We start from the raw sequence: 62235 nt of genomic DNA on the forward strand, positions 1-62235 counted from the left end.
AATAGAAGGATAGTTTGAATGGTAGAAAAAGAGCAGAGAACAACTTATGAAGAGGTACAAGTTGAACCCCAAGGTCAAGGTACATCAGTGTCTGATCGCACCTTCCTTCACTTTCTGAGTGACAGTGGGCTCCATGGAAGAAGACCCAGGAAGACTCCACTTTTTAAAGAAAAACATAAAAACAGCCAGACTGGAATTTGCTAAAATGCATATTGACAAGCCACAATGCTTCTGGGAGAATGTCCTTTGGACAGATGAGTTAAAATGAGCTTTTTGGCAAATCACATCAGCTCTATGTTCACAGACGAAAAAATGAAGCTTTTAAAGAAAAGAACACCATACCTACTGTGAAACATGGAGGGGGCTCGGTTATGTTTTGGGACTGCTTTGCTGCGTCTGGCACGGGGTGCCTTGAATCTGTGCAGGGCACTATCAAGGCCTTCTGGAGCGAAACGTACTGCCCAGTGTCAGAAAGCTCTGTCTCAGTCCCAGGTCATAGGTCCCCCAACAGGATAATGCCCCAAAACAGAACAAAACATTGGACTATTCTAAATTGGCCTTCTATGAGCCCTGATCTGAATCCTGTTGAACATCGATGGAAAGAGCTGAAACATGCAGTCTGGAGAAGGCAGCCTTCAAACCTGAGACAGCTGGAGCAGTTTGCTCAGGAAGAGTGGGCCAAACTACCTGTTGACAGGTGCAGAAGTTTCATCCAGAGCTACAAAAATCACTTGATTGCAGTGATTGGCTCAAAAGGTTGTGCATCAAAATATAAGGTTAAGGGTCCCATTGTTTTTGTCCATGTAATTTTAGAATAAAATTGATCTCTTTAGCAATAATTTATCGCTTTTCACATTTTCTTGCCTTACTCTATGACATACCAAAGTCATTCAGGGATACATGAGAAAATTGTTTTTAAGTTCATTACTTTCAGGAGGAATGAAGCATTGTTTCAATAAGCTGAAAAAGGTACCAACAAATTTGTCCACATCTGTATATAAATTATAGATTGACTCATACTATTTAAGCACAAATTGCACTCAGTAGCAAAACTTTAAGGGCGTGTTTGGTGTGGGGATGGTGCGGTTTCAGCAGCCACACCTGACCAGATCTAGGCAATTTGGGGGCCAGGATCAGGGTGGCTGCATACCTGTTTCTCGTTGATTGGTCAAACAAGCAACGGGTAAAACCCCCATCCCCAAACACACAGAGGAGAGGAGCCCCTTGTCATGACATGCTGCTCCGAGCTTGTTCGATCCAGCCCCTCTCTACAATAAACTTGTGTTTTCTACCCCGTCGCCCTGTGTCTCTGTGCCGGGGGTCCCTGAATACACCAGACTTGTGGCAGGCGGAAAGAACTGCCACTGCGTGTTCGCGCGGTCTTATCATTAAAGTAAACACCTCTTGTGACTCTGACCCAAAAACAGCGCAGATAGTGGGCGCAATTGATAAGCAATCCATGGTGGTATTTGTGGCCACAATGATTTCTTCATGAATTCACCTCAGAGTGTGTACATGTACTGACATAAATATAGAGTGAATCTCACACAAAAAAGGGATGCCGCTCTGTTCGGAGGCTGGGAGAGTGGAAATTGAAAGACATGTACTGCATTAAACTGAGTGAAAAAGAGAGGTCTTCATGATTGGGCTGCATGACACATTAACATATGCAGTGGGAACTCATGCACCTCCTCCATTCAGCACTGAAGCACCTCCTCCTCCCATCTCCACGCAGCTGAATAGCGAGAATACGGTGGCGTACATATTACAGGTTGAGTAGGGAAATGGGAATAGCCAAAGAAATTTGAAATTTAAAAAACAATTGGAAAATATATACAGAAAAAGATTGATGAATCTGTAAATGAATATAGAAATATAAATTGGTGTGAATCAGAATGTATTATTGCTTTATCTTTCCACATTTAACGTTTTATTCATTTTTTGTTTATTTTCACATTTATTTGGTCATTTATTTCCAAATATATTTCTTTATTTATTTTTACCTAGTTTTTCACATTCATTTATTCATTTCTGCTTTTCCTGACGAGCACAAACTGTCAATCAACTTGTTTTGATCTGTCCATTAAGTCCAAACAGCTGATGACTAGTCATCGATGTGCTGCTTTCACCACAACCGGGAACTGGAAACTTCCTACTTCACCTTAGGAAAAGGATCATCATAATTCCGAGACGGAAAATGATGACTGAGTTCCCCAACATGCTGTTCTGTGACATCACTTAAATAAAAAATCACCAATGGTTCGAAGTGAATGACATGAAAGTATGTTATGAATGTTAGGAAGTTGGGAAGTTTCCCAGTTCCCAGTTGTCTTGAACGCAGCATTAGTCTGTCACTGCCAAGTACAATGGCTTATGGCAGAATTTGAACAAGAGCTGAGAGGTGAACTCAGACAAGCTATTTTAACTCTTGATCAGTGGGTGGAGGAAAATGGTGAATTAGAATTTATTCTGACGAGGGTTGATGCTCTAATGGAAGGTCTTGGGCAAATATCTTTGCTGACAAATATGGATATTGACGAAGTTGTACGGCACAATCCGCAAGAAACATCCAAACGACTCAGAGACGCATCTGACCAGAGGCCACCAGCAGTTGGACGTAGTGAAGTCCTGCATTCTGCAGGGTTTACCAGCAGGTTTGAGCTGAACAATACATCTGGGAGTGATTACTCGGCCTTAGAGAGTGGACGAAAACAAGTTAATTGGCAATTTGTGCTTGTCAGGAAAATCTGAATATATACAGAAATAAATGAATAAATCAATGTAAAAATATATAGGAAAATAAATAAAGAAGTCTATATGGAAATAAATTAATCAAAAATTACGACAAATATCTATGGATATAGATAAAGAAATATATTTGGAAATAAATGACCATATAAATGTGAAAATAAATCTAAAAATGAAAAAAACAATAAATGTGGAAAGATAAAGCAGCAAAAAATTCTGATTCACACCAATTTATATTTATATATTTATTTACAGATTCATCAATCCTTTTCTGTATATATTTTCCAAATGTTTTTTTAAATGTCCCTATGTATTTCCACATAATTTTATTTATCCCTTTACTCGCTTCACACAAGGACAGAGCAGCTGCTGCAATCAAACCTGGGCAGAGTTTTAGAAATGGTGTATATATATATATATATATATATATATATACACACACACACACACACACACATACACACCCTAAAATATTATAAATATAAAAAATATAATACATAACTAAAATATATAGTATACTGTATACGAAATATAATAAAATCCAAAAAAAAAAGATATTTGTGATTTTTCATTTGATCTAGATGATTTAATAATCCTCACTCAGATTATTTTAAGAGATTCGATCTGATAGGAACAAATGAATTTCATTAAAAGTTTCGGTGGTTAGGTTAGGGTTAGGGTTAGGGTTAGATTTGGTGCCGTAGCTATACTAATCATGCCATATTTACAGCCTGGTAGCATCATCAGGTTTAATATAGGACATGGCTGAATGACAACAACAACATTATGCTGCCACTGAAACCATCTGTTTCCATTGTCTCTCTACCATCATCATCTAAAATTCAGTATGACTTCATGCCTTGCTCGCTGAGGCTAAAGAAATGCATTCATCTCGTTTCTGCTGCTCCATTTAACATCAGATGAGTAAAGGGAGCTATTTCGTGAGAATTAGAGAATGACATTTAAACAAACAACATCCTCTAAATAAGATTCAGCATGCCTTTGAAAAACATGGTCCACCGTGGATAGACAATTCTCATGTAGCAGATCACACCAAAGTCCTGGGGTGGGTGGGCTGGGGTGAATAATACTAATATAATAACAATAATAACAATGATAATCACAATAATAATCATCATCATCAGCATCATCAAATTTCTAAATCAGAGCCTTTTCTGATTTTCCTTATCAAAAGGTTTTTTCAGAGATATAAGATAAACAATTCACTGCAGAAGCTGAGGACCTCAACTGAGATGTATACAGAGAGTTATGGCTTATGATGTTAAATGTTGTTAAACGATGTTAAACACCCAAATCAATCGGAATTGTGGAGGGATGGCATGCATGTCTTTATTCTTGAAAGTAAATGCCAGACACCTGCGAATGACCACCCAGAGACGAAGCCTGGACTTATATAACGTCGGTTCATGATTGTGGCAGACAAGGGGGCGTGGTTAAGCCACGGTCTGCAGGTGACTGTGGCTTCTTGCCATGGCAGCGCAGCTGTACCGGGTCCGCCTGATCACTTTCGGCTTGTTGTTTTGTTTTTCGGTGGGGATCGCCAGGTTCAGATCTCTGCAACGCCGGCGGACCACAACTAAGGAAACGTTAATAACGAGGAGACACTATTTATTATCTTTATTTTATGTTCCCTGTTTTGGCCAGCGAGCCTTTTTGTTTTGCAAAATATAATAAGCTCTCTCTATTTCGCCTCTCCACTCTCAGAAAGACACTGTCTCCCGCCTTAAACCCGTACATGTGGGAGACTCCCACAATGATGTCACAAAGCGCCCCGCTCCACAAACTAATCAAGGTATGCCAGCGTTCTTCAACTTCCGGTAAATTTGCAACGGTTTTTCACAAATTTCTGCTCCAATCGTGGATCAATGTGGATAAAACTTGCACCACAAGATGCCTGAAACGTTCCAGTTCCAACGGGACCTCAACGTTGTCCGTGGGTTGGGCGGTTGTCGTGTTCCAGACACTTTTACCATCATCTCATTCCTTTGTTCACTACTCAAAGCTCGTGGCCAAAGTGAGGGTAGCAACATCCAATAGAACAACTCCATCCTCCGTAGTATGTTTAGTTAAATGGAATTTTTATTGGATCTTATCTTAATTATTAAACTGCTCTACAAAATATTTTTGCGATTTATTATTAGAATTTGTGCGTTTCTTGCCTTTATTTTAGGGACCTGGCATCATCCTCAATGTGCCTTTTGTGAATTGATAAATGAATCAAATTTCTAGTTTTTTTTTTTATTAGAAACAAAAAATATAAATATATTAATAAATAATTTAATGGGCCTTGATTTTTAATGATTTCTGTCTATTTAATGACCTGCATATATCCCAGACATTTTTTGTTTTTTGTATAACTTACTGTGTCTTACTATGGTTTAGCACTTTATTAATTCTGCCCTTCACTAGGTCTCTCCTTTTCCCGTCATCAAATCGAAACAAGGCCATGTTTTTGTGCTTTGAGACATACTTTCTGATACTCAGTTGTGAATGTACTTTTTGAACATGTTATATAAATTTACACAAATAAATAGATGAATACAGTAAAATGGTTTATTGTGTAAAGGATTGTAAAAGGTTTGGACAGAGAATATTTGCACATGGAAAAGAGGTTTACAGCGCTGCCTCTTTTTCACCCTAATATCTGACAATCTGATGATAATTAACTTGCTTAATCAATTGTCTGAGTTACATTTATTTATTTATTCATTTATACGTGGGTTTGTTTGTGTGTGAATGGGGATGTCCAAATCCCCCCTGTCCCTGTGTCCAGTTATGGTAAATACGGTGTGGAGCGTTGCCAAACTAGTGCTGTTGACATTGTTTCACCCACAATGGAATCCCAATTTGGGCAGAAAACCATGCAGTGGGAAGCAGTGTTTAAAATCCCACCCCGTGACAGGCCACATGCAGAATGAAAAAGAGCATCCCAAGTGAAAAGACCAAAAAAAACCCCTGAAACAAGGTCTGCAGCTCACTGGGGAATGCATGCACTTTTCATGTGATTTCATTCTGAGACAAAACGCAGACAACACAATCCAACAAAAGAACAATGTCTTTAGAATGTTCTTCTTTCTCTGTAATTGCCGTTACTTCATGCTTCCTAGTTGATTCTGCTATTAACATCTTGCTTCATGTTGGGTGAGGCCACACTCATCTCGGAAGCTTTTCGCTAATTCTGTGTCACGTAAATTGCAATATTCCCAAATGGCTTGTTCTAGATAAATATCAGGCCATGGATTTGAAAGACTAAAAAATCATACAATCATCACAATCATACAACCGAACAAGCTTTCAGTTTTTACATTCATCTGTATATTTGTGATATATGGTATGATGTCCAGGAAATAATTGTATAATGATAAAAAATGATTACGTTATTAAGTTAAGGTAATTACGGCTGTGTTCATGAAATACCTGATCTGCTTATGAAGCACTGGTTATACCTTCGCCCGGCAGGGCGTGGGTGGACTGCGGTGCGGGGCGTTTATAGCTGACACATTCTCCGTTGCAGTATTCTCAGAAACCACGGGGGCAGTAGAGAGAAAGTACCGTGTGAAGCAGGATGTAGTAAACGAAGAAGAGCGCAAACAGCAAACATGGCTGCAGGCACAGAATCGGTGCTTGTCTATGCCGAGGACGAATTGCTGTTCATGGCGATAAATTAAACTGACAAAAGCGCCGAAAAAGGAGAAAGGGAGCTGGTCTGTCGGCCCGTTCATGCAGAGACGGGAGAGGGGTGGGGTTGAAGTTATGTCCCGCTCAGCATTTTATTACAGAGGAACTTACTGAACTATGGAACAGAGTCACAACGTGTAATTATTCTCGTTTATTGCAAGACTCTCTAAAAGGAAACTGCACATAAATACCAATAAAAACCTTTTATTTGTAAACTGAACTTTACAACGACCATGTTCATTTACATCAAATCACCACACCTGAGTGAGCTGTTTGTGTATACTATTTTGTCTCTGCGTCAAAAATTAATTGGTAGACTTTGGACTTTACATCTGACTTGTGCTGCCGATCAATGTTGTCCAGTGTATTAGGAATAAAACAGAAAAACTCTGATCTCCTATCGCTTCCATTACATTTCCAGGGAACGCCCCTCACGCTTGGGGCAAGTCTAAACATAGCTTACCTACAACGCTAGCATGTTGTTAATATGTATTTCTGACAAATTCTGAAAGTGATTCAAATGTATCTATAGCAACACAACCTCTTTGTGTCTATTTTTTTATTTTTAACTACAGCACGTTTCACTTTCATCATCGCAAAGGCAATATTGCCTTTGTGCATAGAAAAAGTTCTCACACGTACAGTAACGACACGGATTCGTTCACAATTGGTAAAAAAAAAAAAAAAAGTGGGATGTTTTCACATCCCCTGGAGGCGTAAGAGGCCTTCTTTTCACATCCCGAACGCCACTGTTTTGGCTGCTAATTAGCTGATTGATGGGATGTGATTGATGCGCGTTGCCAATTAGGCTTAAGATCATTTATAATGTGTAATGTATGCACGCTGACTCAGCCTCCCACGACGCCATAGGACTTATTATGGAGACCCAAACATACAGACCATAATATACACGATCGCATGGTAAACCCCCTGTGCTGATAATTAGGAGGCCAAAAGGTCAGGGATGTTGTTTCAAATTAAAATGAAACTTTGAATTAAATTCCTTTGCTCCTTCTTATCATAAATGTGGCTGCTCAGACCTATGGGTTGTTAAATGATCAACACCAAGCAGCAGGTCTGGAGATATTACATTTTCTAACGCCACAGGGATTGGAAATGTGTTGTATTTGTTTACACAGTAAGAGCAGACTCAAGTCGGAACTTCATTTGTTTTATTTTTTTTCTGTATTTTTCAGACATGATAGGCTTTTAATTGTAACTTTGTTTTTATGCCCACTATGTTTAATTAGATTTTCTTCAATTATTTATATGCAATCTGTCTGCTTCTAAATTAATTTGTAACACTATCTTCTAAAAAGTGCATTATGAATAAAGATTTACTGAATTACTTATTTTTATTTATTTAACCGTTATTTAAACAGGGAAAACCCAATGACACCGAGGTCTAAGTTGGGTTAAGTTAAGTCAATGGTGCCCTGGTTACAATGACCATACAGTACATAAAAATATTAAAGGATCGTAGATACAAGAACAACATTGGAAATCAATAAATAAAATAAAAACAACAGAAATAAAACTTTTTAGCGACAACATTTGCAGATCCCAACATAAAAATCACCCAAAAGTTCTAAAAATTGCCCAAAGGGACTAAGCCATCCAATCTGTAAGTCTTTTGAAAGTCATTCCAAGCATGGTAGTGGAAAGCAGTTCTTCCCAGCTCGGTTTTAACTTGAAGGACCTCTAGAACCAGCCAAAGCTGAGATCTAGTCCGGAAATTAGTTGAATTCCATTTGATAAGTGATGTCAGGTAGTTTGCGAGCTTGTGTGAGATAACTTTGTAAACAAACAAGAGTAAATGCTGAGTGCGTGATCTAGAGAATTTCATGTATTTTATTTTTGCTTCATTGAAGACAAGTTTAAGCTCTAAAAATGAGCGCAGGATTGAATCAAAAGCTGTCTGCAAAATAGATATCGCTCCTCCCAGTGTAGGAGCAGATGCATACAGCACTGTGTCATCAGCATAGAAATGAACCTTACAGCAATTATCAAAAGAGATTATATTATGTATAGGTATGCAATGTGAAAGGTAAAGGACCCAAAATTTAACCCCGCAGAACACCTTTTGGTGACTATCAAAAAAGTAGTTTGAAAAAAGTCAGCAACAATACATTGGATTCTATTTGCAAGATAGTTTCCTGTCTATTAAAATTGAATGGTCAACTGTATCAAAAGCTTTAGAGAGCTCAATGAACAAAGCAGCCCAGTGTTGCCCATTGTCAAAAGCCCATTCAATATCATTCAGAACAAGAGCTGCAGCTGATACAGTGCTGTAACCAGATCTAAAATCAGACTGAAGTGTATTTAAAATGCAATTTCTACTCAGTTGTTTTTTATCTCTCAACATTTCAAAACCGATTTTGATTTAGTAATAGTAGATCAATGAAAAACCGTAATGTGAAACCTTAGAGTTAAATATTCCCGCAAGATTATATGGGGAAACGCAGTTCACTTACCGAGACACTGGACAGCGCTGAAGAATGTGGATCGATCGTTTCGTTGAAATAGACAGTCCAGGTGAAGATCATTCCTCCATATTCCATGTGATGTGAAGTCACAATGTGAAACCATTTTGATAGAGTTCAACCTTTAAATCGTACTACTTTTACACACATACACACACACACACACACATATTATTGTGTAGTGGGCGTATACCAACAAAAAAGTAAAGCTGACGTCACTTCCGTAAACAAGAGGAGAATCCTTTGGTTTCACTTGTCTGTGAAAACTTTAATCTCTGTGTTGTTATGGATTATGAGAAGCGGGTAGCGGAAGGTCTAAATCATATCGCGGACCTTAATCTGACCTGTGCGATAGATCCGAGTCAGAGTAAACAGCGCATACTGGACTACACTTTCCACGATGTTTCTCGGTTCTCCGACAGCGATGCTGAATCTGATACCGGTGTTATCCCAGACTTTTAGAACATTTCAAACAGCGGATTTCAACCTGAATGTGTCCATTGAGGTTGGTGATGCAGATTATGAACAAGTAGCAATGGACAAGATTCTGAAGTTAACCTGCAAATGCAGCCAAGGGTGAAAAGAAAATTAAAAGAGGCCCCAAACAGGCTCTCAGGGTGTAGCTGGGGTAATCTGGCATAGTCTCACATGGCGTAGTCTCACACGGACGCAAAGCGACAGCCGGATGTGACGTGACGATGGTAGACTATGAATACCAACAATTGGAGGGAAACCTGCAACACAGTCATACAGAGCCATTCATCATATGATGTACGGCTCTGTATGACTGTGTGGCTCTTTATGACTGTGTCTGATTCACACAGAGCCATAAAGAGTCATATAGAGACACACAGTCGTAAAGAGTCATACAGCGTCACCAGGCCATTTCTACGTTTTTGGGGGCACTATGCAAAATGGCCCCAATTTTGGGCCCCTATTTTGTGAAACTATAGTGGTGGGATTCCAAACCCTCTATGGTTTTTCTTGGGCATGTAATTAACCTTTTCATGCATCAATCTAGTACACTTTAAGAGGAAAAGAGACTAGATCCCTGAAAACTCTGAGTGAGGTAGAGGGGTTGGATAATTAATATTTTGAGTGTAAAGGGGCTTTGAACATTATACTCATGCCTAATGATGGTCATTCACATGCTTAATTATGTGTGATTAGTACCAAGTTGTGGGTTGAAATCATTAATTTCACAGCTTTGGTACACTTTCTAGCCATTTTCGACCACTCGAGAATATGGGAAAAGGGACATAAATCCCCCTGAAAAACCACCTGAAGAGCTCATGTCTCATGGATAGGACCCAATTGCAGCACAAAGACAGGCAGGGATATTTGGTAATGTCTTTTATTTGTAGAGTGGCGGGAGGGCAGGCAGGGGGCAGGCAGGATACGTCGTCGGGGACAGGCAGGTTCGATAACGGGGAGTGCAGACAGAGGACAGGCGGGGGGGCAGGCAGGTTACGTGGTCGGAGCGAGGCAGAGTAAGTAGCGGGGAATCAGTCCGGAGAACGCTGAAGAGTCTGGTGCAAGCATCAAAGACAATCTGGCAAAGGGTGACTGGTGAGAGAGGCTTATATAGTGGTTAGATTGCTGATCGGGAACAGCTGTGTGCGCAGGTGAATGGAGTTGGGCTAATGAGACAGGTAAGGAGGGGGAGGGGAAGTAGAAGAAGGCGAAGATCATGACACCATACAGTCACACAGTGTCATAGTCTCAAAAAGCCATACAACCACAGTCACACAGAGTCATTCAGTCATACAGAGTCACAGTCATACACTCAGTCATATACATAGACATTTACAGTCATACAGAGTCATACAGAGTCACAGTCACACAGACTCATAAAGAGTCATACAGACTCATACAGTCATAATCAACTTCATACAGTCACACAGTCAGACTGGCATACAGAGTCACAGTCAGTCATATTCATACGGCCATTTGGAGTCATACAGAGTCATAAAGAGTCATAAAGAGTCATACAGAATCACACAGTCACACAGAGTCATAAAGAGTCATACAGTCATAAAGAATGACACCGTCATACAGGCATACTGACATACAGTCACCCAGTCACACAGTGTCATACAGCCGTACAGTCACAAAAAGTCATACAGTCACAGACACACAGAGTCATACAGTGTCATAGTCATACAGAGTCATACAGTCATACAGAGTGACATAGTCATACAGGCATACTGTCATACAGAGTCACTCAGAACCATACAGTGTCATACAGTCATACCAAGTCATTAAGTCATACAGAGTCACAAAGTCATACAGTCAGACATGGAGTCATACAGTCATACATTCAGACAGTCAAAGTCATATAGAGCCAGACAGTCATACATAGTCACACAGTCATACTGTCATACAGAGTCACAGTCATACAGAATCATAGTCATACAATCATATAGTCATTTACAGTCATACAGAGTCATACCGAGCTATACAATCATACAGTCATAGTGTCATACAGTCATTGATTCAACGTCATTCTGCCATTTAGTCATACAGCCATTTAGAGTAATTCAGTCAGCCACACAGAGTCATACAGCCAAACAGAGTCACACAGAGGCATACAGAGTCATACCGAGCCATACAGTCATACAGTTATAGTCATACAGCATCATACAGTGTCATACAGTCATACAGAGTCACATAGTCATGTAATCACAGTCATATAGAGTCAAACAGTCACACAGTCATACTGTCATACAGAGTCACTCAGAACCACACAGAGTCATAGACATGGAGTCATACAGTCATACATTCATTCAGTCATAGTCATATAGAGCCGCACAGTCATACCTAGTCACACAGTCATACTGTCACACAGAGTCAAGGTCATACAGAATCATAGTCATACAATCATATAGTGTCATTCAGAGTCATAAAGAGTCATACAGAGTCATACCGAGCTATACAGTCATACAGTTATAGTCACACAGTCACACAGTCACAGAGAGTCATAAAGAGTCATCCAGTCAACAGAGTCATAGAGAGTCACACAGTCACAGAGAGTCATAAAGAGTCATCCAGTCAACAGAGTCATAGAGAGTCACACAGTCACAGAGAGTCATAAAGAGTCATCCAGTCAACAGAGTCATAGAGAGTCACACAGTCACAGAGAGTCATTAAGAGTCATACAGTCAACAGAGTCATAGAGAGTCATAAAGAGTCATCCAGTCAACAGAGTCATAGAGAGTCACACAGTCACAGAGAGTCATAAAGAGTCATACAGTCAACAGAGTCATAGAGAGTCATAAAGAGTCATCCAGTCAACAGAGTCATAGAGAGTCACACAGTCACAGAGAGTCATAAAGAGTCATACAGTCAACAGAGTCATAGAGAGTCACACAGTCAGACAGTCATACTGTCATACAGAGTCAGTCATACAGAGTCATTGTCACAACCAGTACACCTATACAGAGTTAAACTTCTTCCAATCATCTATTTTAAAGAAGGAAATGTGGTGATGGGGCCGGGTTTCAGTCAAAACTGTAATTCAACCATTTTCAACCTCTTGGTCTTTAACCCAGAACCAGACTTGTTCTGCTGACAGAACCAGAAATCGTTGCCAATGAAAAGAAATAAAGCAAGAAGCAAGGGCAAGGGAGAAAGAAAAAAAACAAAACACAAAAAAGCCAGAAAAGAGAGAGAGGGAAAGGGGAAATAAATAAATAGAGGGAGGGAGTGGGGGAGAGATCTAAGTCAACAAACTGTTCTTTGGAATGATGAAAGGCACCAAAGCAGCCAAATAAAGGAGTCAGTACTGGAGCACACAGTGTGCTCAGATCAGGAATGGAACGTTCTGCTGTGGCCCGATCAGCAAGAAAAATAATAATGAGAAGAAAGACACAGAAAAGGGCGTTTCAGTCACTCAATAAGCATGAAAAACAGTATATATTTCCTATATTCCTATATTTCCAGTGTATACAATGATGTCGAGTCCATATAACAATAACTTTGAAGCCGCTGGTGTCGCTCAGCCCAAATCCGTAACAAAAACCTTTGCAGAGATTTGGTTTGGATGTGTTATTGACCGTGAGTGCTCGCTCGCTCTTGCTCTCTCTCTCTCTCTCTCTCTCTCCCCCCCCCCTTCTGGTGCGACCCAAAGGCTGGGTCACGGCCCCCTGGTGGGCTGTGAAGGTACTGTAGGTAGGCTGCGAGAGGTCGTCTTCTCCTTTGGGCTGCTCGCCACAGCGGATCATCTGCCTCCAATACCTTCTGTTCTGCGCATCTTCCTCCCTTCCACCAGCCGCCTGCAGGTCCAATTAATTAATAAGCGATTTTAAATTTTTTATGGAAATTACCATAAAGTATTTACGATGAATTATTTAGATACAACTAATTATCAAAACTAATACAACAAAGTCATGTGATTAAATTATGTGTTATCATTGATCCGACCATATCTGATCCGACACACGTCATTGAGTTGTGATTAAAGGTTTGGGTGGGCCGCAGAAGATTTTCAGATTTCAAAACGGGCCGCGGCATTCTTAAGTTTGGGAATGGCTGCTCTAGTGTCTTGTGCTATATTTTTGGTTTATTATATATTGCCAGTTTTATTTGTTTATTCTTTATTTGTATGTATATTTTTATTCTTTATTGGTCACTTTAAGGGTTTATTATTATATTGCTAATTTTTCTTGTCTACTGTATTGCTTTTATTTAGTTTCTTGTTAGTATTTTAGGTATGTTTTTCTATTGTTTTTTGATCATTTTGAAGTTAATTGCCATTTTTCCTATCGCTTTTGCTATTTTTGTGCGTATTTCCACTCCCTTCTGTGCATTACGGCCACTCTCAGCGTGACAAAACCTTCCAATTCAATTCATTACCAATTCCCCATTAAATATTCATCATTTTCACCGGTTCTTCTCACCGCTGACATCACCGCATACAGGAAAGAAGTGTACAGTCAGCTTCTTGTCTTAAAGGTCAGCTGGAAAAAAAAAAAAAAAGACTAAAAAGCCAGTGGAAGACAGCGGCAGCGCTGGATTCTCCTTCACTCCTCATTTCCTCTTTAACCTGAATAAATGTCACCGGCAGCTCTGTCTGGAAGCCCTGAGTGCTGCTGCGAGACCTCTTTGGAGAGGAACCTATGGTGATAGATCCATCATATACGGCAGAGAAAAGATATTATCACACCATACAGGCTCCTTTAAATGACAGACACATAATTCTACAAAATGTCCACAACCATTATACAAACAATTACGATTTATGCCCTATTTACCCATCCCGCGCACAGAATCATTTCAGTATATTCTGTATATTTTTTTTATATATTTGTTGTTTAAGTTTACTTTTTATTCTATTTGGGGGTTTTTTTTTGTTTTTTTTTCTCAGACTGTTGAGATTTTTTTTACGCTAATGGTCTGTAGAAAGGCACCAATCCTCACCAAATTCTTCATACGTGTAAATGCACCCGGTGAAATGTACTCATTCGGATTCCGAGATTTCTGTATTTCCTCGCAATTTAAGGATACGTCCTTTGACTTGAGATTGAAGTTGTTTTATTTCGCTGTGAAAAGGCTGTCAAATATTTGTGGTGGTTCGATGGTGGGAAATATGATGCTGGAATTCAATGTCTTTACGGCTGGAGACACGAGCCATGATTGCATTCAATGAGAAATGAACTAAAGCAAACATTGAGACAGACATCAAATCAGCACATCATTTCATATATATTTTAGAGTTAGTGGAAGGAAACAAATGCTTAAATATGATTATTATTGGTTTGGGGTATGTTGCGCACCACATTTGTGATGGAAGGAATCCATCCATTGAAAAGGGCCCTAAACTAAGCTATTGTGAGGAGTAATAGCTGCACAAAGGTCTAAATTGACGACCCCAAGTCTGAAAATGAGTATAATATTTTATTCATTTACCTATTTTCATTTGTTATGGTTCTTTTCATGTAAAGCACTTTGAGTTGCACGTTGTGTATGAAAGGTGCTATACAAATAGAGGTTATTATCATTATTGTGGGTACTAGAGGAATTCAAACTATGTCAAGCATCTTTAGATATATGAATATATGTATAATATATGGTCTATGGAACAGTAGTATCATCTGAGAAACAATAGATTTTATGATATTCTGTAAACAAAGGATGGAATGAATTGATATATTCAAAACAAATGATAATTTTATATATATATATATATATATATGAAGAAGAATCTTTACTTGTCACGGGACTCGCCACTACAGATCATACACAGGCACATGCTTTGGATGGTGGTCGGTGAAATGGGTTCTCTGCATTTAACCCATCCTGGAATCCCTTCCTCCGGGGGGGCAGCCAGGAGCAGTGGGCAACATTCGACGACACGCCCGCGGACCTGGTTCCATATGTGTGCATGTTTTTGGTTTGGGTCCTTACTGACGTTACATGGAGGAAACCCCATGTGAGCACGGGGAGAACAAGCAAACTCCACAAAGAAAAGACCCCTAATTGGCAGATAACCCACCAGAGCGCGGTGCCGACAGCGCCCCAGGCGGGAATCCAACGCAACAGTGTATTGTAGTGCGACTAGGGCATGTCCGTTCAAACTTTAAACATTTAATTGATTTCCAAGACATTTTAATGTCACAGTTTAACACAATGTCAATGATTCCTTCCTGTTTTTTGCAATGGAACATTTACATTTACATTTAGTCATTTAGCAGACGCTTTTATCCAAAGCGACTTACAAGGGAGAATAACATTCAAGCTACATTGCGACAGAGACATTAGTGTAACAATAAATACTGCTAGGTAGTGCTAAGTAATTGTAGGTTAGGAGAGGAGGTACTCACTGAAGAGCTGGTTCTTCAAGTGCTTCTTAAAGACAGAGAGGGAGGTCCCTGCTCTGGTCATTCCACCAACGTGGAACTACAAATGAGAATAGCCTGGATTGCCGTGGCTGCATGGCCGGCAGAGCCAGGCGACGCTCATTTGATGAGCGCAGCAGCTGGGGGGCATCATGTGCTCTTACAAGAGCATTTAAGTAGGCGGGAGCATTCCCAGCAATCACTCTGTAGGCCAGCATAAGAGACTTGAACTTGATGCGAGCGGCTACAGGTAACCAGTGGAGCTCGATGAGAAGCGGAGTGACATGTGCCCTCTTTGGCTGGTTGAATACCAGTCGCGCCGCCGCATTCTGTATCATCTGCAGTGGCTTCACCGCACAGGCCGGCAAGCCTGTTAAGAGGGCGTTGCAGTAGTCGAGACGGGACATCACCAAGGTTTGTACCAGCAGTTGAGTGGCATATTAGGTTAGGTAGGGCCTGACTTTTCGGATGTTGAGTAGTGTGAAGCGGCAGGACTGGGAGACGGCGGCAACATGGGAGAATGTCAGTTGGTCATCAATAATGACACCTAGATTCCTTGCAGCCTTGGTAGGAACAAGAGATAGAGAGTCGATTTTAATATCAATATTGTGATAAATACCTTGTTTGGCCGTGAAGACCAGCAGTTCCGTTTTCGCCAGATTTAGTTGAAGATGATAATCCTTCATCCATGTGGATATGTCAGCGAGACAATCCAAGATCCGCGTCTAGATGGTGGGGTCGTCGGGCGGGTAGGACAGATAGAGTTGGGTGTCGTATATGGCAAAGAGGAGGGGTCCTAGCACCGAGCCTTGGGGCACCCCTGCACGGGACACTCATGCTCAGGAATTGATGACAGCAGGGTGTCAAGCTCATGTAGGAAGTCACCTAGTTGTCCTGGTGGACGGTAGATGACGACCACATAGGCTTTCACCGGAGCAGTCACCAAGACGGCGTGATATTCAAAGGAGACGAAGTTGTTTAAAGGCAGCAGTGGATTAAATTTCCATGTGTTGGAAATTAGCAGGCCAGTCCCACCACCACGGCCAGATGGTCTGGATGTGTGGGAGAATGTGTAGTTTGTGGAGAGTGCAGGGTTGCGCTATCTTCCGGTTTAATCCACGTCTCAGTGAGAGCAAGGGGCTCCAAGGAGAGGTGGTTGGCATGACCAGAAATGAAGTCTGCCTTGTTAACTGCAGATCGACAATTCCACAAGCCAACAGAGAAGGAGGTCTTTGCAGAAGTTTGCTGGAAGATGAAACCTCCGGTAAGAGTCATACACTCTTTGTGACTCAGTCGCAGAGCCCTGAAGTCCCGCCACTTCGCTGTTTATTGTTCATTCAAAATGTATAAATACAGGTACTCCTCACTTAACGATCTACCTGTTTTACGACCTTCCTGTTTGACTGAACGACCGTTCAGACTGACGACCAGCTCTCTGACCAGTCTGTATTGTGCGCTGCGGGGATGGATGAGGGGATGGTAGCTCAGGAGGTAGAGCTGGTGGTCTAGTGATCCAAAGGTTGCTGGTTCGATCCCAGGCTCCTCCTGCTAGCATGCTGTAGTGTCCTTGAGCAAGACACTTAACCCCTAATTGCTCCTGATGGCTGCGTCCGTCGGTGTTTGAACAATTGTAAGTCGCTTTGGATAAAAGCGTCTGCTAAATGACTAAATGTAATGTAATGTAATGTAATGCTGCGTAAAATACCGCATCAAGCATCTCATCGCACATCACCCTTAATATACTGTATACACTATATAGACTATCTATACTATGAACACTATATATAATATATACACTGTAAACATCTCATCCCTGTCCTCAGTCTCGTTCACGTAGTCGGCCAGTATTCACTACACTAGCGTTCACAATCCCCACGCTGTATTACGCGTGGCCGTGAGTCCAAATTGCACCAAATTCGACAGCACACGTCCTTGGGTCCCCCGCCATGCCCCACCAAGTGTGGAGTAAATGGGATGAACGGTTGTACAGATAATCGAAGGACATGCATCCATACAGATACATTTCTTCCTCCATAGTTATAAAGTAGATATTTCCATCACAAAAAAAAAGATTAACCAGGGACAGTTTTACCGGGAAGGTTTTCAGGAACGGCTAAAACGTCCAGGACTCTCGAGAGGCCATTTGAGAGCTGCTGAGGTTGCCTTATTATTTCACTAAAAGCGCAGTGTCTTCTAATATTTGTCCTTGAAAATGCAATTTTGTCTGGAACCACTTTTGGATGAATGGAGATGACAGTGGCACAATACATCATGCACTCCACATTGTTATTTATATATCGGACAATTCGGACACTTATACTACTTTACAATACATGGGAAACCTAATTGCTACTATTTGGCGAGCTTGCTACTCCCCGTGTCCCTGTTGGATCTCCACCTTGAACAGCCCTGTCTACAGCTGTATGATCCTGATGGAGGAGCTGAACTGGACGTCCTGCATCTCAAACAAAATATCAAAAGGTTTCAGACCATTTGGGTCCCTGAACAAAATGATACTTATCTATTTACTGGCAGTCGTAAAAACTGCATCACATTGGGTGTTGAAGGTAACCGTTTCACCATAGAAACTATCGAAACACTTCTACTAAATACGTATAGACACATACATATTTTCCAAAACCTGAAGTCAGCAATCTAACAAGGCATTACATGATAATACCCTCATTTTGTAATAACCTATTAATAACCCAGCAGGAAGTAAGAATGTTCGTAGTTCTTAAAACGCCGTTTTGAGGGACTTTTTTTTTAAGCTCCTGCTCCAGGGCAGGGACTCACCGGCACAACAGGAACCTTCAGTGACGTCAGTGCCGGTGATTGGTCCAGACCTCAGTCCACGGTCCCTCAGACGGAGGACAGTCCGCCCGGTCGAGCCGCATCATTCCGGGTGGCGACGGGCCCACGTACACTCAGCAGTAATAAAGAAACATGAAAAGAAACAATAAAAATAAAAGATGTAGATACATTTATTTCATTTATTGTGTCCCGATGCGTGCCCTTGCCTTACAGAAGTTGGATCCAACTTTTAAATGACACCTTGTAGATCTAATATGAGTGAAGATTCAGCAACTGGGTTGCTCATTTCCCACCTCAAATTTGTTCATAAACAGATTTTGGTGGAGCGATTAGTACGAAACGGAGGAGTAAGTACAAAACTTAAGTCGTGCTGGAACCCCGTTGGCTGACGTCACTTCAGTGTTCCTGGTGCCGGTGTGAATGCAACCAGAAAAAAATCCCTTGACAGTATCTAGTTCTCGGGGGACCTCCCAGCTCCTAGTTCCCCATAGGGAGTCCCCAAAACTGTTCGGTGTGAAAACGCCTAATTTCTGCATGCGCCTTCCAGTGAAAGTGATCCAGCGTAAAGTGTGACGTTTCATATAAACGACGACAGCATTTTTGTTGTGTTATTACCCGATGAGTTGAATTATCACATATTCATCATAAAAAGTTGTAACGCCCGCTACAGATGACCACCACGTTATCTAGCAGGCCATTACAAAACACTTAGTTACTTAGGAGAATATAAATCTGAAGAAAATGGCAATATGTGGAAAAAAATCTAAAAATATACAATAAAATGAATGATGAAGAGCAAATTAAAAAATGATGGTAAATGAACCTAATGATAAACATTAAACATAAGCCTGAAAAAAGACAAAAAACAACAAATGCAGAAAAAGCGGGTTTTTTTTATTATCAAATGCTGCAAGTTGTTAGAAAATGTGTTTATTAGATTGTGGTAAAGTTAATACAAAATGTGGTGTTATTACCAGAGTTTCCATTAGAAACAGATTGATGCCGTCAACGTGTCCTGGAAGACTTCAATTTTCCAGACAAATGGGCGAGTTTCCAGTCAAATATTATCTGGGTTTATTGAGTTTAAAAAACAATTGATAAGCAGGCTATTGTTTATGGAGACATGGACATCATCAAGGCATGTAGATGCATAATATTTTTTATTGAATATTCCGAATAAAAAGGGTCCCGTCAGTTAACGCAGTTTTAAAAACAAATAAATAAATATTATGAATATTAATACTTGAAATCAAATGATTCCCGTTCGTGAAAAATAATTCCCAAGTGCAGCCGCTTTAATTAACATTTCACTGAAATAAAATGTTGATCAAATCAAGACAAAATAAACATGGCAAGGAGGTCTCAATAAATAATAAAGTTTGTGGTGTTTGTCCGTCTTCGCCGTGACGTCCCGGCGACATATTTTACACAATGAATATTTTCTCCTTTGGGTCGGAAAAAAAATCCACCAAACTATGGATGTGTGTGTCCCAACTATACATCGTGTTTCTGTTTCTCCTCAAAGTTCTAGACGCTGCGGCTCTGTCTCCGCACCTTGTTTGTGTGTGCGTGTGTGTGTGTGCGTGTGTGTGTGTGTGTGTGCGTGCGTGTGCGTGTGTGTGTGTGTGTGTGTGTGTGTGTGTGCGTGCGTGTGCGTGTGTGTGTGTGTGTGTGTGTGTGTGTGTGTGTGTGCGTGTGCGTGCGTGTGCGCGCGTGTGCGTGTGTTTACAAGCGCAACCTGTCTACTAAGGAGGGGGCGGGGCATAGTGTTATATCGACAAACGTGATTGGTCAGAGGTGAAGCTCTCAGATCAGCTTTAGATCGTCCAATCTGACTGGCTTCCCGTTGCAACTTTCCGAGGGCGGAAATGAACAGATCTGCAGACTTTATCGGAATGATCCTCCCAGCACTAATTGTGCCTGGAGGGAATTATTTTCACTGGACATTATGGGATTTAAATATGTCGGACTTCAACAGATTTTCCCGGTCAAAACCGGCAATTACAGGATAACGGAAACGCAGGCAATTACATAGTTCTTTAATGTGCGAAAACATAAAACCACATGTAACCATGTATAACACAAAGCCACATGTAACCATGTATAACATAAAGCCACATATAACCATGTATAACACAAAGCCACATGTAACCATGTATCACATAAAGCCACATGTAACCATGTATAACACAAAGCCACATGTAACCATGTATAACATAAAGCCACATGTAACCATGTATAACATAAAGCAACATATAACCATGTATAACATAAAGCCACATATAACCATGTATAACATAAAGCCACATGTAACCATGTATAACATAAAGCCACATGTAACCATGTATAACACAAAGCCACATGTAACCATGTATAACATAAAGCCACATATAACCATGTATTACATAAAGCCACATGTAACCATGTATAACACAAAGCCACATGTAACCATGTATAACATAAAGACACATATAACCATGTATCACATAAAGCAACATATAACCATGTATAACACAAAGCCACATGTAACCATGTATAACATAAAGCCACATATAACCATGTATAACACAAAGCCACATGTAACCATGAATAACACAAAGCCACATGTAACCATGTATAACATAAAGCCACATATAACCATGTATAACACAAAGCCACATATAACCATGTATAACATAAAGCCACATATAACCATGTATAACATAAAGCCACATATAACCATGTATAACATAAAGCCACATATAACCATGTATCACATAAAGCAACATATAACCATGTATAACATAAAGCCACATATAACCATGTATAACACAAAGCCACATGTAACCATGTATAACATAAAGCCACATATAACCATGTATAACATAAAGCCACATGTAACCATGTATAACATAAAGCCACATATAACCATGTATAACACAAAGCCACATGTAACCATGTATAACATAAAGCCACATGTAACCATGTATAACATAAAGCCCCATATAACCATGTATAACACAAAGCCACATGTAACCATGTATAACATAAAGCCACATATAACCATGTATCACATAAAGCAACATATAACCATGTATAACACAAAGCCACATGTAACCATGTATAACATAAAGCCACATGTAACCATGTATAACATAAAGCCACATATAACCATGTATCACATAAAGCAACATATAACCATGTATAACACAAAGCCACATGTAACCATGTATAACATAAAGCCACATGTAACCATGTATAACATAAAGCCACATGTAACCATGTATAACATAAAGCCACATATAACCATGTATCACATAAAGCAACATATAACCATGTATAACACAAAGCCACATGTAACCATGTATAACATAAAGCCACATGTAACCATGAATAACACAAAGCCACATGTAACCATGTATAACATAAAGCCACATATAACCATGTATAACATAAAGCCACATGTAACCATGTATAACATAAAGCCACATATAACCCAAATCCCGAAAAGGCAAAGGCAGGGTTTGTCTTTTGTATATTTTGTATGAGTCCAAATAAGAGGGAAGGGTTCTGAATGTGACAGAAAATTAGTTGGAAGCGTAATAAGAGGATGCTCGGCATTGGGGCGGTGGGTATTGATCACATTGGGCCAATCAAGACAAGAGCAATGGCGGCTTCCTCGTCTGCTGAGCTCTAAGCAGATTAGCCGCCAGCCGCTACAACACCTTATCCCCCAAATCCCTCTCCAGCTCCATCAGCCTCCGCTGTTGACAGATAAACGTCTCCTGGCTGCTGCCACTCAGCCCGCTCCGCTGAGCGACCGCAAGACAGCGAGAAATCCCCCCAAAAAACGATGAGTATTACAGATAAGATGGAATAAGAACATGTTTTTGTGCACCTGTCAAAATAGCGCAGTTATTTATCAAAATCTCTTTAGAAAATCTTGCCCGAAACATTTTGATGGAGTGAGTAATTGGCTACATTTTGGAGAAAAATTGGGATTGGGATCATTTCTCTGTTGGCGACAGTGGCGACACCAGTGTCACAAGACTCCCACATCTTTGAATTGGGAGTCATCCATATCTTAAGTGAGTTCTGAGACGGATCAGCATTAAGATTTCACATATTTAAACACAAACTGTTTAAATATTGTTGCGATTAAGGGGACACTGTTGACACAAATGCTTTTTCTTGATTCATTCTAACAGCAATACTTGTGTGCTCCATGATATACTTATAACATTGAAGACAAGAATGAAAACTGATATAATGCTCTGTGATGGATATAAAAAATACTAGTTTGTGGTCACACCACATCCATTGTGTTCTGTGCTCTTCTCTGGGTCCTTTTATGTTCTCAACAGATGTGTCCTGCTTGGTGACTTGTGACCAAGTCCACCTTCGACTGACAATCTCAAAGGGTTTTGTGAGTTTGTTTCTTTCAATCGGGAAACAACTCACCACGATCAAATTGTTAATTTCCTTTTTGTTCTTGCACGGCGCTGGATGCAGATACATTCGGCTTTTTACCAAACCACTGGACAATGCATTTGCATTATAATTCAGCATTTCCTGCCTCGTATTCCAACCATGTCAACAACCACTCAAGGATACTTCGAAATTAAAGCTTCGGACATCACTGTGCTCTCTTCTTCAGGAACACATCACATCCTGCGCTTTATTATTATGGACCTAAAACCAATTGTAAAATGTCAGATTTGAGGTTTGGATTCAGACTCTGAAGATTCGGATGATTGGGAATTCCTGATTAGTCCAACATTTTATCTGTTTTTCAGCCAGAGCGCTGCTTCCTGAAGCGGGCTGTTGGTCACTGCTGAGATGATGGAGAAGAGGAGTCCTAAAGATAAGATAAATCAGCAACAGGTTCTTTAATGAATTCAGAATATAGCTCAATAGGAAAAATTAAAGTAGCAAAAGTTAAATAACCATTATTAATAATAACAATAATTTATTATATAAAAATGCACTGATAAAATAAAGTTTTTCATCATTTCCTTTGTATGGAAGCCCTGAGGGATCAGTCTAAGTTTTTGTGACAAATGGGTTACGGCAGCTTTTGGAGTTCAAACGATAACTTTATTCATTTTAACATATTAGAAAGTTGTCTTGTTTAAATGACTTTGAAACTCGTTTTAATGAGTTACTGAGAATAAGTTGTTTTAATGAGGCTCAAAATAACAAAAGTCACTTTGACCCTCAGGGCTCTTTCAGCACCTTTGCCTATAATCTGCGGCTAAAATAAAAGTAAAATATATTTTATAATTTTTGCACCAAGTAAATAATATAAAGTTACTAACTGCAGTACTTTTGGTCTTTATGGTGGAAAAACAACATTTGGATTAATTTACCAAAATCTCCAAGATAATTTGATTCATGATCATTTTGTGACTAGAAAACACTGGCCCGTGCAATTTAGATAACCACAGTAATTAAAATATCCCCACATTAAGTAGACTTTTATGTTTAAATAAAAAATTGATTTCAAAATAAAACCATCAATTAAAAATTTGAATTAAATTCTGTCACCATAACCGTGGTGTGGGAAAGATGTTTTCCACGTAAGCCAACTCCAGCAGCATTGGAGAATATTTTGTGATTACAGCTTCATGTTTACTTTATTCACTTATTAGTGAGTTCGGCCCACAAGACTCTGCTGCTGTCAGTCATCCTCCTCCCTGGCCAAAGTACAAGTGCGCACCCACACCCACACACACCCAGTGAGCACAAAACTGGCAGGATTATTCCGTCTACATGGCAGAGCGCCATCAGGAATTTGCCGGACGGTTTTCACTACTTCTACAACGTCCGTGAAACAAGAATCTCACGGACTTGTATAAAGATCCCATTTTAAGGTCTTCTTTGACTGATGAATCTCCACAAGCAGTGCTATCTCTTACCTCTGCATTGTGCCTTCATAAACAGACGGACAGGAAAAGAAAAAAGAACATCACTGTTGCACGGGAACTAATGCCAAACAGGATTTAATAGGAAGTAACTCCCATGTAAACTGCAGCCATGACGACGTTCTCCATTGCTGATTTGCGAACGTTGAAGCAGCGATGGCAGCCACCCGTCACAGCGCCGCGGCTCAACAACCAACACAACCCTCAACCCCAAACACGATCAATCATCTTTTATTCATAATAGCCCGTCATCCCAGGAACGTCTGAAAGGGCTTCAAGTACCGCATCCACATTTCCACCCTACATAATGTAGTCCACGCTGTATGATTGGGTCTGGGTATCGTATGCGATACTTTAGTGGTATTGATTGAATTGTAATCAATACTATCGACTATAAAAACCTTTATGTGGCCTTTGATGCCGGATTTCGACACCCATGTAGTTCATCTCAGTGTGAAGAGTAAATGTGTCATGTCCTTTTCTTTTGACACAAAAGGATCAGCTCTGGGGAAAAAAAATCAAATAAAATAAAAAAAAAAATGTTTTTCACTTAGACAGAACATGAACTTTAACTCAGGAAAGAATTATACTGAAAAAAAAACAAAACTAGTTTAGGAGTTAGTCAATATTGAAAATTTTCAACCGATACCCAGCCATACACATGACTTTTTCCAGTCTACTTGACCTGCATTATTTTACGTCCTCCTCAATGGAAGAGAAGCCTCTGCAAAGTTTCAACAACACAGAAAAAAACCAGCCACCGCCCCCCAAAAAAAACGAACAAAAAAAAACAAAACAGATTTGTTCTGACAAAAACATGGTAATCCCTGTTCCCTGGATCTCAATCGGTACGGGGAGATATGTTTTCAATCGCTGTTCTGTCCATTCTTCTTCCGAGGATCCATCCATCCATCCATCCATCCATCCAATATTACAATAAGCACAACAGATGTTTACACTTTGTCTAATCCAGTTTATTCTTTCTCAGCAGAAGAAAAGAAAATTGAGGGGAAGCAAAGAATTAAGACAACGGAGACAAAGACAAGTACAGAATATTCCATATTAGTCTTCCCGTCTTTCATCGCGTTACAACTGAAGAACGAAACAACCCTATTACGGCTAAACTGCAAGAAAATCTTAAAAGGCAAAAAATGGGTTAAATAAGGATTTCTTTCGGATACATGAAATCATTATTTACCTTCTCATCTTTCTTCCACAGTGGAAAATAATATAATAATAGCGCGGTGGTAGCAACGTTATGTGCTCTGTATGCCCAAGCCCTATCTAACACAAAGCTCATTTCACTCGTCCTCTGTTTGCAAGACTTGAGAGGTACGAAGGGGGATGCACAGGAGAAGGGATGGGGGAGACGAGTAAAAGGGTGAGATGAGAAGTGAAAGTACAGTGAGCAAATGAAGGATGGCCGCAAGCACTGCACGCTGGCCGAAAATGAAAATGAGAAGAAAAGACCGATTATGGGGTGTTTGGGGAGGAAGCTAATACTCGGGACAGTGAGAAACCCTTTTAACTGACGGAACGTGAGGGTGTTTACTGTTATATTAAGAGTATTGTTTAGAAAAAACCTGAACTACAAAAACCCATCAACCCGAAAGCCAAACAGGTTCCTTTCATTCTGCTACGTCAACAGCCACAACGCCAAGCCATACACAAAATATTGTATTAAGAGTGGAAGTCAGTGCAGAGTGCACACGTGTGACTCTTCGCGACTTCGGGTCTGAACGAGAGCGCGTCAGTTCAACTTTCAGTCTCTTCCATCTCTCCACAGGCTTTTCCAGCACCCGTAATCCAAATGCTGCCCTTTTAAAAAAAAAAAAAAAAAAGGGGGTTGGGTGTGTTGTGGACAGGAAAAAAAAAAAAAAAAAAAAAAAAAAGACCCACACACAGAGAGAAAGCTTGCGTGATGTCCGGATAAAACCAATCGGTCAAACCCGGGTTGCCAACACGTCGGCATCCAGCCGATGGAAGACCGGTTCCGCTGCTCGCAGGTCCTGAACTTTCCACCTCAAGACTCCGACTGCATCCGAAAACTTCTCTCAGGGGTTTGCTGCCGTGTGCGATTCGGCAGAGCGGAAATGTCAGCGAAATAATCTTAAAATAAAGGAGAAGCCGAGTCCTGTGGAGCAGGGGAGAGTTAAAGCCAAGGGGTGGAAGAAGGGCATTTGGAATTTTACATTAGAATAACCTGAGGTGGCGTAAGTGAGCAGAGAGAGAGTGTGTGTGTGTGTGTGTGTGTGTGTGTGTGTGTGTGTGTGTGTGTGTGTGTGTGTGTGTGTGTGTGTGTGTGTGTGTGTGTGTGTGTGTGTGTGTGTGTGTGTGTGTGTGTTTTGGGGTAAAGGTTGGATGGGCGGCAGAACAGGGGGTAAGACACTGACTTCAGCTGAGGCTGGAAAACTACGTGCGCGTCCCGAGTCCGAGGCTTGGCGCAGGTTAGCAGCTCCGTCTGATTTTGAGGTAAAGAGCAGTCTATAAACGAGCCCGGAGCAAAAATGTCTAGAAAGCGTCATTTTCCCGCCGTTTCTCCTCCTCCTCCTTTCTTTTTTTTTTTTTTTAAGTCTTGTTTTGTTTTGAGGTAAAGAGCTCGGTCTCAAATGCACTTCTGAGACAAAACTTTGTACAAAGTGTTTGCTTCTTCACCTTTGCATGATTTCACCCACTTTTTTTTTGCGCTCATAAGTCCTGACTATTCAGGAGCTCCCAAAAAAAGGTACAAAGAAGTGTGTTTGTATAGAGTTATTCTCCTTTTTCTCTCATTGCTGAGTAGGACTTCCCAAAAAGGCATTTTAGCAGCAGGGTCAGAGAAACAATAAGAAGGTGGGGGTGTCAAATGTTGGGAGGTGTTTGGAAAAATCCTGCAAAAAAAGCTTGAAAATGAAAAGGGAAAAAAAAAAAAAAAAATCCGTAAATTGTCGTAAGCGCCTCAACGTAATCTAAACCCCGTGGTGACTTTTTTGGGGGTGGGGGTGGGGGTGGGGTTCAGGAGCACTCCTCCCCGATGCGCTGGCAGGAGCGGCCCACCTTGCGGTCCAGTTTGACCATCTTGAGGACGGCCTCCTGGCGCCCGCGGCCCAGATGGTCAAAGAGGCAGTCGTGCTGCTCCGGTAGCCTGTGGAGCATACAGAATACATAACCTGGGGAGAGAGAGAGAGAGAGAGAGGAGAGGGGGGGAGGGGGCGAAGGAAGAAACAAAACAAATAACGGTTAGTGCAAAATAAGCTTAGGAACAATCACTACAATGACATTTTAATTACAATTAAGCATTAATGCGTTGGTCTCGGTGACATGTTTGTTGGAAGCTCAGGGAGTTACGTGCGCTCACATAGGCTTTGTATAATAGGCTCCGCCCCAATGGCTATGGGGAGCATAATAGGCTCCGTGCCAGCATGCTTCCAGGTAGAAAAGGCTCAATGCCAACTCTCTTGAGTAGAATAGGCTCTGCCTCAGTGCGCTGTACATATGCAAACAGACATTTACATATACATACAGTATATGTTCACAGTACCCTGGACGGAGCCTGTTGGCCTTTACACTTCAGACGTGAATTGTATTGAACACTTTTTATTGTCACTGGCTCTTTGCATTGATGTGTCATTTGTTTTGTGTGCTGTAGTTCCCTCCGGCTAGTTACTATTCTAAACACAGATCAGAAAGCTCTATAGTGGTTCACTGACAAGGTAACCTTTCGCCGGGCACTTCCAAGATTTCTCTGATATTGGTGATTGTGGCAAGCAGTCAGACTTTTCTCCGCCGTGATTGCTCGGCTGATAAAAAAAAGCAGCGGTTGATATTATATGAGCTTTTCTGAAAGAAATTGAGCCGTTTTCAACTTTTAAGAGTGCTCTGCCCCGCCAAAAAAAAATCCTCCGGAGGCAGCGCTTTTCAAGAGCGGCCGCAAGACGCCTGGAGAGCGCCGGCTTCTCATAGGATTCTGTGCAAAAAAAGAAAGAAAGGAAAAAAAAAAAAAAAAAAGGCAATGGCAGTTGGGAAGAACACTTACGGGCGAATTCACAAAGAATGGATTGCGGCCGCTAATAGCACAAGGACTTGAGCATCAATTTGCGCCAGCTATCTGCATTGTCTTAGCGTCGGATTCACAAAAGATATTTCACTCATGATATGCCAGTGCAACCACCCCCATAAAGTTTTGCTGCTGAGTGCCCAATTTGCCCCTGTTGTGCGGCAAAGTAAATACAGGCAATTGTCCGACGACGCCAGCCCCGGCACCGAAAAAAAAAAAAAAAAAAAAAAGCCAGCAGTGTCTTGATCCACCCTGCTGCACGATCAATAAGCATACCTGTCAACATTGGGATTTGAAGATAATGAAAATGGTCCGGTACCTCCCGGGGGCGGGGGCTTCCCGTTACACGTAACAGGGATTTTGCAATCAGATGCGTAAGTGGGAGACCCATTGGGAGACCTGTGCAAAATCCCCATTGTGCGTTACACGTACCCCGTTTGAGGGCTCCCTGTGTGTAATAACCCCACCCTCCCAGGGGGGCCAGACCATTTCCACGATTTTCAAATCCCAATGTTTAACTTGACAAATACATATTCTCTGATCGCGCAGGGAGCGGACCGGCAACGCCGCCTTTATCTTTGTCCACACAATTACCACCAGGTCTCTGCAGACGGTTTCAGTGTCCCTCTAACTGTGAGTGGCTACCAGCCCGGGTGCTTGTGAATTCAACCCTTTTTGCAACGAGGCTGATTTGCATAGAAAGGGGCCAATTTTGCACCAAATGTATGTATAATACCTTATTTAAATACGCACAAATAGCACCTGCGCACCAAGATGCTATTTACGTGGCAGCGCAGTCAGAGGTGCATTATTGACCTTCGTGCGGATCTTCGTGCACAGAGCGTAGCTGCTGCGTACTCCTTTCTGCTTTCTTTATTTTTCCTTTCCACTCTCGTTTATATTGCGAATATGTCCAAGTACTGATAAGTCTGTAGCTTTGTCCAAAATCTTGGGTGTGCTGTAAAACTCTGCAGCATCATTGTGTCATGTCCTGCCTATGGCACGCTCTACCCGGGCTCCCCACTGCGTCTCGACCAGACCGATTAATTCCAGGTGGTGTAAACACGTCTGACGGATAACGGACAATCTCCGGTTTTTGCTGCATGTGTGAAAGGGTAAATCAGGTTCGGTGTGCATGTGTGAACGCAGCTCCCCTTCTCAACACAAGGCCCTGGTGCTGGAGGAGGCTTGTTAACGCTCATCGTCTCAAATGCATTCATTTGTACGCATAATAATGCTGCCGGCAATAAATGAGTAGTGATTAAAAGCCGAGTTTGATACACTGTCACTAAGCAATTAAAGCTTGGGCGATTACAGAGAGAGCTGGGTGAGGGAAGCGAAGGTGTGGAACAGTGAGACTGGCATGGGAAAAAAAAGTCAGCTCAACCATGAATAAATAAGGCAATAAATCGAGTACCACGGCGCCAGAGCGTGTTGCTTCTGAATTTAACACTACTATTTTTTATATATAAACACTCATCTGAAATTTATATCAGAATCGGCCTTTCCAAACCACAATGAAACCACCTAGATAACATTGGACTGTTTGGATTTGCCTGAATAGGTCAATCACAGGAAGTATCACTAGTGCTTGGGAAGATCAGGAAGAGGATCATTAAGGAAGCAGACGCTGTAAGCACCACTGCTGCGGGTTCCATGAAAATACGTTGCTAAAAGGCTGTTAAAATCCTAGACGTCGAGAGCAAATATAAGTGGTTTTGAAGAAATAAAAAAAAATGTAGATGTCAGTGCTGCATTGGATTGATGGAAGTTCAGTTACAGATACCAAAACAATGTTCCCCATGTTCCAACCAAGGCCCGAAGGTTCAGGCAATTAGTATGAGAATCGTAAAGAACAGGGGGGTTGACAGCAGAGGGTGGACCAACTCCACCCTGTGGCAATGTGATAATCAGCTCAGGTTCCACAAAAAATGACTCTTGACAGGGATGCACATAACTCATACAAACACACGCGCTCTTATTTCCCCCCCGCATCTCCTTGAAGACCAGTGAACACCATAGCCGTGGATAGGATGACCGGCTTCGGAAACCACTTTCTACAAATTCATATTCTCAAACAGCACCCTTGCCTTCAAGCAGTTAATAGACTCTTTGGATTAGAATTACGAGTAAAACATTCTGCTTAACCATTAACAGAGTAAATGGACGTTATTGCTGTAGCAAGAAATCACTACAACTGCCTCCATTAAGGCATCAGTAAAGCATGTCTCACTCTGTGCGTTCAACCATTAAGGACGGATGGCCTCTATCCACTAGCGCCTGGTGAACAAAGGTGAGTCAATTTCCAATTTGGAAGCAATCGTGAATCTTTAAGCAGCAAAGAATTGTGACTTCTTAAGTACTTTAATTTGTATGCAAACAAGTTGATTAGCGGGCCATGTATTGCTTTAACTGCATTAGTGTTTGCGGTAATTGGCTTATGCTTTATGTGTGAAGCATAAACAGCCCGGCCTTCTGTAATGCTCCCCCAAGGCTACTAAAAGCACTGCAGTCATCAACATTTCCAAACACACACAAAAAAATAAAATAAAATCTGTATATATATATATATATATATATATATATATATATGGTTAAGCAAGCAAGCATATTTCTTTGTGTAAGTCATGCTTATTTCATGAGTTGCCTGCTGAAATTATTACTAGGTAACTGCTTCACTAAGAAAAAAAAATCGTCCAATTTTTATTTTCTCTTTCAACCATAAACATGAACTCAACATCATAGGATCAGAAGACACAAGCATTGGGTTACAAAAAGCAGGGCTCGACAGTAACGGTTGCCCTCGGCAACCAGATTGAGTCAATTGGCAACCATTTTGTAGCCTCTGGTTGCCCCCCCCCTTGGCAACCAGTTTAACAAAAAAAAAACAGGGACAGCAAACAGCAATACGTACACCCCAAAATAAATACATTTGTATCATTAGTGATATTTGAATATTGCTGTTAGTCAGAACCAGAACTCTGCATGAATAAGATTTGACCATTCGTTTTTTTTTTTTTTGTTTTCAGTTCAGCACCACACTAAACTTCTGTATCAGCCTACATGAGTCTCATGTTTTACCTCCAAAACTCATGTTTTAATGCCTTTCTTCGTCATCTGTGACTGAAAACATCAGATTTCCACACAGTCAGAGAAAGTGAGATTGTGCTTTGTGTTCATAGTTCAGATATAAAATCCCAGCGCACCAGGGAACGTCTCATCTGCTGGGCTGCTGACAGCGCTGTCAGCCCAAGACTCAATCACAGAGGACGGCAGTAGAGCAAGGTCATTATAGTCAGGGATGCAAAGAAACTTTTTTTCTGGAACGTTGCTTTCAGGAAGCGATGCTGCATTCACAGGCTCGGATAACTGGAATGCGTACCGGGAGTGATCTGTTCATGGGAACTCTGAAAACTGTTGGCTACCACCACAAGTATAATTCAGACCTGTGGGAATCACTGGCGGTGTATGGCGACTTCGGGTAGCTCTCTCTTTTCTCACCATACATGTGTTTGCATCCCTGTACAGTTGAAACTAAACTGAAAACCAAAACTATGGGTGAAAAAAACATTTTACTTAACCGAAATAGAAATAAAAACTAGACTTTAGGGAAAAAACGAAAACTAACCGAAACAATATTGTGTACTTACAAAACAAACTAAATTAAAATAAAAAATATACAGAAATTGCCTTTAGTTTTAGTCTTTGTCAATTTGGTCAAATTTGTCAACATATAGCTGTTACAATACAATAACAACAATAATAAAGTTCTTGTATTTGTAGACAGACAGCATTAATAATGGGCATGTATCAGAGCTCATCTGGTGGAGAGCTACTTTAAAAGGAAAGAGGCAAATGAGTTTACTATTGTGAACAACGATGGGGCAAACAGGATATTGAGATTCCTATTGTCTGTGTGGTGAGCATATACAATACATGTGGGTGTAAGAGAGAGACAGAGACACAGGCATGATAAGTGTGATCAGGCCAAGTGTGACCAGAGGAGTTTGTTATCACATGTCGTGACTGTTTTGACTTGTGTTTTTCCCTCTGAAGACTCCAATTCTGTAAAGTATCAGATAAAACACAAACCACAAAGAATTTTGTTCGGTTACTGTAATAAAGCCTTTAAACATTTTTTATGTCATATTTTCATTATTAAGCTGACGTATAACTGTATAGTATCTTGATTGCTCAAAATATAAGGTGACTAAAAATGGCAACCATATTTAAAGTTTCAGAAACCAAAAGCTGATGCCGGCTTGCCAGCCTGGCAACCACTGTTAAAAGTTAGTGTTGAGCCCTGCAAAAAGGCCTCTTTGGTTTTACATTTAATGAAAACAGCTTGAGTAAGGCGCTGCAGTTTTAACGGAATAAAAACATATGTTGGGGCCGAGGAACAAGTTCCCGTTGTGCATGTGATTTCCTGAGTGTTTAAGCCAGGGAAACCTTTTCTTACCACAGCGGCAGGAGCCAAGCTCTTGTTGTACCAGCTCTAGTTTGGCTTGGCAGCAATGGCAGCGTCTGCGGCTCCGCTGTTTGGTACCGCTGCGAGACGAAGACGACAGAGAAGATTCCTCAGCGCCGGGCAAGCCGCTCACTCTGGCTCGCTTCTCTGGGGAGAACTCCCCCTCCGACTCCGAGGCTTTTTTGGACAAAGACAGGCAGGAAGACACACACACACACACACACACACACACACACACACACACACACACACACACACACACACACACACACACACACACACACACACACACACACACACACACACACACACACACACACACCTTAAGTCGAGAGGCTTTTGGTGAATGTTGAGGTCAATAAACGGTGTTGTATTTTTGAACCCTAAACAAAATGTAAACCCGAAACAAAATTTAAGCCCAATCGCAGCACAACTAGACGACAAACCAAAAAGGTGATCTCTGCCCAATGGTTACAGTGTTTCTGTGGTTAATAAATGTCCAGGAATAGCTTGAGGACCACACTTGAACACAGAAAACATTCAGCAACATTTATTTTATTTGCCAACATGTTTTTCCAGTTTTATCCATAGTGATTCTCAATCATCTCCAGAACTGTGAGGAAGCATATTAGACCAAACCGATAAACATGAGCTGAGCTTTGAGTGACAGGTACATGCTTGCTTACTAGTCAACTACAGTAGGGTTGTGAAATTGAAACGCAAGGTCAGCTCATTGGGTGGGCCTTGTTTCCAAATTGATCTCATTGGCTGGGTGTAAACGAGTGCATCCAATGACGACATGAACTATTGGCTGAGAGACGATGAACTAGTAGGAGGTTCAGAAATACTAGTTCCTACTGTTTAAACATGAAGGAAGAGACAGTACAAAATACAAGAGTAAAATTTATTGTTGTAGTACAAGTACAGGTAGTCCTCACTCGATGACCGGGTTCAGTTCCTACGACCAAGTCGTTAAGCGAATTGGTCGATAAGCGAGGACAGGCCCCCTTAACCTTGTTTCCGCCTTGGAAATCGCTAACGCTAGTGTAGTAAAACTGACTGACCGCGGGAACGAGACCGAGACTGGGAAAGGGTGACGCGCGATGAGATGCACGACGCTGAGACAATACGCTGCAGTACTGTACGCAGTGTATTATACAGACTGGTCAGAGAGCTGGTCCTGAGTCCGAACGGTCGTTAAACCGGTAGGTCGTGTACCTGTACATTTAAAATGATTCAATTCATCGTTTTGGATGACCATGTAGGGATTCACTGCCTAATGGGCATTTGGTGCCACAGCGTGCCCGTGGTATTTTGTGCTAACATTAACGTTATACAAAAGCATTATTAGACTGTTTATTCTATTACTCACTGTGTTTTGTAAGTTAGTTGTTGTTAAGTGGACACAGATGTTGTACTTATATAATAGCAAGCATTTAATCATGTAGACTATTTATTTTTTCTTGAGGCAGAGTTATCTAAGCCTGGTAAGTATAACTTGCCAATATGTGTTTGATTGCACAGCTGCATGAAACCGGATCAGATCGGGACTCGGCCAACTTGGATAGGGATCTCGTACTACAAAAGTCGATAGGGACATTTTGCGATATTTCAAACTTTGATTTCCATGTGCTTCTAATAAAAATAAAAATAAAAAGATTTATAAATGGACTGATCAAAAGAGGCCAGTTGTTATTAATATTCAACATTTCTAAACATCTGAAATAACCTGGAAATGTATATGATGCAGATTTAGTAAAATGCGTACCTACAGAACAAAAAAAATAATAACCTATGTTTGTTTGCAAGTCTTTATGCTTCCGTCTACTGAAACTCAAAATCGAGGGCAAAAAAAAAAAAAAAGGAGCTCTTTTCCTTCCTCCCTCGCATTGTCTGAATTGAATTGTGCTCCTGTCTTGGTCAAGGTTGCAAGATTGACTAGAACTGTACGACTCTATGCTGTTTAAACTCTTGGGACTCATAAAACACATCAAGCCATCGTTTTTCTTTTCTTTCTGTTTTATTTGTTTCATCCAGTTCAGCCATGCCATGATGAGGCCTGCCCGGGCATTGCGGGAAGGAAAAGGGGTATTTTTATATTAGAATTATCAACATAAATTGAAAGGGTTTTTTGTCTATACAAATGTTAAGGTTCTTGTCCCTCTTCTGTATTCCATCAAGCACCCGAAACAAGTTGAGAATGTATCTGCTTTCATTTGTCGACAGGAATTTCCACTCAGCATTTCCGTGCAGACTATTTTCCTGGCCTGGCCGAACACAGATTGTGGCTCAATAAATCTCTGAGAACTAGGCCAAGCTCAGCGGCCAGATCCTCCCGGCGTGGCCCATCGATCCCACTGTGCATGTGCGTTTCTGTGCCGCGTCGAGTGTCTGTGCACATGCGCGGGCAAGAGAGAGGCAGAGAGAGCGATATGGGGGTGCAAAAACTGTTTCCTGCCTTCTGTTATCCTGGAAAATCTCTGTGACAAATGTATACCTGCTGGAGCTCAGCCTTAAACATGATTTAGGAATTTGGGTTCCTAAAACACGATTCCAGATACATATAAAGGAAAAAAACAAGCAAAGAAAAACACAACAGTGCAACAAAATGACACTTTGCTGGTTGAGTACACTGAGAAGCACAAGACTAAAAAAACTGTTTGTAGAAGCCTTGAATCCAGATTCGGAAAGCCACATTTAGTGAGAGCAAAATCATGCATGAAACACACATGACTGTGTGTCTGAGTGTGAAGCAATGTGCTCACTCAATTGTGCTGCAGGAGACCAGCGATAAACATCACTGATTACTGTTGCCTGTTGGAGTCCTCTCCTTTGCTTTCTCCATAAACCGATTTGGCTCTCAAATGATGAATGAATAATGGGAAGCAATCGTTGGTTACCCAAGCTGTGCATTATGACTACTGTTATGCTGTATTAGGCTAGTATTTGAGGGGGTCTTTGGTTGTGCCGATTAAGGATATTCCTAAATCTAGGCAGATTACATGGGATGAGTGATTGACCAGTGTCACAAATTCTAAGAGCAAATTCCATTCCATAGCTTGCACTGGAGCATGAAACCACCGTTTCATTTCCCCCCCCCCCCCATTTTATTTATTTTACCATTTAATGGTCTGCCAAATTGGCAAATAATTAACCTGTAAAGCACATTGTGCAAATAGGAATTGGCAGTTGGAGTTGGAAAAACCGTCACTGCACAGCACCGTTCAGCTGTGTGGGCTCCTGGGCTGCAGGAACGAAATTCGAAAAGAATTTGAATATTAAAAAATTAACACTAACACAAAAATTACACTGAAATCATCATTAGATTGTGTATTTTATTATTTTTTTATAAATAAATCATTGATTATAAAGGTTTTGACTAACGTTGACGGATCAATTTGCCTGTGATGAGCTATAAAGTTCAATAGAAGTTAATCCAGATTGTTGCACAGTGAACGCACATTAGAGAGAAATATTCCAGGTCACTGTGTGTGGAGTTCGAATTGCTGGAGATGCAGGAGCGCATCGGCACGTTTCCCTCTCCTCCGGCATTTCACAGTGTGTACAATGGAGGGTGCGCCTTTGACCACAATGTCCAGTAATACCAGAGATGTGGCGATGAAAGGGGGAAATAACACCGACCATCACAAAATGTACCGAACTGGAATGTCCTCTAGTGCAGAGGCTCCCAACCAGCGATCTGCGATCTACTCCATAGCAGGAAATGGAGTAAATGAAATAAAACTAGAGTTTATTTGCTTTGTTTGGATAATAAAATATCTCTCTGATCAGAGCGAAGGAACCGTGCGTAACACCCCCACCCAGTACTAAATCTGAGCATAAAATTGTTTTATATATTAGAATATTAAAAATAATAGAGCACACAACTTTAAGTGAGGATTATAGAGGAATATCTGCAGCCCTAAACAACCTAATAAGAAAAACGAGCTCTGGTATTGGAATCAGTATCGGCACATATGTATCGGAATCAGATCGGACCTGAAAAGCAGTGGATCATCTCTATCAGCATCTCTATCTCACATTGGCTTGAAATTCCCTTTACTTTTGGATGAAAAACATGTAATTCGAAATCTACAGTTTTACAATACGATCAAGATCAACTAGAATAATTGCGATTATGAAATAACTGCGACAGCTCCAACTACAACTGTAATAGCATTTAGTTCACGGGAGAACGAACACGTTATTGCACAGCTGTGTGGTTTGGACTACATGTATTCTGAGCACTCGGGGCCAATATTGGCCTCGGTGGTTGCTCGGCTGTCTTATCATTTGCACCCTTTAAAAAGGCACACTCTAATGCATCCTTGAACTCTTTCCCTTTGTTTCCCCTTGAAGGCCAATTAACCCGACCATTTTCGATCAATCCACTGCAGCTGATGCCACTGGTCTCACCACCCGGCTCCCTAAATGGAGCTGACAGGCACCGAGTGCAAGCTAAACCCGAGACCGCAGAAACCACTGGGGGTTATGCTGGGGCGTACCTGACTCGAAGGGCCGTTTTGTGGGGGTCGAAACAATGCCAAGGGCTGTTTCTGTGCTGGGAGGTTCTGAAAGAAAGATAGATAGTGGGGAGGAAGAGGGACAGATGGAATGAGAGTTATAAGAAGAGAGGAATAAAGGGGGGGGGGGGGGGAGAGCGAGACAACAGAGGTAAGACCATGTTAGCCTGCAGAAGACGAGGCTACACAAATACCGTGTATTTTAAACTCGTGAAAGGATTTGCAATTCAAAACATTTAAAATCATGATGGCATTCTGAAGCAGAGTGAGTTATCATTTCTTAGCCTCTGGATTCAGTCATCAGTGGCAGTGATGGAGTTTAAGAAGAGGGGAGGAGGACAAAAGATCGACCACTGACAAAATAGATCAATCAAACAGTTTTACCCAGTTATGGGTTTTCAAATATTACTTGAAATGTTTAGGATTTCAGAAGGTGTTCTACTAATGATAAATTAATTAAGCTACATTTTAATGCCCTCTTTGAGCCCTCGGTGTAAAAAAAAGTTGATATTTTCATGACAATGTACACGCTCAAGGAACCACACACACACACACACACACTTTTTAAAGGGGGGTTTGATTTTTTACCTATCCCTACTAGAGGTGTAGAAATGTCTTGATATTAAGATGCATCGGAAGCAGATGTGGACGATTCTGCATCGATGCAGTGACAGAAAATAATCGAGAGATATAATTGGGCATACACGAAAAAAAAAAGTCCCAGACCCTACCTTTCATTCTGAATTAACAGATTTTAATTGTGGTTGAAATAACAGCCTACACAAAACTGAAATATCTCCACTATGTTGCTAAGTGAGTGGAAGATGTGGCTCCCATGGTTACGGTGGGATACCGTGCGTTGTCAAATCCATACAGGACCCACTAAACGCACATGCAGCGCTGCTTACGCCATGTCGCACCTTGCGTTGTGGAACATGGACGATTACAAAGCGGCGTCTTACCAACTGAGGAGGGCTGTGAAATAGGCGAAGCGTCGGTACAGGGAAAGAGACACCGGGACACACGTGGCAGGGGATTACGGACTATTATGGACCACAGAGGCGGAGCTAGGAACACGGTGAATGCTGATGCTTTCGCATTAGCCCCCTGGTTAGCACAACAGAACCGAGTTCCGCCGCCGGAGGTGAGCGCACACTCAGCATCTCAGAGGACCATGTGAGGAGGGCTCTGAGACGGGTGAGCACCAGGAAAGCAGCCGGTCCGGACGGCATGTTCTGAAGACCTGTGCCGACCTGCTTCCCCAGTGTTCAGTCATATTCAACCTCTCCCTTGGGCAGTCCTTTGCGGCCATATAGAAAATTCGGGATAGGATACATTGAGATGCATCGAGAATCGTTGTGCTTTCGAATTGTGGACAGGTGAATCGTAATCAAATAGAATCCGGAGGCCAGTGAAGATTCACACCTCTAATCCCGACAAAGAGGAATGATAAAATATTATCAACAGCTGTATTTTTATGTGTTTACGTTTGTTATGCTGCTGCTATAATGTTGCTGTAATAAAAGGAAATAAGGTGTTAAAGCCGAGGGAAGTTCACCACGCTAATCATTTAACAAAGCTTGAATGGGCCCAAAAATCTGTTTGGCGTCAGCACAGACCCCCAATATTACACTTTCAGTGTGCTTTTTGTTATGTAGTTTGCTGTACCTTGTATAATGCAGTATCGAGGCAGCAAGAACAGTTTTGTTTTTTTATGAATTCCAAATTTGCACGGCCATTTAGCGACCATTGGGTTTATCCCGTAGTACATTTAATATCACCTTCATTTAATGTGTGCGCAACAAATTGAGCATTTTTTTTTTTTTTTTTTTTTTTAATTATCAGATAACCTTGTCTGCCTTACAGTGATGAAGGATACTCTGGCAACACAGTGTCCTGTTCTCCTCTCTTTGAATACATGCTCTTTGCCGCCTTCCTTTCCATGTGTGCCACCAGAACAAATAAAGCAGAACAGAGCACTGTCACTAAAGCTGCAAATGTTGCTTCTATCTTCTACAATGTCAAGCTCCAAGTAAACACTAGAGTGGGCCAGTGTTGACCACTAGACTTCTCCAAAAGCTATTTGATCATTAAACACACTAACTAAAGATTCAGTAGATTATTTTATTTATATTTATATTTATATATATATATATATATATATATATATATATATATATATATATACCGTATACATACTATACATATATAATATACATATTTAGAACCATGTAAAGAATTCCAGACCCTGAGGACAAAATTTTCATTGTCAAATACTATATAGTCCAAGGTCCAATATTATTTTCAGATTCACGGCAATGAAGAAAATAGCACCTGGAGTTCTATTTGAGAAATAACTGTCAATTTTGCCACACTTCTGTTACTGCTTTCAGTTAATTTCCTTGAATGTCCCTCCTGTGGTAGGACGGTAAACACATCAGGAAATGGCGCGACAAGCACAAGGAGAGGCACCAATGGAGACACCAAAACAATGAACAAATTGAACTGAATTCCTCAGCTAAGCGCTGACTCACGCTCATTTGCAGGTGGAGACGTAGCTGCTGTCTCGTCTGGCGAAACCTCCTCTGACGGGACGGGCGTCGACATACAGGACTGGCCAAGGCTGCTGTTTGCCTCGTTGCAGAAGACATCTGCTTGGCTGCTGCTGGAGCTGGGCGTGGGCTTCGGGGTACAATCCTCATCTGTCTTGTTCTCATGAATGTCTAAGGGAAAATTCAAATGTGAAACAGTTTGACACGTGACCGTATGCCTTTTGCGCTTCTATACATATCTTATCTTTGGGGTGGGGAATGGTTGCCATTCATTGTCAAAAAAAGCAAAACTTTAGTATGGTGGGATTTCAGGTATGTCTGTTGTTGAAGATGTTCCAAGCTGTAAAGATTGTTTTCAGTCATTTCAGTCTTTTATTTATTTTTTTTTACATTTTTTTTTTATTAACTAAAATAGACTGGATGTAATCAGCCAATGCCATACTTTCCCCCTCAAAGCTAATGCGTCTGCCATCAGGTATCCATCCTCTTGTATGCATTTACTAGGTTGGCATGGGCGCTCAGACTGGACTCACCAATCTGTGGGCCAAACACGCATTAAACACATTCTCTATGGACAGCCACATCCATTTCATGAATCACAAAATACCCGCAGTTGCATAGTCAACAGCAGAAAATACAAACGAGAAGCAGAAATTAGTGGTTCCTATGGCTGGATCCAAGAATTTTTTAATACGGGGTTAGTTTTCTCTCAACACACACACACACACACACACAATCAAAAGAAGTGTCGCACAAAAAAAACTGACTTCATGAAAAAAAGTATCCTCAAATGTGAAAAATAAGATACAGAAATAAAATAAAATTCACATCTCTTTTTTTTTTTTTTGCACAATTAACAGGGTCATAAATGTATTTCCGTATTCACAAACAAATATTTCATGAGTTAAACATGTTTGGTCCAACCTCCGAATAGGTGGTTCCGTATTTGTGTCATGCTAGCGAGTGGAACTTTTGGCACTCGCACAGAAATTAAGCCACAAATGTGTTGTTTTCTTTCCCTCTCAGTGTAGACTTCCATCTTTGCACAGATATACAGTCACCCAGAGCGTCCGCATTTAGCTCTGCCAATCTGATAGCTAGCTGGCATGGTTTACACATCACAAGATGTGTTAGCAGACATTTTTGTTTTGTGCAACAGACACATTTTATTTTCTTAAATGCTTTGTATTGTTCACACCAAATCCCCTGAAGAGGTGTAAAATGTGTTTCGGCATCAATCGATGATCCCAGTACTTAACTTCATGTTCCCGGAAGGCAAATTATGATTGACTGAATGTCAGCAAGACATTTTGTGTGTGTGCTAATATGATTTCTTTGGTTGAAACGAGGCAGGAGAGGCAAGAGTCAACAAAAGCATAACTACATTTCCTAAGATGAACAGCTACACCTCGTATTTGTCCTCAACAGAAGAAAAGGGGTGTGGGATTTTTTGTTTTTAAAGGGGAAAAGGTGGCGGTGTTCTGCAACATTATGCGGTTACTTCACTTGCGCTGGTTAAGCGATGACAGCTTGGACTGTCATGGAAAAGAAATACAGCGCAGGCTATCAATGACAGTGGAAGTGGCCCGGGTTCAGCGTCTGCAAGTGAGCTATACTTGGCTCTTGCAAGCAACATCTTTGCTATTAATAAATTCCTTACAGCAATATATTAATATTCTAACTTCATCCATTTGTCTGAAGGTCCGGTCTTATTTATGAAGACCATCCTCTTTTCCAGTGCTTTTAGCTGTTGTCCTCTGTGCAGAGGTTTAATAATAAGGGTAAAAACAAACAGATAAATATACAAAGCTAGCACGCAAACAAATACACACAAAAAAGTGTGAAACACAATATAAAGACCTTACCTGCAAAACATTTTGAGCAGAGATTCATGGTTTTGCTCGACCTGTCAAGAAAGCACAGATGGTAAGAAAATCTGTCAATCTGCCAAAATGAATTATGCTGTAGCATTGATTTTTGTTTTTTTTAACCATATGGGACATGGCCTGGAAAGGATTATTTGGTATTTGTGCTCTTTCCGTATATGAAGCACTGCTCCGGCCACACAGCTTGAATACATTTCACTAGAATTTGATAAAGTAACTAACACTAACTGTGAGGTTAGGTAAGTCAAGAAAAAGCCAAGGTTGTGGGATTGTGAAACATTTACTTAATAAACAGATTATGAAGGATCTCCATATAACAATATCCACTTTGGATAATGTTTATAGTCTACTCAAATCTACCAACTTACAGCTCTAGCACAAATTGGCAAGGGCAATATTAACGGCATAAAGCTCTCCTCAAAAAATGTCACAGGTCCGACTATGAGGGCTTCTCCTGTCGGCACTCTTAACCATAACTCTGCTGTCTGCCCATGGAGCGTGACGGTCACTGGTCGCTTTCTATTTATTTTGGGTACTCACTGTACACCCTTGTCCCATTTTCTAAATGCAGGGTAACAGTCAAGCTTTCAGCCAGCCGGTCTCTCTGTCTGTCTGTAGCATGTATATATAGTGAGGAGAGGAGAAAATGGGAGGGATAACACACTGGGTAGCATGGAGGTAAAAACCGCAAAATAAAATCCTGTTGACTTTGAGACGCAGAGCTAATCAAAATTATGGGCTAATTAAGGAAACAAAATTCAGATTTAAATTAAGAAATAGACAGGCAGTCAGATAGAAAGTAAGAATGAAACAATGAGGCTTTAAAAGATGAGTAAAATGTGCACAGATGTTTTTTTCTGAAATTACAGTTGGCTCACCAAAGCTGCGAATGAAAATGTATGAATGGCAAAGAACTGTCTCCACTCTCCATAGAGATTATTGGGTGTATGGAATGGTTCAGTGGACTGGTGCGTGATATTGCTGGTGTACTTTTCAATGGTTGATGCTGATATTTAGAGAGAAGGGCGGCCGATGGCCAATATCAGCTGTTTTTTGCATCTGAAAAAATACAACAATTTCATAATAGTAAATGAGACACAAAACTGCTGAACTTAAATGAACATTTATTTAACACTAATGTTAGTGTATGCCTTGTCTGTTTTCTTAAGTAGATCTTCACTCTGTCTGCAGTGCACTTATTTGAAACAAAAAATGTATCAACTAAATGAATGTCCAAGCAATCTGCATGAAGTGAAAATAAAAACTGACTTCAAGTATTTGTTGTTATTTTTTCCCCACTTTTGTGTCAGTTAAAATATTTTAACTTTGCCATCCTTAGCGACGGAATTACAGCTGGATGTTACGTAGCTAGAAAGCGCGGAGCCCACTCTACCACGCATGTCTGGGTTTTTCACTGCAGTGATGGAGCAGGTAGATGCCATTTTCTCTGGAATATTGCACCTAAATAGCTTAAATAAAAACTGTGGACTGATAAAAAAGTTGTTTTTTCTATGTATTTATTTATTACATGGAGGCTGTTTGGTGCTTGTAGCTGGTAATTAGATGCAAAAAAATGATTTAGTTCAATACATTTTATTGCAGTCTGTGTACATCAGGAAAATAGCAACATATTGTCATGCTTGTTTCGTTATACTGTCGTACCTCCCCCTTACTCCCCCCCTACTTTAGATCTGTGAGGACGCTACCGCTCAGCACGGTATAGCCAAATCCATAGTATTGGGAAAATTCATAGTGGTGTCTATATTGTTCATGCCGTCCACCCCTACTGCAGACATTTTTTTGTTTATCGACCTCGTGAGCGCAGGCATCGGGGTATCAATGAGATATATCGGCCGGATTAATCGGTCCAGCACATATATACACACTCACTGAGCACTTTATTAGCAACACATGTACACCTGCTTATTCATGTAATTATCTAATCAGCCAATCGTGTGGCTGCAGTGTGATGCATAAAATCATGCAGATACGGGTAAGCAGCTTCAGTTAATATTCACATCAACCATCAGAATGGTGGAAGAAATGTGATGTCATTGTTTTCGACTGCAGCATGATTGTTGGTGCCAGACGGGCTGGTTTGAGTATTTCTGTAGCTGCTGATCTCCTGGGAATTTCAATCGCAACAGTTTCTACAGTTTACTCGGTGTAGAACGGTGTGAAAAACAAAAAAAACGTGAGTTTCAGTTCTGCAGACAGAAAAACCTTGTTGATGAGAGAGGTCAACGGAGAATGGCCAGACCAGTTCGAGCTGACGGAAAGGCTCCAGTAATTCATAACCACTCTGTACAATTGAGGTGAGCAGAAAAACATCTCAGAATGCATAATCCCATCAGCCACAACACTAAAACCACTGACAAGTGAAGTGAATGACAAGCAACGTGAATAACACTGAACATGTGCTGGACAATGTTCTTCTGGGAAACCTTGGGTCCTGGCATTCATGTGGATGTTATTTTAACATGTACCACCTTCCTAAATACTGTTGCAGACCTGACCCTGCTGGCAGTAGACTCCTTCTGCAGGATAATGCACCCTGCCACACTTCCAAAAAATGTTCTGGAATAGTTGTATGAACATGACAGAGTTCAAGGTTTTGACTTGGCCTCCAAATTCCCAGGATCACAATCCCATCGAGCATTTATGGGATGTGCTGGAACAACAAGCCCGATCCATGGGGGCCCCATCTCGCAACTTACAGGAATTAAAGGATCTGCTGCTAACGTCTTGGTGCCAGATACCACAGGACACGTTAAGAGGTCCTGTGGAGTCCATGCCTCGATGGGTCAGAGCTGTTTTGGCGGTATGAGGGGGACCTACACAATATTAGCCAGGTGGTTTTAATGTTGTAGTTGATCGGTGTATATACATATATACCAGTCAGCCACAAGTGTCAAAGTAACATCCACATCATAACACACATACACACATAACATCCACGCTTTTGGCGGTCGACAGGGGTCAGCATGGGCACTCTGACCTGTTTGTGGCTACGCAGCAAGCTGCAATGGACTGTGTGCTCTGACACCTTTCAATCATAGACAGCATTAACTTTTTCAGCAGTTAGTGCTACAGTCGCTCTTATGTGGGACCAGACGGGCTAGCCTTGACCCTGACCCTTGACCCTGTCACCGGTTCACTGGTTGTTCTTCCTTGGACCATTTTTGGTAGGTACTAAGCACTGCATATAGGGAACACTCCACAAGAACTGCCGTTTTGGAGATGCTCTGACCCAGTCGTCTAGCCGTCACAATTTGGCAAAGTCATTCAGATCCTTACGCTTGTCCATTTTTCCTGCTTCCATCACATCAACTTCAAGAACTGACTTGAACAGTCAGCTTGCTGGCTAATATATCCCACCCCTTGACAGGTGCCACAGGAACAAGATGAGCAATGTGTGTGTGTTTGTGTGTGTGTATATATATATATATATATATATATTATATCGATTGATAAAAAAAATACAAATTAATAGCACAATTTGCTGGTATTAATCGTGATTGTTCACTTTCTTTCTTCCTAAAGCTGAAGCTTGTAATAATGAATATTTGAATGTAAAATCAAGAATTTAATTTAAATTCAAATAATATTAGCATATAATAATTAGCAATAAAAGCATCTTTGTAATTTTGACCACAGATTCTCTCCTGTGAAAAACTGTTTTTCAATAAAACCATCAAGGCCATCAAAATTGACTGGCAGCTTGAAAGGCATATTTCTTATATACACTAACAGAAATAGTAACAAAACCCAGTCCTTATGTTAAAGTGCCAGTTGAATTTCAAAACCATCAAGGCAATTAAAATTAGATATCAGCTTAGAAGGTGATAATTTCTTATATGCACTAATAAATGATTCTTATAACTACTAATACATTTATATTTATATATATATATATAAATTAATATATATACAAATAAATTAATATATATTAATATGTTTAATGAAATGTACAATAATATATTCATGGCATGTGTCATCATTTAATAATCTAACCACAAATAACTGATGAAAAAAAATTCTGAAAACACAGAAACAGACAAGGCTCAATAAATAGACATATAGATTGTGGAAACCTTGCATCCTTCTCCTCTCGTCAATGGGCCAAACGGTGACACTCCTGGAAATGCAACATATCTTATATAATTTGGACCTCTTTCAGAGCAAAACATCAAAAGCCATGAACAAAATAAAATAACAATTACTCCTACACTAGAATCCAAAGGTGATTTTTAAATGTGTACTTTACTCCTCTGCTCTGGCTGTTCAATATGTAGTGGTGGGTCATTCCAGATACTGATGGAAGTATAAAATTAAAACAGCACCAGCGGATTACTGAGCTGAAGCCATTTTGAAATTAAGCAGCATTTCTTGTTGACAAAAACAATCAGACTAGACCTAGATATTGAATAGCTTTCAATAAAACTCCTTAAGGTGAAACTTAAAAGCCAAAATAAGCCCATCTACGCCTAATTGCCTGACATCCATTTTTACTAAACCACCTTGGACAGAATGTTGGTCATTAAAAGTCTGAGGTAGTTTTCCCTCATGCCAAGTTGAAAGAAAAAAGGTAACAAGAGGGTAAAATAAGCATTAGGAGAAAAACCCTTGTCTTCTTGCCTATTCCTCATTTCCTCCCTACAATGTGAGCCAGTCGTGGCTGCAGCTCTCCAGGGAGAATAACAAAGTGGTGCAGGGATTACATTGACATCTCCTGATAAATGTCAGACACAATTAAGGCTTATAAGCCACGGTCTGAGCACAAATCAAAATTATGCAAGTCCACCTGAGTGTGCCCCCTAACACATTGAGCGAAAACCCAGACAGGGGAAAACAAAAGCAAGTGTTCTGCTTTTCAAAAACATTTCTTAAACAACATTATAACACCTATATATTATAATAGTTGGCACTGTTGCCTCACAGAGCCACTAACTCAGGCATTGACTCTACAACCAACTGGAGAGAAAGTGGCTCCACAACTGGATTTGGTCCCCAGATCGCTGTGATGTGGCTGCCTACTCCGAGGGCTGTGACAATATCTGCATTACCGTGGTTATGTGACGTCATCGCGGCATTGAGCGCATTACCTTCACCGCCGCAAATAACTAAATAAATGAAATAAATAAATACATAACATTTGTGTTTTTTTGCTGGTGAAAGTTAAAGGAAATGTGAAATATAAACACAATAATCTTTGTTTAGTTATCATCAATGACTGTCTTACATGCTATGTTCAAGCTCATCAGTTGAGCTTTGCACGCCGTGCTGGAGGGGGAAGTCCATTTAATATACAGGGGCTTTCATTCATGAATTATTATTAATTATTTATACGGCTGCACCCTTACCCGACTCAGAATTTTGTCAGTCAAATCGGATTCGGCTGTTCAATGTGAATATAAACGGGGCATGGCTCCCCGCGATCGGGACGCACAGTAGTCGTGGGTCGTTCACAAATGATCCAATTCTCTTGACCGGCTCTTTTGTGGGAACGAAGGGAACAGAGTCTCTCTGGGTGATGAGCAGTAATTTTGTTCCGCCCAAAGTTTGCAGTTTTATGTTGCGTTGTTTATTTAAGTTGCTATCTCCTGCCACCAGCAAATGCTTCCCCCTCCCTGTAAGAGATAGCCTATGTTCCGCCCTGTCCGGAAGGTGCCCTGGCTGAAAAGGAGCGCACCCACTGTCAAGTGAGGTTCACAAAGCAAAGGCACACACGCACTGGTCTGACTGTGAGGTTTTATTTCAGTAAGTTATTTTACTATTATTATTTATGTGTGAAAAACACTGTTTATACCTGTTCTGCATAAAAATAACAAACTATAGTACTTGTTTTATATATTTTTGTGAAATGCTTTTAAAATATCATAAATAAATACTAACGAAAAATAAATGAATAACATACATCACATGACATACAGTCAGTTGCCAATACGCAGAAATTACAGTATACAAAAAGAACAAAGAGCCATTCAGTAAGAAAAAAATACCATCACCACCCTACCAACTGCTTCTACATAGTTAGGATGGGTCAAACACCGAGGATAACGTTCCCCACATGGATCAATAAAGTGATTTTTAATAAACTTAATCTACTGCTATGAAGATACATTGTTTTTAAAGCTCTATGAAAAAGCATGTTCAAGTCTCGATCAGCAACCAGCGTTAAGGTTTCAACTCCTTCTAGGGAAACAAAGGTTAATAAAAAAAATGTTTTAAAAGATTTTGCAGACCACTGACTGAATTGTATAAAATGAAATGTTTATCTCTGTGAGCAACAAAAACAAAGTGCCCAGCCATCCCTTGGAAACAGTGGAATACGAAGGAACTATAATGGTCATTTTATGAAATGTGACTTGATATATTTGCATTGACCAAAAGCTAATAAACGTAGTGATGACAACATGTGTTTCCAATTTTGCATCTGTTTTCTTTGAACATTGCTTCCCATTCCATGCAGTTGAAGGCTGACTTGTGAAGCTGAAAGCTGACTAATCACGGAACAAGACTACTCATATTTTCATTTGTTAAACACTAAATGCCCTTATCAAAGAACTGAGCACATCACAGTGCTCCTGAAAATTTGCAAGAAGTTTTAACGGTAGATTTTGACCGAGGAAAAGATAAAGTAAAAAGAGCAACAAGGCATCATTGAATAAAATTGACCATGAGCCTGCTTGATGTGGTTAAGTGCAATAATTAGAATGTGACGGACAAGTAAAACCACCAAAAAAAATTAACAATGATTAAATCGACAAGGGACAACCCAGCGGAATCCTTAATTGTCCATTAATATTTGCTTTATTCCAACTCAGCGCTATAATACTAATTTCTATGCTGACAAAACTATCTCAACTGCGAACAATTACACCTCGAATCAAGTCTTCTCCAGGTAAGTCAGCGTTTGATGACCTCCAGACATCTAAACCAAATTGCTCTTAAAGTTGTGTTTAAGTCTGATTCAACAAGGTGTATGCAATTGACAAAAACCCCTGATGGCAAAATCCTTAGTCCCATCCAATGTATTAATCAGGGAAAAGGCAGTTTTGTCATTCAAAGAAAAAACACAATAGATTCCACTACAATGTATGTATTCCTCTGGATGATTTAAAAGTTTTTTCGGTGTTGTATTAATATTGATTGTGAAATATTTGCTCAAATTGTATTTGTATAAAGAAAAACGGTTACGAAAAATTTGTGTCTAGGAACTGGTATCTAAGTCAAGGTGTCAGCTCAGTTGACCTTGACCGGTCTTAAACAACAATTATTCCCCTTTCACCACAACCCCTTGACCTAGATCAGTGAATATGAAGTTTTATCAGTGGCCCCTGTTGAAAATAACCGATTAAGAATGGGAAGGGGGCCTAGCCTATTTCAACAAGGGAATGAGTTAACATCGCAGAATTGTCTAAATGGGCAGGCAGTTGGCTGATTAGGAAAGCGGTGCATCATTGTCAGTTGCCTCAAATCTTTAAAGTAATTTCCTTTAAGTTTCTACTTTTTGTGGAATCTCAATTACCTTGTTGTCTGAAAAGGTAGGGATATTTGGATATGATATGAATCATTTACTTCCTTGCACTTACTTTTGAAAAGAAAAAAATAAACAAAAACTGGAAACCAATATCATAATTAAATGGGTTTTGAACAGAGAATAAACAGTAGATTGACTAGTCTAACAGGCCTATGCAACATAATATAAGCTCACTCATTGACTTGACAAATGTGGCCAAATTTAGTCACATATGTGAAGATGTACACAATAGAAAGCAGAATGAATTTATGCACGTTGTTAGCAGGGACACATTTTGCATGATTAGACATTTATCCATCTTTCAGAAGCAGCAGCTTTGTTCAGCATTTGAATTAAATTACGTCAGGTCAAGTGTAAATTCACTTATTTAAAGTAATAAGTGATTTTACTAGTAAAAGGCTCCCCAGTATTTTGAACATTTCGAAGAAGGTCTTTTAAACATCCCAAAAGTCCCCCAAAATATCATTTGGGAAGTATTCACTACACTAGCGTTCGCACCCGCCATGCCCTTACCGTGAAATAACCGTTGTTAAGTCTCACACACACACACACACACACACACACACACACACACACACACACACACACACACACACACACACACACACACACACACACACACACAGGACCAGGTCGTTAAGGGAATTAGTCGATAACGAGGAGGGGCGTCCCTAAGGGGCGTGGCTGGAATACATAGTCTATATTGTGTAATTTGAATTGCTTCTGAATTTTGAGTGATCCTCACAAATGTCATCACAGCGCGACACATTTACAGGGCTTTCTTGCAAATAGCTTATTACAGGCACGCATTTCAAATTAACTATTGATTGGGATAAACACTCACGCTTGCTCATACTTATCACACTTAACATTCGCACTTATTTGCAAATTAATGAATCACACCCCGAAGTGTTCCTGACTCCAGAGAAACCTAAGTATGACAGTAATTTCCTCAAATATAAAAAACTTACTAATTGATAAATGACACCTATTGTACCTTATTTAATTCCATCTATTTTTTCCTTAAATATGATCACGAAAATGTCTTCGGTGTAGAAAAATAACAAACGCCGGACTAAATGAAGTGTGCTATGAATAATTATACTCAGTTGTTTTCCTCCCTCTCCTCCACACCAGCACTCTTGAGACTCTCTCTTTGTGACTATACTTTATTTCCTTAGTCTCAGTCTCTTGTTTCTCCATTCTTAGTGGTTTTGACCATCTTCAGGGATGCTGCACACAGAAAGAGCACAAAGTGGGTTGCTAACTAACTGCAGTCTGATATGAGGATGCACGGACTGCTCGGAATGCACATAATGCTCCCGCCACATATACACACCCTGCATACTATGTTCCAATTAAATAATCGACATGCACAGAGCTGATCCTACACGCTTTGGTTATAAGAAGAAGAAAAAGAAGAAGACACAAAAGTACACAATATGGAATCAGAGGTCCATCCCTGTCAACCCCCCCGTTCCTCTCCTCCAAACCCTGGCGTTAGGACTCGACCATTACGCATTAAAGTTTCCAATTAAACCTAATCAAGTACAAAAAAGGCCCTTGTAATAGCTGGTAGATGCAAATGTAATGGCATAATCAATGTGATGAATTGTCTAGCTGTTGGTTCCAAATATTTGAAGTAGATTCCATACATTTTGAATAAATTGTAGGATTATGAGAATGAGTTGCCCCTTTCAAAGGAAGGCTCCTGCAAAACCAGGTGAGGCGCTTGTGCTATACTGCGGAAACACTTTCTATTGCAATTTGATTTAAACTATTTAGCATCAAAGCTTCTAAACCCACTGCGCAAGAAGAAATGTCAATTTACAATTCTATTGCAAACTGCTGCAAATTTTGCATCCCACCTTTTTTGGCTCATCCTGTAATGAGATGAAATGCTTCCATACCGCTTAATTTTTCAACATATTTAACACATATCATGTAACAAATATCATTTTAAATCTGTAAAGAAAGATTAGGAAATGCATTTAGTTTTCTGGCGTACGATTTGTGAATCAACCTGTTTGATTTTATGACTTGGAAATCCTGGCTCTTCACTTCAATTACAGTCCATTTTTACTCAGTTTAAAAAAAATTATTACAATTTCGTAATTCCGTAACCTAGAACTAAAACAAATTGCAGCCACGCCCTGGGATTTTTATTGTGAACAATTTTCCTTCCTGTGAAAAAAAAGAAATGTTCTGCCTTCCTCACTTTGCATCGATTAGATTCAATTGTTGAGTTGATAGATTGATCCAGATCAATGCATCATTACACTTCTATTCATAATAGAACGGGTCAAATAAACCAAAGTGCAAATATTGAGAAAAAACATCATGCATCACTGCATCACACATTGGGCTGACAAAACTTTGTCATGGTGGTTTGGAGTGGTTTGACTGGGTCTGACTGAGTCACCTACTTCCATGTCTTCAGCAAATTAAACTTCACGGGGGGTTCAATCTTTTGCCAATGTTATCTTTTCCAATAATAAGGAGTGCGTCCCTGAAATGATTGGGCTATGACTCTTTGGGTTGTTTATCCTTTTGTTTCCAAAATACATACAAGAGATGCTGGCGCATGTTACTTTATCTGCAGGTGATTAAATAAGTTCATTGCATTTGTCAACTTCGGAAAAGTTTGGGCTATGGGCGCCTATATCCGGAGCCAAAAATATTGACACCAAGAAAAGTTATTGTCAGAATTTTTTTTGGTAAACACAACACATTTCAATACTACTACTAAATGCATATGAAAATCCTAACCCCATAACATGAAACTTTTAACGAGTCACACATATCACCCATTCTTAATATCCCAATATCTATCTAATATCTATATACAATATCTAGCAGATTTTTCTTTTCTTTGGTAATTATTGGCAGATACCAATAAGTTGAACAAATAAAAATGCATCTCTCTAACTAGTATGTGTATTTTGGTAGTGGTAGTAGTGAAATAATCACAGCTACAGGCCCAGTCTTCTTTCTTAACTTTGTATATTTGTTTAGCCCCCCCACTCCACTTCAGAACATCAACATTCACGGCTTGTGAATGAATTTATCGTGAATATAATTTATTTTCCATTTAAATTATGGAATTTTCTCAACCTCATAGACTGTACTAGCTGTTCTAACCGACAACTCTAGCTGCTTGGTTATAATATCCACATTTCTAATGATTGTTTCTCAAATGTCTATTGTTAAAACAAATATTATATTGTGAGGGCACCTATAGTCATTGCCAAAATATGAATCGTGGTATACATAAACATGCATACAAATATTGATACAGAAGTATATTAATTAAAGCTACAGAGGTTGTCCATTTTTCTATTGTTTTCTTGTTAATTTTGAAGTTTATTGCATTAGTCCTGTTTTTTGATCATTTTACTCTTATTAATTCGGTATTATTGCCCGTTGTTATGAATCCATTATCTATCATCTATCCGTCCCTAAAACCAAGCCAAGATCAGCACGCAGTTCAGCTCACTCGCCCCTTTATGTCAATGAGGAGCGTGACAGCCATGCAGCACGGCACACCTGTGGGTACCTGTGCAGCTCAGACCACGCCCACAGCAGCAAACGGCCAAAGTTAGCCCGGCTAGCCAGCTAATGCTAACCAGCTACCGCTAGCAGGCGGCTAGCGCTACAAAACAATGGGCAGGGGGTAAATGTGACGTGCTGGCGACCAGGCCACACGCCCATGTCAAATTAAGTAAAACAATTTAAAACACAATAAAATATCCTCCTTACCCCCAAAAGCCACACGAGCAGCGCGGGGGCAAGACGTTACCCGGAGGCTTGCTTCGTTCGCTCCCCGTGTCCCCCATGACGGTGCTGGGTCCGGGGCTCTCCGCTAGCAGGTGGTCCGGGGCCGGGGCCGGGGCCGGGGCCTCGTCGTTATTTTCCGTTTAAGATCCCCGGTGTCGTAACGCAGACTCCCGCGTTTCTTCGCCTCCAACGGGGCTGGAGCCGCGTCGCCAGCCGAGCCGGTGGTAACAAAGCGGTTGAAATCACACTCGAGGCGGAGCAGCAGCGGGAGCCCGACGACGGGAACCAGCGCCGATCAGCTGGCGGACAGGACGCAACCACCGCGGAAAGGAGGGGCGGACGCGGGGCGTCCGCTGAGAAAGGCTGCGTTGAAAGCTACGGAGACACGAAGAAAACACTTTTCGAGGCGGGGGGAATTGGTGTTCGCCGTCGAAATGTTATTGGGGTTTTTTTTATTTGTATTTTGTTCTAAAGGTTTGAAGTCTCGCATGGTACGGCCCGTTAAATGCCACCATAATACAAACAGTAGGAAGAGCCATTAGTGTCTGACCTGCAGCGCAGGAGTTTATTTAAACGTTCATCAGAATCTAGTGGAGACGCTTTTACTTATCAGTAAATATGTGAATTGTTGACACAGGTTTGTTTTTTTTCTTTTTGTCTTGTTTTTCTTTGCTTTATAATATACATGCATTTTTTTTATTATTATTATTATTTCCTATAGTTTTGATGTGAGTTCTGAAGGTTGTTTTGACTTTATTCTCGAATTTACTCTCAAAAGAAACGGCTGTTTTTTGTTTTTCTTGCCCTAATACTCTTCCGTATATTTCAATGATAGTCTATGTTACAAACACAGGTATAATGTAAACCCAGGTGACAGCGCCCCCTCGCACAGACCTCGCTGCTGCAGTAAGCACTCGGTCCGCGGCTCCGCTGGGGCTGTAGGTACCAGATGTGCTCGGCCCCGGCAGATCGGCTCGGGTGAGGCTAACCCGGCTGAGGTGCGGCGCCGGGCGCACCACCGGACCGCCTCGTCCGCGCGGTCGGCGGAAGCGGAGCGGCTACGGTCTGTATGAGCATTATTACCGGACATTTTGACCGACAAGATTATAATTCATCTTTTGTTTGAGTAAATTTTACCAGGCAAAAAAAAAACGTTTCAAAAAAATCGTGGGCCAAACATCAAGGAGGTGACGTTGCGCCGTAAAGCGTAGCGCACTTTTCCCGCGGTTTCGTACTGGAAAACCAAAGTTACATAGTACAAGAACAGGCGTTCCGGGGGTTTGGTGGAAATAAAAGAGGTGCCCTTCTTCATATTACAAGTCAGTTTACCAACAAAATGATTTTGAAGTTTTTATTTTAAGCTATAAAAATGACATAGTGTTGCTTTAAGGGACTCTTGAGTTTCCCCCCTGGGGGATCAATGAAGTGTTATCTCATCTTATCCTGTAAGTTTGGTAACTGATTTCACCTCAAGAAACCGCCCCCTCCCTTCTGTTGGGACAGAACAGATAGGCAGGCAATAAATATCCAGTGTAAACTGAGCCTGCCATGAAATTAATACTTGTTTATTGAACCTCCTGGCCTCACATCAGAATCTGAATTTCTACCTGAAACAACATGTCCTTATCGGATTTACCACAAGGTTGTACTTGAACAGCCTCTGACTGTGGAAAAATGATACGCTATCTGTATCTGAGCCCCGGCCCCCCTCGCTCCATCTATCCCACTCACACCGGTCCACGTGGTGCAATCCGAGCCGAACGATGCCCGAAATTGTCACCGTGGATCGAGGTCCGGTCTGGACGATGTTCAGTCTCTGGGGCCGGAGCACAGCCAAAAATAAGAAAATAAGATAACGCTTTGTTAACCCCCGTGGAGAAATTCCGATGTGGGTGTGGATTCAGGTGGAATTTAAATGTAACAACATGAGGTCGCTCATAACTTCAATAATACTTTTAGGAGACTGCTTCAACAGCGGCACATCTCCCGTAGTGTCCGACAAGGGCGACAGCCTCCAACCGACGCATTGACCACATTACGGAGATGACCTTGCCCAAAGCAAAACCTTATCAGCCAAGTAATTCACCGCCACATTGGAAAAGCTGATATCTCCTGGAGTCGCATCAAACATGGTGCACATTTGGAGCCTGTGGGAGTTATTTATAAGCCGAACTAAAGCAAAGGAATAAATGTCTTCAGAAATACCAACAGTTTATATTATTAATTCAATCAGAATCAGAATCAGAAATACTTTAATAATCCCAGGGGGAAATTACTTATGTTTATATATAAATTACTTACTTTATATATATAGCGGAATCATCTACCCATCCAATGAAAACTCAGAAAAAAATCATAGTTACATACCTGTCAACCCTCCCGTTTTTCCTGGGATCCTCCCGTATTTTACCCTTTTGTCCCTCTGTCCCACCATTTGAATATTTTCCCGTAAATCTCCCGCATTTTTGGCCTTTCTAAAAAAAAGGTCAAAATTGACAGTTTCTCCAAACACAGCAGATGAAAACAGTGTGTGTGGATGTAGATGTTGTAGATGAATTGAATGAAAAATAAAGTCCCTGTGCATAACGGGGAGACTTTCTCTGTCACTCTCTTACCACCCCCCCCTTCTTAAAATTAAACTACGCCCTTGTTTACATGCCCACCCAAAGATGACATCCTAGTCACATCTCTGCTGGCAACTCTTAAATAGCAAACGTGAAAATGATGAAAAATCAGTACAACTTGTCAGATTAATTTAAAATGAAAAAATAAAAAATAAAAAAAAACGGGCATGTTTGACAACAATGTTTCAACCAGGCTAATTACATGTGGTTTTAGATAAATAATCCTAAATTACTAAAACTGGCCCAAGGTTATTTTGTATTATACGATGCATGATTATAAATTGCAGACATACCTTAAATGTGAATATATATATATATATATGTGAACTTTGTCTTAAAATTAGGATTTGGATCTTCTTCACGATCGGGCCTCGTTAACAATCGTATTAGTACGACCACAGCCCTTTGACCCCAAACCTTTTGGATGGAGGTGTTTTCTTTGATATCTTCAGTTTAAGATGTCTTAAACCACTGCAAAAGAAGATCACCCTGTCCCATTTTTTTTACCTGCGCTTTCAGGAGAGTGCTGAACTCTCCTTGGGAACCAGGGGTGTTTTCATTCCCACCTGGAAGTTCGACCAGCCGACCGGAAGCTTGCGTCCGCGGGGAAAAGAACGAGCGACTTGGGGGGTGAAATGAAGATCGATAGTCGATGGTTGGCGAGCCACTCGGGGACACGAAGGCTTTACCGCAGAGGGGTTTTTTTTTTGCGGGAACTCGTTCATCAAAGCAGCGCTACCGGCAAAGCTGCCGATCGCAGAGCCTTGCAGCCGGGGCTTATCGATATCGCCGTCGTTTATCACTGATTTTGTCTTCTGCAAAACAACATGGAAGGGTTGCACCCGTTGCACCCGTTATGAAGTTGCATTGTTCGCGTACACCATTTTCGGGTCGATGGACGTTCATTTTTGAAAAAGTTTTCTTTAGCCCACGAGCCGTCGCCTTTGTGCGCACCTATGCGGCCCGTTGTGGGGAAGCGGTTGTTGCCGAGTCCAGCCTCGGGCCGGCTCGTCCTCTTGAGATTGGTAGCGCGCTACATCAAAGACGCATCCCCTCTACTCACATACCATTCACACAGCCCCCCGCCTCCGCCTCCTCCTCTCCCCCTTCCGTGATAAACACAAGAACTTAAAGAATTAATTAGACTCCGGATCAAAGATGGGCTAAGAGCCGCGGTTTACACGGAACGCGCAGAACGCCGCGGCCTGCAGTCGTGTCGGTGACGCGTGTCCCTTGGGCGTGTGTGTGTGTGTGTGTGTGTGGCGTCCTTGATATGTACGCAGGGTATATTTCGTTTCAAGTCCAGCTTACACAGGCCATTTTTCCCGACCTCTGACCTTTTCACAGAGGGGGGCGCTACGCTACGGCGCCTTTGATCGTTGCACAGAGCGGCAGCCTGACGGCCAAAAAAGGCAAAGGGAACGTTCCTTGACAGCGTCTCCGTTGAAGGCCTGGCATCCAGTGAATTGCCTCCCTGTTATTCTTCATTGGTGTCTGTGGTGTCTTCACAATAACTTCACTAACTAGATTAATCACATTATACATTTGACGACGTCTATTTTCCAATCTTTTACAGATTTGTCCGATTTTTTTCAACAGATGCTGAGTTAGAATCTCAACCAAATACATAGTAAAATCTAAAACGCGAAGGCAATAGATCCAATTATCCTCATTAACATCTTTGACGGGTATTGTATCAACATGAAATTAAGACATGATATTCGAGTACATTTTTTAATCCAAATTAATAATGAAAAAATACGACTCAAACATTCTTACAATATACATTTCTAAAATATTAGAGGATTATATATTAAAAAAAGGTTGCAAGAGTGTTTTCATAGCAACTGGGTTCAATATATATATATATATATATATATATATATATATATATATATATATATATATATATATATATATATATTTATTTATTTATTTCCTTGGAGTCAAAATTAGGAGAGACAAGGCATTTATATAAAATCCCAAAAGAAATGAGCAGGGGGCAGTTCAAGCATGTTCATGGTGGTTCAGGCTTTTCCTCATCTCTTCGTCTCACATTAAAGGAGCAGCATGTGTGGATTGGTTGCTATGGATCATTTGTTTGACTTCGTATGTATTTGTGGTGCACTTTCAGTGTTGTTTACGGTTGTCGTCCAAGCTATTCTGTTGTGCATCTCTGAGCGCCCCTGTGACGTGGCGGCCCCCCTGCAGCCCCCGTATTGTTATTATCATTGGGAAACGCATCACAGCCCACGCAAGGCGTCCTGATAATGTTCCGTTGCCTTGGCATTACTCTGCGTCGATAAGCCGAGTTGATTCACGGCTGCTAATATGAGAGGCGGGCTTTCCAAAAAACACTCTGCATGGGTTGCATGGGAAATCCATACGAGCACATTTGTCCATAAATGAGGGCATTTCTTATCTTTTAATGGCATCCCGGATAGGCACAACTGGTGGTTATTGACGAGAGAACAAGAAACATTTCAGGCTTTATAGATCTGCTCTAAGGATGTATTTGAGAAAATCCGCTTAGCCAGTTTAGTCAGATGGCTCTGAAAAAACACATTATGGATTTAAACAATTGACCAATTTGGACACGGAAATTGGTTGGCCACGGTGGTGCGGTTTGAGGGACGGGAATAACGGAGTAAAAATATTATTCTGCCGCTTGCAAAAATCCTGGCGTAAAGCCATCAGACAGTTGATAAAGCGCATAAAACCTTGTTGTTATTCCTTCTCAGTCTTTATACAACATCTTTCCACCATTTCTGAGATGTTGCAGTGCATTACGCGGCGTGATGGATTAAAAACATTCTCGACAATGAGTTCACCTCATCAAATGATGTTTAAATACAAACTAGTGCGATAACAGTAAGGAGATCCCCTCTTTCTTCAGAAAACACTCATCGAAAGAGGAGGGAAAAGCTCTCTGACGGCGATGCCGCCACGAGGCAGCGGCCGCTGGAGGCCATGTTTAGCAGAACACACATCAGAGAGGAGCCTATTTGCACCCTCAACCCCTATACATACTTTCTTTTCTTCTCTCTCTCTCTCTCTCTCTCTCTCTCTCTCTCTCTCTCTCTCTCTATATATATATATATATATATATATATATATATATATATATGTATATATATAACATTTATTACACATAGATAAGTGAGGGAATCCTGAAAAATGAAATCTAAAAAATAAAATTAAAATAAAAGCAAAAATTATGCAGGCTGGCAGCCTTTTTGGAGCCCTAGGCAAGATCTGTAGAGGCCCCTCAGTGCGCATCCCATCGTGGGGGGTCCAGCTCATTGGTGGGATGTGTTCTGTTTTTTTGCTTAAGGTCATCCTGTCCAGAAAAGAGAGTAATTGGTCAAGGTGCGGGCATTAAATTTGGGGCACCCAAAAAGGTGTTTTTATTCGAAAATTCAGTATATATATTTTTTTACCCATAATGTTTTTTTTGTATTATTATTATTTTTTTCCTTTTCCTGCCCTCGATCGATGATTTGCCATCTCCAGCCCTTGTACATGAACATAACCCAATATAGCTAAATGTTAAAAAAAATTACAGGTAAGTGGAGTGGAGATATAGTAAGGATGTAGGTTAGGATATGGACTTAAATATCATATTTATTTGATCTATTATTAGAATATATTATTATTAATTTAAATGCAGATCTGTGTAAACATCCCACTTAAAGATATAAAAAGATCATCTAAAGGATAAAATATACACGTAGGTACATATATAGGTAAGGGTAAATACTGGTGTACCTTTGGGAGGATTTCTCCATCCTTCACATCTCCCTATATACTCTCCTATACATCATGCCCACTCGTATTCATCTTTCTCTGCTCTCTCTATTTCCCTTTCTCACTCTCTCTCTCTGTCACCCTGCTGTTTCTGACGCCCTTTGGTCCAACTCCTGGCCGTGCCCTCTCTCTCTCTCTCTCTCTCTCTCTCTCTCTCTCTCTCTCTCTCTCTCCCCGGCAGCTCCCCCCCCCCCCCCCCAGCTCTCCCCGCTGTGCTAGGAATGCATAGCGAAGCCACCCGCACATTAGTCAGAGAAAAACGAAAGATGCGGTCCTCCCTTCTCCCATCCCTCTCTCTATCTGCTGATCAAAGTAGTGCTAAACAGCCAGAAACCACAGCAGGGGCATAGGGGGGGTGGGCATGCACAGCAACGCAATTAGAAAGCACCACTTCCATTTTATTCCCAGTGAACACAGAAACACACACGGACGCACACACACCGTTCTTATGCGGCGCCTGTGTTCATACACATGGGTCTATAGAGGCTCCACACTTCCTCCCTCTCTTTCAGTCTCCCTCTCTCTCTCTCTCTCTCTCTCTCACTCTCTCTCTCTCTCTCTCACTCTCTCTCTCTCTCTCTCTCTCTCGCACACACGCACACAGGCACACACACACACACACACACGCACGCACGCACACACGCATGCACACACACACAGGCTAAATTCCAGCTTCACCTACCTCTGACTGTACACACATCTGCAAGTTGCTCAATTATAGTTTAGTGAAGAGCTCGAACAGGACGGCAAAGATAGGAGGAGGAGGAGGAGGAGGAGGAAGATCAAAGGAAAACCCTGAAACTCCTTCTGGCAGGGGTGAGAGGAAGAGACAGGATAGATCGGGGAGAAGAGCGAGAGAATGTGTTTCGGGGTGAACGGGGAGGGAAAAGGAGTGTTTGTGTGTGTGTGCACGCGTGAGTGTGTGTGTGTGTGTGTGTGTGTGTGTGTGTGTGTGTGTGTGTGAGTGTGTGTGTGTGTGATTGTGTGTGTGCGTGTGTGCGTGAGAGAAAGAGAGAAAAGCAAGCTATATACACAGTACAGGAAAACGATGGAAGGAGTACAGTAGTAGAGGGAGAGGGCATAGTGTGTTGGAGAGAGGGAGATGTAAAGAGGGGAGATAATGAGGGCAAGAGGAGAAGGAAGGCGACGTGTGTGTGTGTGTGTGTGTTTGTGCACGTGCGTGCATGTGTGTGTTGATCTGGCTCGCTTGGTTCACATATATCCGTTCATGTAGTGGGTCTGAGTAATATTGACTAAATCAAATATCACAAATTTCACATTTTTGGACAAATGCCTCGATATCGATACACAAGCAATATCTTTGAAACAATGATTAATAATGTTGATTTCAGGATCAAACCCCTTTACTGTAATTCAGCCTTAAAGACAACATTTAACTATGTTAGGATATTACAATAACCAAAATCCCGAACAATATCTAGTCTCACAATGTCGATATTAGAACAATATATAGCTTACTTTCATGGTGTAAAGGGAACTGTCACCTGGTAAAAGTTTAAAAAAAAGTATCTTCTCTCCCAAAAGCACACTTACCCTAATTCCATCCCCAAAACCCGAACTCTAACCCAACCCCAGAGACTATCTTGCCACATTTGTTTCCATTCTCTGTTACCAGTGACTCTCAGTGTGTGTGTGTGTGTGTGTGTGTGTGTGTGTGTGTGTGTGTGTGTGTGTGTGTGTGTGTGTGTGTGTGTGTGTGTGTGTGTGTGTGTGTGTCAAAGAGGATTAAAATTGTTAAAATCGGTGCGTGTTTTTGAACCCAGCGAGCGAGGGTGACATACGTCCGCCCCGCCCGGACCCCCAGGCTTCGCGGGGCGCGGGGTGGATGGTCTGCAGGCGGAGCAGGAGCTGGAGCTGCAGTCCCAGGCACCACCGCACAGATCCATCGCCAGGCGTAAAGCTCTCCACTCTGAACACTAAAAGCACTGAATCCTAACGCATCTCTGCAGGGACGAAGGTATCGTTTTTGTTGCCAACAATTTGTTCGGTTTATAATTATTTGAATGACAACAGCCTTGGATCCCGTTAAGTTTTGGCAGGCATCTTCGAAGAAAACACAGCCTCAGAATCAGAATCAGTTTGTTTATTCCACCGACTTTCGGCAATTTACATTGGCCTTTACTAAGAATTTGTCCTGGTGGGGTTTGGTGTCTTTCACTACAGACGATTAGCATTGAAAAGAAAGCTAAACAGTCAGGAGAATAAAAATAATAATTAGGACAAATACACGAACAAGTGAAGTAACGAAAATGGTCAAATATATACAAATGGTCAAAAATAAATAAATAAATACCAAACATAAATAGTCAGATATATAATGCAATACCCATATTCAAAATGTGATACTAAGCACAGGCGCTGGCTCTCTGAGTGGCCCATCTAAAGTTAGACAATCATCAGCGTGAGGAGGAAAGAAAAGCCGCCCTAACGAGAAATGACATGAGAGGTTTGTGAAAGGCTGGCTATTTAAATGAAGGTAGTTCATAAGTAACATTTCAAAAGTAATTCCTATATA

At 41.0% G+C, this 62235-nt stretch overlaps 1 protein-coding gene across 2 annotated transcripts; it reads right to left on the reverse strand.

Annotated features, from left to right (window-relative positions):
• Window positions 1-25435: 25435 nt before the first annotated feature.
• On the reverse strand, window positions 25436-53536 carry LOC307227981 (AN1-type zinc finger protein 3-like). 2 transcript variants are annotated; one of them, XM_079997437.1, is made up of 7 exons: window positions 53251-53335; window positions 41928-41968; window positions 40505-40599; window positions 40045-40233; window positions 37493-37558; window positions 32979-33164; window positions 25436-27632 (listed from the first exon to the last, which is right to left on the reverse strand). In XM_079997437.1, exons 3-7 carry the CDS (start codon window positions 40557-40559, stop codon window positions 27478-27480), a joined length of 651 nt encoding a protein of 216 aa, XP_079853563.1. In that variant the 5' UTR covers window positions 40560-40599; window positions 41928-41968; window positions 53251-53335; the 3' UTR covers window positions 25436-27477. The 2 variants fall into 2 exon arrangements, with proteins under 2 accessions (XP_079853563.1, XP_079853562.1); XM_079997436.1 differs by lacking the exon at window positions 40505-40599 and having other exon boundaries at window positions 53251-53536.
• Window positions 53537-62235: the final 8699 nt, after the last annotated feature.

The sequence above is a fragment of the Zeus faber genome (genome assembly GCF_960531495.2).
Source record: "Zeus faber genome assembly, chromosome: 3".
Classification (NCBI taxonomy): domain Eukaryota; kingdom Metazoa; phylum Chordata; class Actinopteri; order Zeiformes; family Zeidae; genus Zeus; species Zeus faber.

Excerpts from the sequence above, each read along its gene's own strand:
- LOC307227981 (XM_079997436.1), bottom strand. The coding sequence starts at position 53,327 with ATGGGGGACACGGGGAGCGAACGAAGCAAGCCTCCGGGTAACGTCTTG. Across the intron at positions 41,969-53,250 it reads TGCTCGTGTGGCTTTTGGGG|GTCGAGCAAAACCATGAATC; the intron begins GTAAGGAGGATA and ends CTTTCTTGACAG. Across the intron at positions 37,559-40,044 it reads GTCTCCACCTGCAAATGAGC|AACCTCCCAGCACAGAAACA; the intron begins GTGAGTCAGCGC and ends TCTTTCTTTCAG.